The sequence below is a fragment of the Chenopodium quinoa genome, unplaced genomic scaffold (genome assembly GCF_001683475.1).
Source record: "Chenopodium quinoa cultivar QQ74 unplaced genomic scaffold, ASM168347v1, whole genome shotgun sequence".
Taxonomy (NCBI): domain Eukaryota; kingdom Viridiplantae; phylum Streptophyta; class Magnoliopsida; order Caryophyllales; family Amaranthaceae; genus Chenopodium; species Chenopodium quinoa.
Window position 1 is genome coordinate 617,638 of NW_018744066.1, and position 72,089 is coordinate 689,726.

A 72,089-nucleotide genomic window follows, 5' to 3' on the forward strand; every position below is an offset into this window, starting at 1 on the left:
TCCTTTTTTTTGCTGGCCTGGACCGACTTGGTCTCCCTAGACAAAAATCTTTGATCAACAATAATAAGGTGGTCTAAATTGCTTTTACGGTGATTTGAAATCGGGTCAGGAACAATTTGGGTTGAATTTAGGTCGGGTCAATAACAAGTCGTGTTAATTTCGAGTCGAGTTAATAACAGATCGGGTTGAATTTTTGGGTTGGGTAAGTAATATGTATGGTAAAATTCAGGTCGGGTCAATAACAAGTCGGGTTGAATTTGGGTCAGGTCAATAACAAGTCGGGTTGATTTCGGGTCGCTTTTGTAACAACTTGGGTTAAATTTGGGTCGGGTTAGAAACTGGTCGGGTTGAATTCAGGTCAGGTTAGTAACAAGTCGAGTTAAATTTGGGTTTATACGGTTTAAAACGGGTTTGGGTTAATTTCGGTTCAAGTCGGGTTCAGTGCAAATTAATTAAATTGGCCGTTGTAAACTGATAAATCGGTGCAGGTTATAAATCGGTAAATTGGCCGTTTAAAAACAAATTGAATGGTTCCACACACCCAATTGGACTCCCAAAGGGTATTAGGGATCATGGTAAACATTTCGACAATTTTTAAGTTCGGGCGAAAAAAGGTCAAAAAATTCTAAAATTGAAGGCTAATATCCACGCTTTTTGAGAAATTTGGGAGGTTTCGGGGCCCGGTGTCGAAAAGTCTTGAAATTATATGGGATACATCTCGGGGTTATATGATGCCATTTGGAACCATATATGATCATTATTTGTTGTCATAAATGTTCGTGGTAGGCTTGAATTAATGAAAACGGTGCAAGTTGTAAACTGGTAAATTGGTCATTTAAAGACAAATTGGATGGTACCACCCACCCAATTGGACTTCCGGAGGGTATTAGGGACCATGGTAAACATTTCGGCAATATTTATTTCAGGGCGAAAAAAATGAAAAAAATTCAAAATTGAAGGCTAATATCCACGCTTTTTGAGAAATTTTTTAGGTTTCGGGGCCTGGTGTAGAAAAGTATTTATCTTTTAGGGGATACATCTTGGGGGCATATAATGCCATTTGGAACCATATATGATCATTATATGTTGTCTTAAATGTTCGTAGTAGGCTTGAGTTAATGAAATCCGTGCAAGTAGACCGGTAATTAAATTGGTCGTTTAAAAGCAAATTGGATGGTTCCACGGTTCCACCAACCCAATTGGACTCCCATAAGGTATTACGAACCATGGTAAAATTTTTGGCAGTTTTTAATTCCGGGCGAAAAGAAGTAAAAAAATTCTAAAATTGAAGACTAATATCATCCACGCTTTTTGAGAAATTTTGGAGGTTTCGAGGCTCGGTCTCGAAAATTCTTGAAATTTTAGGAGATACATCTCGGGGTCATATAATTCCGTTTGGAACCATGTATGATTATTATTTGTTGCCATAAATGTTTGTGGTAGGCTTGAGTTAATGAAATCGGTGCAAGTTATAAACCGGTAAATTGGTCGTTTAAAGGCAAATTGGATACTTAGTTCCACCCACCTAATTGGACGCGTGGAGGGTATTAAGGACCATGGTAACCATTTCTGAAATTTTTTATTTTCGGGCGAAAATAAGTCAAAAAATTCCAAAATTGAAGGCTAATATCCACGTTTTTGAGTAATTTTGGAGACTTCGGGGCCGGTGTCGAAAAGTCTTAAGAATTAGGAGATACATCTTGGGGGTCATATAATGCCGTTTGGAACCGTATATGATCATTATATGTTGTCATAAATATTCATGGTAGGCTTGAGTTAATGAAATCGGTGCAAGTTGTAAACCAGTAAATTGGTCATTTAAAGGCAAATTGGATGGTTCCACCCATCCAATTGGCCTCCCAAAGGATATTAGGGACCATGGTAAACATTTCGATAATTTTTATTTCCGGGCAAAAAAAAAAAGTCAAAAATTCCAAAATTAAAGTCTAAGATCCATGCTTGTAGAGAAATTTTGGAGATTTAGAGGTCCGATGTCGAAAAGCCTTGATATTTTTGGATTACTTCTCGGGGCTATATAATGTCGTTTGGAACCATATATATATGATCATAATATGTTGTCATAAATGTTTGAGATAAGCTTGAGTTAATGAAATCGGTTCAAGTTGTAAACAGGTAAATAAACCGTTTAAATGAAAAATTGGATGGTTCCACCCACATAGTTGGATTCCTTGAGGGTATTAGGGACGACCAGTGTAAACATTTCGACAATTTTTATTTTCGTGCGAAAAAATTCAAAAACGGAATGCTAATATCCATGCTTTTAAAAAAATTTCGAAGGTTTCGGGGCCTGGTGTCGAAAAGAAATGAGATTTTAGGGGATACATCTCGGGGTCATATAATGTCGTTTGGAACCATAAATGATCAATATATGTTGTCATAAATGTTCGTGGTAGGCTTGAGTTAATGAAATCATTATAAGTTGTAAACCAGTAAATTGGCCGTTTAAAGGAAAATTGGTTGGTTCCACCCAGCCAACTGGACTCCCTGAGGGTATTAGGGACCATGGTTAACATTTTGGCATTTTTATTTTCGGAGGAAAAAAAAGTTCAAAAAATTCCAAAATTGAAGGCTAATATCAACGCGTTTTGAGAAATTTTTTAGGTTTCGGGGCCCGGTGTCGAAAAAGTTTGAGATTTTAGGGGATACTTCTTGGGGTCATATAATACTGTTTTAAACCATAAATGATCATTATATGTTATCATAAATGTTTGTGGTAGGCTTGAGTGAATGAAATCGGTAAAAGTTGTAAACCAATAAATTTACAATTTAAAGGCAAATTGGATGGTTTTACCCAGCTAATTGGACTTTCGGAGGGTATTAGGGACCATGGTAATCATTTCGGAAATTTTTATTTCCGAGCGAAAATAAGTAAAAAAATTCCAAAATTAAAGGCTAATATCCACGCTTGTTAGAAATTTTGGACGTTTCGAGGCTTGGTGTCGAAAAGGCTTGAGATTTTAGGAGATACATCTCGGAATCATATAATGCCGTTTGAAACCATATATGATCTTCATATGTTGTCATAAATGCTCGTGGTAGGCTTGAATTAATGAAATCAGTGCAAGTTGTACATCGGTAAATCGGCCGTTTAAAGGAAAATTGGATGGTTCCACCTAACCAATTGGACTCTCAAAGGGTATTAGGGACCATGGTTAACATTTCGATAATTTTTATTTTCGGGCAAAAAAAATCAAAAAATTCCAAAATTGAAGGCTAATATCCTTATTTTTTGAGAAATTTTGGAGGTTTCGGGGCCCGGTGTCGAAAAGTCTTGAAATTCTAGGGGATATATCTCGGTGTCATATAATGTCGTTTGGAACCATATATATTTTAATTATTTGTTGTTATTAATGCTTGTGGTAGGGTTGTGTTATTGAAATCCGTGCAAGTTGTAAACCGGTAAATTAGTCGTTTAAAGGCTAATTGGATGGTTCCACCCATCCAATTGGATTCCCGTAGGATATTAGAGACCATGGTAAACATTTCGACAATTTTTATTTCCGGGCAAAAAAAAGTTAAAAAATTCAAAAATTGATGGCTATGTCCACGCTTTTTGAGAATTTTTGGAGTTTTCGGGGCCCGAAATCGAAAATTCTTGAAATTCTAGGGAATACATTTTGGGTTCATATAATGTCGTTTGGAACCATATATGATCATTATTTGTTGTCATAAATGTTTGTCGTAGGCTTGAATTAATGAAATCGATGTAAGTTGTAAACCGGTAAATTGGTCATTTAAAGGCAAATTGGATGGTTCCACCCACCCAATTGGACTCCTAGAGGATATTTGAGACCATGGTAAACATTTCAACAATTTTTATTTCCGGGCGAAAAAAGTAAAAAAATTCCAAAATTGAAGGCTAATATCTACGCTTTTTGAGAAATTTTGAATGTTTCAGGGCTGGTGTCGAAAAGCATTGAGATTTTAGAGGATACATCTCGGGATCATATAATGTCGTTTGGATTCATATATGATCATTATATTTTTTCATAAATGTTCGTGGTAAGCTTGAGTTAATGAAATCGGTGCAATCAAGTTGTAAACCGGTAAATTGGTCGTTTTAAGGCAAATTGGATGGTTCCACCCAGCCAATATAATTGGACTCCCTGAGGGTATTAAGGTCCATGGTAATCATTTCGGCAATTTTATTTTCGAGTGAAAAAAAGTCAAAAAAATCCAAAATTGAAGGCTAATATCCACGCTTTTTGTGGGTTGGGTTTTGGATTCACCTCTCCTTCTTTCTTGCAAACTTCAAGTTCAATTAGAATATTTATCAAGAGCAGAAATTCCTTAATCAAATAAAAACCAATAAAACTATATCAATCATTCATATTTAATTTTTTCAAACATGGACTGCTTAAGATCTTCTTGGAGAGATTGATTACCAAACTTGTACAAGACACACTCGATCTCCTCTAGCTAGAGATAATCTTTTAAATGTTTTCTTCGTTCTGGCTCTAAGGGCCTGTTCCGATTTATTGAACTGAATTGGAGTGAGTTGAGCTGAAATGAATTGTTTATGAGAGAAGGAAATTAGGAACTGAATCGAACTGATTGGAGCTGAACTGAAAATTTAGCTAAACAGAACTGACCCTTAATTGTAGCTTAGATATTTTAGACTACTAACTCGAATTAATTAATTAAGGGGGTGTTTGGTTCAAGCATATTAGGTATAAGGTATGGGTTTGGAATGACCAAAACCCATACCTTGTGTTTGTTTCTTGAAATTTCATTTTTCAAACTCATACCTCAAACCCCCAAGGTATGGGTTTTTGAAACCCAAGGGGGGAGGTGGGTATGGCTCATACCCATACCTTTAGGTTTAAAATTAAAAGGAAAACTATCATTCCTAGATAAAAACCAAACACATGAAATCAAGTATCAAGTTCCAACCCCATAGCACCCAGGTTTCATTCCTCATTCCAAACCCATACCATTGTTTGAACCAAACGCCCCCTAAGAAAGTACAATCCAATAATACTAATAATATTAACATAAGTTCTTTTCAATAAAAATGAGCGGACAAATGTTTCCATGTAACTCTTGTCCTTTAAAATAAATCTCTACGACTTAACGAGTATATATATTACAAAGTACAATGTTTACATGTAGTAAGTATTCTTTATACGTATATATATCGTACAAAGTAACTTATTTGTTTGTTATTCATATGTAATTTGTCCAATACTTAAAGAAAATTGAACAAAAATAATCATTTATAGATTTAAGTAGTCAGTCATCTTGATATCAATCAATTTTGGAATGAAATCTCTTATGTTAGGTTGCTCATTTCAATTATTCTAAAATTTATATCAATAACACATGTATATATGAAATTCTAAGACCAAATGGCATATACGTTAGTTTTTTGTTTTTCTTTTTGATTTTATTCAGGTTAGATGGATTTATTTGACACAAAAGAAAGATCTATCTATATCACAAGAATTTCTAATGGCAAAAACAGTCAAAATGCGAATGCATTTGTAGAGTTTGGACAAAAAATTCAGATCGAGCGGCGTAACATGTATAAGTCAAAGGTTCCCGAGGTGTCAATTTGGTGCCATTTGTGCCTATTCCTTCTTTCCTTATTTGACGAGTATTTCGTATATCAATCGATAAGGTTAGAGTATGGGGAATTACCTAACTTTAAGGGGAATGAGCCCCCTTAAAAGTTGATCCATAGACTACAAAGGTATGGTGTGTGGAGCGATGTTACTACTCTTTATTAATGATAATATTACGGAATACGGGCCTGTTCTTTTCAGATTATTTTCAGTTCAATTAAGTTACAATAAGTTCAGTGTAGTTCTTAATTTCCTTCTCTCATAAAATATTTAATTCAATTCAGTTCAACTCCAATAAGTTTAGTTCAGTTAATCAGAACAGACCCTACATACATCTCTAAATTTGCAACAGTACACCAATAATTAACATACTTGTAAGTTGTAACATTGTATATAAGAGGAAAGTAAGAAGAGTACATTGAGTATTTTTTAATTTAAAGGAGATACTTGTTTGCATAAATAGATATTTGTATATTGCAATACTTAGCTTGTTAAACTTTTTATTAATAAGGTAAATGTTACGATAATAAATAAACAAATAAAGTATAATGGTATTATGAAGTATTTCTCAATCAAACACCCTTTATTACTAAGGTTAGTACAACATGAAGGAACAAATTAATGGAGAATTGTACTAGTATCTTTATAAGGAACAAATTAATGGAGAATGTACTAGTTTCTTTAAAAGGAGTGAAGATGACAACTTAAATGAGATAGAAGAATTGTTTGATTAAGAAAGTGGAGATGAATAAATCTCTTAATTAGCTAACAACAAAATCTAAAATAAATGATGTAAAAATGGAATCAAAATCACTACCAAACTATAAGGTGCAAGTACACAATGTAAGCACCACTCAGTTGATTTCTTAGCTGGACTCCATTTTCTTCCTCCTATAATCCTTAATTTTATTTTCTCGGATTAATTCGGGTTAAAAAATACTCATAATACGAGTAACAAAACTAACAATTACAATACTTGTATAATACTAACAATAATATAAATACTATCTTCGTTTTAGAATTATTGACACGTTTTAAATATCGATCTTGCTAACGAGCGCCCCGGGGCGTTAGATAAGGATAAATTATATTGGTTGAAATGATATTAAGTTAGGAATTCATGACAAAATCACGCGTCGTTCGGTGTAATTAATGTTAATTTTACTCTAATATTTGTACTTTAATTCTTTTATCTAACGGCCCGAGGGCGCTCATTAGCTTTTACCTTTAAATATAGACCCTAATAATAGATTTTTGATAATATATTAAAAACAAATTAAATTTTATCATGAAATATGGTGTTAGAGTAGATAAAATATGGAGTATAAAATTCCATGAATTAATTATATATTTAAGGTCAAACTGGTATATCGATATGCGTGCATAGTGTAACTACTCCAAATACTCCTAAGGTCAGGTTTTATATAATGCATGGACATGCAGTTGAAGAAGTTTATCGGATCCCCTTGATTAATGAATGATATGATAACTTCACCCGGCCTAAAAGAGATGTTCGTGTTTAATTTGCAAGTTTCGGTAAAGCAGTCCAAACTTTGATCATGCTTGTTTCATTGTTTGCTCATTGATACATAAGAATTAAGAAGTAATACTCCGTATAATCTTTAATATGGAGTAAAACGTAATTAAATCTTTTGATGATAAAATAATTAACGCATTTTTTGTATGGCTGACCACGCGTATGGTCAGTTGACACACACCAAAACACTAACCGAGTAGTCTCAGATTGACCGAGTAATCCCTAACTAATTGAGTATCCCATAACCAATTAAATCATGACTGATCAAGTAACTTCTGACCAAGTAATCTCGGACATACGGTGTGACCAGCCTCAAATAAAACTTTGTGTATAATAATTGCATTAAAAACACTATTTAAGTAAAGATAGCATTTATTGATTAGTAAGTAATTGGAGAAGATATCATACAATTAAGGAAATAATCCCTTTGTCCCCCAATAAACTTTTTACTTGTCACAAATTCACAATATGCATGTTTCTTCATTATACTTCATACTCTTGTTTTGGATTGGGTCCACATGATATATCATTGTTCTAGATGCTCTAACCTCCTCATATCTTTATCAATCAGAAAAATTTATACAAATTTCACATCCTATCAACATAAATCGAAATAATCTAAATCACATCGAGTACCAAAAAAAAAAGGAAAAAAAAAAAGGAAAGTATAAAGCAACTAGAATAAAATTATAAACTATAATATAAAGCAACTTTAATTTAAGGCCTATTTATATTTACTGAAATGAGTTGAGTTGAACTGAGCTGAACTAATTGGAATTGAACTGAACAGAACGAAACTAAGTTGAAATGAATATTTTATGAAAGAGGGAAATTAAGAGCTGAACTTATCTGAACTGATTGGAGTTGAATTGAATTAAAATTAAGTAAATGTGAACGGACCCTTAGCACTTGTATTAGTTGTATATAACTGTTTTTTCAATGTGTATGAAATGAAGTTATATTGTTGGAGAATAGTCCTCCCAGATATCACCAAATGTAAGTGTTCCATATTAATTGAACAGAGAGAGTTAAAAGTTGTATTATGAGAAAGGTTACTTCTCTAATTGTCATATAATTTTGAAATAAAACCTCATTTAATCTTATAAAGTGGATTCACTTTTTCAGTTTGTGGGTGCGACTAAGACCCGGATTTAACATATATTTTGGTAGTACACTTATAGTAGTAACCGCTAATGTGGAGGGATCCAATTGTTGTTTAAATGACGCATAGCTTTTGCAAAATGTTTCTTCCTTCGCCATCTCACATTTTCTTATGCCCTTTTATAAACGTCCCCTGCTTTCCTCTGTTTTTTCCATCTTCTTCTCTCCTCATTAATTCACACCTCTTTATAAATACATTCATATTATATGATTCTCATCCTTCTTAATCAAGGTTGGTCCAAATTTCACCTTATTTTAATTCATAGGAGTTATTCCTAGTTTGGTTAGTTTTTCTTCTTCTCTTTGTTCTTTATTGCTTTGATCTCCTTCCCTTACTTCTTGTTAGGTTTTTCCTTTTCACATAGGGTTTTGAAACTCAAATGCCACTTCTCTTCCCGAGATTTGATCTCGGGTTTTGGTATAACCCTTCAGCACCTTAACCAACTAAGCTAGCTGACATTCATTGAGCACATAATTCCTTAGAGATATCTTTTAAAGTGTATTCCCAAAAAAAAAAAAAAAAAAAAAAATTTCCATGTGATTTCTTACCCCCCCCCCCAAAAAAAAAAAAGAAAAGAAAAAAAAGAAGAAAATTCTATGAATTTATGTGGTTAACATGTCATTTTTATTGGTGTGCAGGCTTAAAAAAAATACAAAATAAACTTGTTGTAGCAGCAAAGAATGGATAAATCTTCAAAAGGAGGAGAAAAAAGTGATGTAAAGAAAGAAAAAAAAGGAAGTAATATAGAAAAAAGCTATTTTGATGTGTTGGGATTATGCTGTTCATCAGAAGTTCCATTAATAGAGAAAATACTGAAACCACTTGAAGGAGTAGTTGAAGTTTCAGTGATTGTTCCTTCTAGAACTGTCATTGTTGTGCATGATACCCTCCTTATCTCTCAACATCAAATTGGTATGTTCGCTCTCTATCTCTCTCTCTTCTTTTCGTAAACATCGAATTGTTAAATTAGGGATGTAAATGAACCGAGCCGAGTAGAATTCTCGAGTTTTGGGGTAGATGGGGTAGATGGAAATATTCATAATTGAGAAATGAGAAAATGGACACTTGTTACGTAACAAGAAAGAGTAGTAATGTAATTTGATGATCTTTTTAGTAGCTGTTCTCATTAATTTGTTTTGGCATTTTTCCTCTTTACAAATTCTTACCATAATGTGTAAGAAACTAAGAATATGTATGATACAGTCTCGCAATAATAATTATTTCAGCTGTTTTAAAAAGTTATAAAGGCTATTTTTTGAATTAATTTTTCTAGAAAATTGTTACAAAGTTAAGGGCTTGTTTGACATTATTTTTGGTTTTCAGTGTCTATTTTTTTTTTGAAAACTAAAAACCAAAAACAGGAAAATAAGAAAAAAAAAATTTCCACTTTTTTGTTGTCAGTTTTCAAAATTATCATGATTTTAATAAGTCTAAATAATTTTTGATTATGTAACATATATAATATATTTTTAAAAAACAATTAACCAACCCTTTATACGCTTCAATATATTCCAAAGGAGATTTGATTGCTGAATCGAACAAGTTTATGCATGCTAATGTTTATCTTGTATATAAATCGTAAAATACGATCAACTTTATGGTAACGTGTTAAGCAATGTCCGCCACTAGCCACGTAAATTCGTAACAAGACGGTGTCACACAAGACGCTACGTCTTAGATAGCTGTAAAAAATAACAAAATTTAGTTTCAATGTCATTGTAGTTCATTCGCAAAAAAAAAAAAAAAAAAAAAAAAAACTCAATAATTTTTTGAGAATCAAACTGAAAAGGAAATAAAATCAATGTTAACTTATGGCAAAAAACAGGCAACAATAATGTATTAATGTGTCAATTTTGTGCACCGCTTTTTTCATTGGGAAAAAAGAGAAAATTGTTTGACCACCCTTCCTTATCTTTCTAGTCTTTTCCTTTTGAAAAGCAGCAAAAATGGGTTAGGCCAAAAAAGAAAAAGAAACCCATTTTTATTTTATAATTTGGACATGTTAAAAACAAACTTGATGTGATGCAGAGATTTTTCAGGTTTAAATGCTCTATTTGTGATCATTTTGTAGTCATTATCGATTCATTTGCCGTGCTGAATTACTCTCTTTGTCACTAAATGACACGGCGTTTGCCATCTTAAATTAGGTCACTTTACAAAGTTTTGTATTTTCGTAACACCGATCTTGTGACTTTTTTTTTCATGAATTTCTCATTGGCAAATCTTTAATTTCGTAGTGTTTTTTTTATAAAAATTTTGCCTTGTTAAATTTAATATGAAATTAAAAATAAAACACATGGAAATCGTACTCTTTGTCCAAAACGAAATAAAATCAAGCATGATATTAATGGCTTTGAGCACGTGAAATAATCATTTTGGTTTTTTTTTTTTTTTTTTTTTTTTTTTGGAGGGGTTATATTTAATTTGTTGTTACGTTTTCCAGCCCATGCATGTATGACACGAAAAATGCAACCTATTCTCTTGCACTACGTGAAGCAAAATAACATGAATACATGTGATATTTTAATACCCACAAAAATCTTCATAAATGGTTGATGGAGACAAGTAAAATGAAGAAAGTATATAAAGTTCCAAAATCTACTTTGTAAGTTTGTATATGTAACCTCAAAGTCGTGAAATATGAGTACGGAGTACAATCTTTACTAATAGATCAAGTTTTAGTCAATAGTAATAGGTATACGTATGCTTTGCTATTGATATTCGATGAATAGTACAAGTGTAGTACTCCGTAGTGTACAACACCTCATTCACATTCATTTAATTAATAATATTGTTGGTAGTTGAGATTTAATACTAGAGGTTGCTTCTAGCTAACCTTTATTTTTAAAAAATTCAGGAGGTTTTACTTATTATAGTCTCATGATCTTGTTAATTAGTGGGTTAATGTTAAAATATTCGTTTATCATCATTCATGCATAAAATTGGGGATATAATTGTTGCTGAAAATTAGGCTAAAAATCTATACAAAATTGCCCTAAAAGAATTTTCATAATTCATTCAAAAACTTTTGTATACATCCGGTTTACACTAATATTAGTGTACATCGAGCAGTATAGGGTAACTTTAAGCCAATTTAGGGTAACTTTTTGCCTTTTTTTGTGTAACTTTGAACATAATATGATTTTTTTTTATAAATCGAACAAGAAAAGTTTTATAAGGGTGATAAAATTACTTTCAATCACTAATAATTGAATTTTAGTCATTTAAAATGTGATTCTTTACCAATAAAACGTAGATTATTTTTATTTGTATTGGGTTAATTTATACATATTAGGATAACTTTTATTCATTTTATGGGTAACTTTTGATCACTTTAAGAGAGATTTAAAATGGATATATAATAATTATTGTACACCCGATTTTTTTAAAAGTTTGTGTAATTCATTTTGTATATTTTTCTACATATTCATTATAAGGACTAAGGAGTAACAAATTAACTTGTGAACAGTGTAAAAGTCCAAAGGTATCGAATATTCTATAGAATTTAATGGAAGTATGATATAAGCACTATACATATTTAATGCTAATAATCGTATTTCAGTTCAATTAATTAAGAACTTAAGATTCAGAGTGTCAATTTGGTTTGATAAAATAAAACCCTTTTGATTCTTAATGGTGTAACATTTATTTGGACCACCATATAAGAAATTAATAATATCAATAATGATAACAATAATAAAAATAAATAAATAAATAAAAGAACAATTATGAAATTAATACAGTAATAACCAATAATAATTATAGATAAAGTAGCTATAATACACCGTTAATCCATTACTAGTGTTAACTACTTTTTCACAACTTAGAAAAGTTAGTGTGGAAGATGCGTGACAGACTCCATTAAGCTAAAAAGGAGGGCATTAATTTGTCATGTTTGCGAATGACTGCCTGACTAGTTTCGCACTACCTAGTTCAATAGGACAAATTAATGTGTTAAGTCTCACGTTTTCATGTAGAACTAGTTTGTGGCTCGAGCGATATTCGGGTTTTGTTTATATACAAAATTATGAAAAAATTATCTAAACTTTAAATAATATTTTGAAAATATTATCTTAAGTTAAAAATAAAATAGAAAAAAATACAAGGGAATGGAAAAAGAGAAGTGTAGTATACTTGTAAATATTACTTTGTATAATTGCTTGCTTAATTGGTATTAGCATATATCAAAGGAATTAACAATCATTAGTATGTGATTAATTTCTTACAAATTAAATGTGTGCAATTACTTAAAAGTTATATTATAGGGGAAAATTAAATACGAAAGTTGCACATATGAAGCATTTAAAAGTGATGACACGTAAGGGTGATGCATAGCAATGATGTGACACATGACAGTAGCATGTTGTCCCTTTGCGTTTTAATAATATTATAGATGGATAATATTGATATAATTGCATGGTCCCGAACTATTATTACCACCTCTGTTTCATTTACTCCGTAGTTGGTTAAAATTTCGGGCCCTTGGGAGATGGTACGTGGATCGAATCTTGTTTATTGTACGTCATTTAGCCATTGTGACTCCTTAAGCATCAAACATTATACACGAGTACCGGCCAAGGTGTTTAGAGTAGTAGTTAAAGAACAAGTTGTCATACATGCAAGAAATTAAAACATGTAAAGAATATTTTTAGTTGTACCTTTTTAATTTTTACACTAATCATTTGTGTAATAGAGTACTTTATTTGCTACTCCTGTTATTTATAGTACGGAAAAACATTTTTTTAAATTTTTTTATGTGGGGATCTTGTTAAATTCGTCTCAACATATGCTGTCAAGATAACAATTCTTTAGTTTGCTTTCCAAGTACAACGCTATCTCTTACAACATTCTCGTTTATTAGAAAGTAGTTTTTAAGTACCTGGTGGTTCTCTAACATAATACTTGTGTACATTTCTTACGACAGTGAAGGCTTTGAATCAAGCTCGGCTAGAAGCAAACGTGAGAGTAATCGGGAAAGCGAGCTACAGGGGGAAATGGCCTAGCCCTTATGTTATTGCTTCAGGACTGTTGCTCTCACTGTCGTTTTTGAAGTACGTATACCACCCTTTTCAATGGCTAGCAGTTGCAGCGGTTGCTGTTGGAGTTTGGCCTATTCTCATGAGGGGTGTAATTGCAATAAAAAATTTTACCCTCGATGTCAACATTCTTATGCTCATAGCAGGTACTGTCTAATGTCGAGATATTCTATTTTCATTATCTGTTACACTGTTACCTGATATCGCTAGTTGTTACTGCTTGTGGATCACTGGTGTAATGCATGGTTAATTACTTGATCTGTCAAGCTTGTGAAATTTGAGTAACCATGCATGTTCCTCCTCGATTGTATAGTGATATTCGATACTAGTTAATACGAGCAACTAAGTAGTCGCTTGGTTGACGTAGAAAGTCATGTTGTACTGCACAACTTGTATGAGCTGATCACTTGTTGACAGTAGGAATATAGGATGGTTAAATCGCGCTGTAGTAGCAGACTAACAGTACCGCATTCAGTTCACTATCATTCTAGTAAGGGCCTGTTCCGATTTACTGAAAACAACTGAACTAAACAGAACTGGACTGAATTGTTTATGAGAGAAGAAAATTAGGAACTGAACTGAACTGAAATTAAGCTGAACAGAACTGGCCCTACTTCGTCTTAGTTCCCAGAGCACTTTAAATTGCGGATTGGTTTGCTTTTGTTTTATTCTGTTATTGTCCTAATAAGTTATGATCACTTTTCAAATTAAATTGAGATTTGAGAATGCTGGTGATCAGTGAATGCAGACTTATTCAACTGGCTGAGAAGTAATATTGTGCATTTTTTTTTAATTTGGTGTTAGTAATTAACTGGTATTTTCTCTTAACTTTAACATAATGTTGAACATGACTTTTGGCAGTGGTAGGCACACTTGTGATGAGAGATTATACAGAAGCTGGTACTATAGTTTTTCTTTTCACCATCGCGGAATGGCTCGAATCAAGGGCTAGTCAAAAGGTTTCTAGTTTCTACTCTACTCTTTATCATTTCCTGCTCAGTAATCGTTTCTGTTGTGTACTTGTGTTTTCATTTTGCATATTCCCTGTGTTTTATAGGTCATGTATGTCGTCGTTTTCAATTTTAGCCAAATTAGTTATGTAAGAGGGATAAAAAGGTTTAAATAAGCATCAACAATAATAGTTTATGAGCTAAATTTTCTACACAAAAGCGCCTTTTTATAGGGAAAATCCCCGTTTTTCATGGTGAGAAACGAAATTTGTTTCTCATGGGGGCACTTTCGTGAATAAATCAACAACTTTTTCATTATTGTGGGCTCCACAATTGAATAAATTTGTTGATTTATTTACGAAAATGTCATTCACCATGAGAAACTGGGGCACCCTCTTATATATATATTTTGTGAAAATATTATATATGCTTCTAATTGCTATGCTTTTTTGGCTGCAAATTTCCTTGTAAAATATTGGTATGAACACGCTAAGTCAACCTCATGCACTTATGATCTGAGTTCAATATAAATGTGTTTTTTCCTCCCCTCCTTGCGTGTCTCAGGCAACCGCGGTTATGTCATCACTTTTGAGTATGACACCTCAACAAGCAACTATAGCAGAAACAGGAGAAGTTGTGAATGTGAAAGATGTTAAGCTGAATACTGTTCTGGCTGTTAAGTCGGGCGAGCTTATACCAATTGATGGAGTGGTTGTGGAAGGAACTTGTGAAGTTGATGAGAAGACTTTAACCGGGGAATCATATCCTGTTCCCAAACAAAAGGATTCTACAGTTTGGGCAGGAACTGTTAATGTAAATGGTAAGTTCGTTCCCTAGTCTTATATTCTAGGATCTCTTCACTTTATTAATAACATTTATGAGTACATGTTTTTTCAGTTGATAACATTTCAAATTAAAATAACAGGTTATGTCAGCGTAAAAACAACTGCCTTAGCCGAGGATTGTGCAGTTGCAAAAATGGCAAAGCTAGTAGAAGAAGCGCAAAACAATAAATCTAGTGTTCAGAGGCTAATTGATAGATGTGCTAAGTATTATACACCAGGTTTGTTAATCCTGCTTTTCTGATGTTATATGCTGATTTTTACGGAACTGAACATATGTTTGCTCAGTAAAACTGATTTTTTATAAACCAAAAACTATTGATACTGCATAAACTGTTTTTTTTTTTTTTGGCTAATGAATCAGCTTGTTTGTCACATGTGTTTACTAATTTACGTGATAAAAATTGAATTTAGCTGAAAAAAAAAATTCCATAAGTTGAAGAGCACATAACCCTACTGTAAACATCAGAATGACGAGTGAAATTGCTGTCAGGTTCTTTTATTTTGGACCAATATATTTTTAGATGAGCATGATTTCAGTGTTTTATTTGGCTATGCATTGCAGCTGTTGTTTTAATATCAGCTGGTATAGCGGTAGTTCCTGTTGCAATGAAACTTCATGATAAGAAGCATTGGTTTTACTTATCACTGGTAGTTTTAGTGAGTGCATGTCCTTGCGGACTTATCCTTTCGACACCAGTTGCAACTTTTTGTGCACTTTCAAGAGCAGCTACTTCAGGGCTTCTGATAAAAGGGGGCGATTACCTTGAAATTCTTGCCAAAATTAAACACATCGCCTTCGATAAGACTGGAACTATAACAAGGGGTGAATTCACCTTGACAGACTTTCGTTCACTTGCTGATGGTGTTACTCTGACAACGCTAGTATACTGGTAGGTGTTTTATAGCTTTTTCCGATCTTTGACATGGATTTATCACCCCCCGTCTTCCTATGGTTTGTTAGTTTTTGCATGAAAGAATATAGTTAGATCACAATATAATTTGATGAATTATTAAATGTTGAAGGGTGTCAAGTATCGAAAGCAAGTCCAGCCATCCTATAGCAGCTGTACTTGCTGATTATGGGCGACCTCAAGGCATTGAACCGAAGCCTGAAAATGTGGAAGACTTTCAGAATTTTCCAGGAGAAGGGGTTTTCGGTAAGATTGATGGAAGGGAAATCTACATTGGAAACCAGAAGCTAGGCCGAAGGGCCAACTGTACAGTAGGTAAGCAGCTGCTACTATACACAAAGTAGCATTGTTTCTAATCACATAATTTTGTAAATTTTTGTATGAACTGCCTGACTTAAATCTGTTTTGTATAACCAAATGTTAGCTTCAAATATTGTTCATGGTGATGATAGTATAAAGGAAGCGCGAACTTGTGGTTATGTTTACTCTGGAGGAGTTCTTATTGGGACTTTCAGTCTCTCAGATGATTGTCGATCAGGGGCTGCTGAAGCAATTAGAGAGTTGAAATCAATGGGCATAAAGACTGCTTTGCTCACTGGAGATACCCAGTCTACAGCGATGCGTGCACAAGAACAGGTTTATTTCTGGACCTAACTTTCGTAGTGATTGATTTAAACCCTTTATAGATACTTTTGCCAAGGTTAGCCTTTTCTAGCCTATTTACTCTAGTGATTTGAAAGGGACTGTAAGAGTATTTCTTTTGTAGCGTGAAGATATGAATAGAATTTTCTGACTAGAGGTTTCTATGATTATTGCAGCTTGGAAAAACTTTAGATGCAGTTCATGCAGACCTTCTGCCTGAGGACAAGGCAAGAATTATAAAGGACTACAAAAAAGACGGACCTACAGCCATGGTAGGCGATGGTGTTAATGATGCTCCTGCATTAGCTACTGCAGATGTGGGTATCTCGATGGGAGTTTCAGGCTCAGCGCTGGCAACAGAGACAGGGCATGTGATTCTCATGTCAAATGACATTAGGAAAATACCGAAAGCTATTAAGCTTGCAAGAAAAACCCGCAGAAAAGTAATTGAAAACATATTTATTTCTATCATTACCAAGGCTGGAGTCATTGCTTTTGCCATTGCAGGCCATCCACTTGTCTGGCTGGCAGTTCTAGCTGATGTCGCGACATGCTTGGTTGTGATCTTTAACAGCATGCTTCTCCTACGGGGATCAGGCCATGCACATGGCAGTAGCCGGTGCTTTGGAATGTTCTCATTGTGTCATTCTCATAAGACAGAACACCATCATTCTAAGACAAGTCAGCAATGTTGCTCCAAAACTGCAGTGCCTCATTGCTCGGCTACTCCTTGTCACACGGCTAAACCTAAGTCATGTGGGTCTTCAAAATGTTCTTCTCAGAGTCACTCGGCTACTCCTTGTCTGACGACTAATACCAAGTCATGTGGTCCTGCAAAATGTTCTTCTCAGAATCACTCGGCTATTCCTTGTCAGACAGCTAATACTAAGTCATGTGGTCCTGCAAGATGTTCTTCTCAGAGTCACTCGGCTACTCCTTGTCAAGCGACTGAAACCAAGTCTTGTGGGCCTGCAAAATGCTCTTCTCAGAGTCACTTAGCTAATCCTTGCCAGACGACTAATCCTGAGTCCTGTGAATCTGCTAAATGTTCTTCAGAGAATTGCGTGACTGCATGTCAGACTACCGGCAGTAAATCCCATTCCAGTGTTAGTTATGTGAATCCAATTGTCGGAGCACATGTATCTGAATGCTGTCAACCAACTGATCAACCGCATTATCATGCAGATGCTCATGACACACATGATGAACACTGTCATTCAACTGATCAACCGCATTGTCATGCAGATGCTCATGACAAACATGATACACACTGTCATTCTGCAGATGCTCATGACACACATGAGAAACACTGTCATTCCCCTGAATGCGCATCAGAGTGTGAGTCCAACGATCCCCATAGCTCAAGTATTTGTGAAGGGAATGTATGTTCTGATGACGATCATTGCCTTGACTTGCTTGAAAGTCAGGCTGGTTCATGTATCAAACATGATCACTTGGATTCTGAGAAGCATCACCATTCGGGGGTAAATGAACATCATCATTTTGAACAGAAGAGTTCGTGTTGTGAAGTCAATGATGGGGCGAACAAACTGAAATCCCTAGACACAAATGAGATAAGTCCTGTACAGTGCAGTTCTGTTATTGATGTACTGCACAGCAAGCATATGGACTCGAAACACGAACATTGCTCAAAATCCCATGATGTTCATGTAGCACATCATCATCACCACCACCACCGTGTTTTGTCACATGGATCATGCCATGCTAATGCAGTTGCCAAGCACGCGTGTAGCAGTTTGAGAAAGAGGGAGGTTGGGGCATGTTGCAAGAGCTTCAGGAAGGAGTGTTGCAGTGGTCCACAGAGTCATATTGGACCTGCTTTTGGAGGGCTTACAGAAATTGTAACTGAATAGTACAAAGCGTGTTATGAGTAGAGTAAAATTAAAATGGGGTTATTTTCGGTTTTTTTTTTTTTTTTTTTTTTGATGGGTGTGGGAGCTATGACATTCAACCTTAATTTTCTATAAAAAGTTGAAAATTTGGTTGTCTTTTGTAGGTAGCCCCTTTTTTTGGCCAAGTTAGCCAGGGGAACAATTCTAACATGTAAATTTGAAGGAGCAAGTTCAGATTGATGCTGCTACATTCAGCCTTGATTTCTCATATTGTCATTAATTGTTGATTTTAGTAAAGAGTAGATGGGCTAAGAAATTTTTTTTTTAAGAAACTCGCCTCATCCTTGAATACATTTGTTCCATGTATCCAACCATTAGTTCATCTCAAACTGTCATTGAAAGTATGAACTTGACTCGTTACATATAAATACTTAATAAAATAATTATAAAGTATACATATATAAATTTGTGGAAAATATAACATGTTAACTCTACAAGGTTACAAGTCACACTTGTCATACATTCACCTCACAACCAGTTGTATGCACAATGATAGAGTATTATAACATACAACTAACACATGTATACACGCATTGACGCATATACAATCCACATGTAGCGCGCACCATCACATGAACTTGACTTGTTACATGTAAATACTTAATAAAATAATTATAAAGTATAGAAACTTATGGGAAAATAAAACATGTTTACTCTACGAGTCGCACGTATCACACATTCACTTCACAACCAGTTGTATGCACAGTGATAGAGTATTAAAACATACGATTGACACATGTATACGCGCATAAAAGTACAGTCCACATATAGCGTGTGCGATCACACTTTAAAGTGTAATAAATGTATAAAAGATAATGTGCCATGAAATAGGCTAATGCTAGTCCTTTCCAAACCATTAGAGTCAATCCATATAGATTAGGCTCAATCCACATCTAACTTTTTACCTTATCATTTTGATGCTTTTAAGATGAGTAATAAACAAAATGCTCTGGTCCAAGGATAATGACATATGCTAAGCATCATTTTCAAATATGATTGCATTGCATTTCTACCTCTTATTCTATTTATTCCATGATTCTTGTGTTGCCATAAGAGCCTTCCAATGCCAGCCGTCTAATAATACCTGGCCATACATATTTCTTAATCTAGCATTAAAAGTCATTTGCTAAAGTTTAGTTTTGATTGAATTTCAACCAATTTTATGTTGAAATAGACAAATTAATAATGCAAGGATGAATTTCAACCAATTGTTAAACATAACATGCATTGCCTTTTTATGGATCTTTCGATTGACACCTATGTGTTCATGTTGGGTGTATGAGTGTAACACATTTGTGTGAAGAATAATTGCCCACATAGGAGGAGTGGTAGAAATGTGATTAGTTAATAAATTGCGTGGTTTACTAATCATATTGTCATATGGTCTGAGAATGGAACTTATGCACCTTCATGTATTATATTTTGTTGGTTAGTGGTTACTTAGTTCTTCAATAAGTTGAGAATATTTTTCTAATTTGACTTTTGCATATTAGAATATCTTTTTACATTAGAACCCTTAAAAAGGCATTGAATAATTACTTTTATTATTGTTTTTTTTTTCCTTCTATATATTTTTCCGTAATATAATTGTCATCTACAACTGTCTTGGTCAGTCGGTGTTTTAGACATATTTTATCGGTATGGTCTGAGTTCGCATTATTGGTCTAGTATGCAATTATGGATTTTTTTTTTTTTTGCCCATTTTCTGAGTTTGAATTGGCCAGCTTATACTTGCATATTGTATGTGGGAGAAACACTATTATATATTCATATATCCTGATGACTACTGAAACAATACTCCCTCTATTTAATTTACCTATTTTGCAATATTCACATTAATCACAAAAAGTCCTATAAAAAAACGTGATTTACACCTTATCAGTTTCAGCTAACACGCTCCTTTTAAATATCGTTACCAAACATAGAGTCATGCATTTTATACTATCAATAATTTAATTTATAATACAATTGTAACAAATTATGCACAATTATAGGGTTGTGATGAAAGTGCATGGGATATAAATGACAAAATACATTAGATTTGATATCTTACTTTTGCATGTGGGCAATGGCATGTGTTATTCCCTTATTTTGTCCATCATTTCCGTTTACTTTGCAACCACAACGAACTTGTCACATGTACAAAATTTGTTATTTCGGGAATATGCCACTTTTAGCAAATCTTAGTGGTCATAAATTCGATAAGATAAGAATATGTATGTAATATTATTAATATAGTCTATAATATTAGCCATGTACTAACCTTTGCTCTACTATAAATAGGCATACATTGCTCAATTCATAGCATCACACAAAAACATATAATATGGTTAATATAGGAGTATAATTATTATACTATGGCATGAAGAAGTATAGAGAGTGAAATGCAGCCAAGGATGACTTGCCGGAAGTTTTATTAGTAATGTTAATTGCAACTTTATTAGTTAAGTGATTATATTTAATTACTTCCCGGCAGGTTGTCCTTGGCTACATTTGGTTCTCTTCTTCTCATGCCAACCTTTATAGACATTTTCAAGAGGCTTATGTATTGGATGGTGTTTGGAACTCGTCTATATCCATGTGTCGTCATTTGTATATCTTTTCTATATTGTGGCGCTAATAATGAAAGGAAACTAAAAATACAGGTAAACTTATTTTTTAATTTACTTTCACTTTTAGTCTTTTAGGGGTTTGGAGTGAGGATAGTTAAGTAATCTAACTATTTATGATTATTTTTCATGTTTACGAAAAATGCATAAAATCATGTGCCCAAACACAAATGTAAAATAGTGTTGGGTTTATTGGGCCAAAATGGGCTTCTTGATCAAGTTTTTTTCAGGCCAAACTCGAATTTTAAACTTAAAATGCAGTTTTAGCTTTGCCTCAACCTGCACTTTTTTCAAACTGGACTGAATGGATCGGGCTAGCGCTTCACACCATTATTAATCACCTCTAAGTATAAATCACAAAATAAGGTCAAAACTGAGTGTATAAATAGTGCAAAAGTCAAACTAGATCAAGTAAAAAAGAATAGAAAAAGCAATTCATTAACATGTTTTTGTAGAATCCTTTATTTTTTCAATTGTCATCACCTTTATTTATTCATAAATAAAACTAGTAATGTAACAGTTAAATAGGAAAGATGATCGGAGCCGGTGGAACTATCTTTTCCTTAGGGGAGCAATCCCAACCAGAATTTGGGGTGTAAGACAAATCAAAATGCTTAGGAATCCAATCTTCTCCCCTTGATTTCCTTTGTTTCAGGAGTTCTCTTTCCTTTTCTTCCACTGCTCTCTTTGCCTCTCTTGCTTTGTCCCAGTCTTTGCTTAGAATAGCTTTGCTCACTTCTGCCCACACTGCTGCTGATTCACTTTGCCACACTCCCTTAAAATGATGTATACATGGATAATCATTTGAATAAGTACATCAGGTCATTACAACTGAGCTAGTTTAGTTGTTAAAATATTTTAAAACTGTTATCACAATATCAAAAGTTTAACAGGTTCACCTATGTAATTGCGTGATTTATTTACCTGATTTTTATTTATATAAACTCATCTTATTTTATACTTCGTATATTTGAATGAACTTACATGAATTTATTAGGTCTTGTTAAAACCTATTTTTAGTTGTAGTTTGAACTTGGGTACCCTTTAAATTATCATAACTTATTTTCCCTAAACTTTTCTTATTTTAACTAAGTTGGCTTTATCTGAACTTATTAAACCTAAAATAACTGAAAATAAAGTATATAGAATATATAGGCCCTAAGTTTCTCTGGAATATTTATCCCCCTTAAAAATGTCTTTTTTCATGATTAATTAGGATTATGTATCGATTGTTACAAAGCATTACATACATATATTTAGAGCCTTTCTTTGAACATACATGACCAGCATCTATCAAGGTCTTGTTCTCTATAACTTATAGTCTTTTACTAATAAGCAAAAGCGAAAATACATGGCTTGAAAAGAATCAACTACTTCCTCCATTTTTTTTTAGTTGCATCACTTTCTTAAAAAGGAAGTTTTAAATTATTTACGTCACTTTCCTTGTAACTAATAAATTCTCTTTATCTCTCTCCAACCACATGGCATCCATTTATTTTTTCTTTCTACCACTCTCTACTTCAAAAATTACCTAGAATTTCGTAAAAATAAAAGTAATGTAACTAAAAAAACAGAAAAAGTATTATGGGGGAGTGGGGGTGGGGGTGGGGGAGGGGAAGGCATGACCCCATATGAATTTGTCCCCCTCCCAACAAAAATAGGAGGTAAACTTTACAACTATGTACCTCATTATGGTCCCTTAGAATTTGGGTAGGAAGTGCAGAAATGACCTATTTTGGATTGTATAGGACTTTGGTTTTCCCATCCGTAGTATCTTTTATATAAACACACCTGAAGCAAAAAAAAGAAAAAAAAAATGATGTTTATATTACTATAAGCCAGGCAGAATATATATCGTGATTTCTAATTCATATTGACTTTTGAAAAGTTATTTTTTACTATAAAAAAAAACTTAAAATTTTCAACCTTGTTCGAATTTAATTGTCACATATTCATTTTGATAGAGTAATAATATATGTGATAACTAATGTATAGAGTTTTAATAACGTAAATTGAACAAATAGGTTACGGGTCGTACCTGTCCCAATGGCCATAGATTTCAAATAACTTCTTGGAGGAATCAAAGATCTTGCCTTTGATAGCCCCATTGCTTCCTCCAAAGCCTAAAAAAGAACCACTTTTAAAGTGTAGCTCAGCTTCAAGTCCTGTTTCTTGGCACTTAATCTTGACATTTCCTACCCAAGAAGCACCTGGTTTTGGTAATAACCTATATTGTAGTATTGGAGAGTTCATCACATAACTTTCTCCCTTTTCTAGTAGATTTAGCCTCCTCTTTCCATGGATTACTGCATCTATGACAGTTCCTATATTAAAGAAAAAGAAAAATGATTAAAACCAAATATATTTAATTAGAGAACAAAATCATGTACTACCTCCGTTACAGGTTATGTGCAACGATTAGACATTTTTCCTCTCTGCTTTATGTCAAATCGTTGCACATAACCTTTAACGGAGGTAGAATAATGATTAAATTTATGGATATTGAAGAAAATTGTGTATTGCAAATTCGTATTAACAATCTTGATACGTAATAACTAAGCTACTTTATAATGGCTATAGAAATCTTTTTTTTTTTTAAAAAGGTAAGTTTCGTAACTATTATACTATTAGTAGTAGAGCTGTCAATTCAGGTAAACGGGTCGGGTTTGGGTCGGGTAAGAGTGGGTCGGGTCAACTCGGGTCGATTCACTTCAGGTTAATTCCATAACCTATACGGGTCGGGTTTGGGTTGGGTCATGCTTGAGCCGAGTCACGTCAGGTCAAACTTCTTATCGAGTTTAGGTCGGGTTAATAAATGGTCGGTTTACATTTGGGTCGAGTGAACAATAGGTCGGGTTTAATACGGGTTTTCACGGGTTAATATGGGTTAGGGCGATTCTCTGGTTCAGTTCAAGTCAATAATTTGCAGGTAAGAATCAGGTTGGGTCATTCTCGGGTTTGAGTCGGGTTCGGTTCAAGTCAATAATTTGTGGATTATAATCAGGTCGGGTCATTTTCAAGTCGGATCGGGTCATTCTCGGGTTCGGTTCAAGTCAATAATTTGCGAGTTATAATCAGGTTGGGTCATTTCCAAGTCGGGTCATTCTCGGATTCAAGTCGGGTTATGTTCAAGTCAATAATTTGTAGGTTACAATCAGGTCGGGTCATTTCCAAGTCAGGTCATATTTGGGTTCAACTAATTATAAATAGATAATTATTATTTTTATCAAGCTAATTATTTCCTTTGACTATAATATATATGGAAATATACTAAGGAACTATAGTTTATGATTTAAGAAGATAATTGTCTCCTTTGACCATACAAAAAATATATACTCCCTCCATTTTTAAATACTTGCTCCACTTTCCTTTTCCGACCGTTTTTAAAACTTGCTCTATTTCCTTATATTGAAAACTTTTACAATATTTAATTCATTTCTCACACTTAGTGGACCCAACATAATACTCTCTCTCCTCTTATTCTTCCACTACTTTTTCTTTTTATAATTTTTTATTTTCTCAACTACCCCACTACCTCCATATTTTATTACTTTCTCTAATTTCTCCTAAAACTCCGCGCATGGAGAAATGGAGCAATTATTTAAAAACAGAGGGAGTACTATATTTAACTCTTAAATTTTAGGATGATGCTCTTTTCTTTTGCTGGCCTGGACCGACTTGGTCTCCCTAGACAAAATGCTTTGATCAACAATAATAAGGTGGTATAAATTTCATTTAAGTTGAATTTAGGTCGGGTAAATAACAAGTCGTGTTGATTTCGAGTCGGGTTAGTAACAGATCGGGTTGAATTTTTGGGTTTCGTAAGTAATAGGTATGGTAAAATTCGGGTCGGGTCAATAACAAGTCGGGTTGAATTTGGTCAGGTCAATAACAAGTCGGGTTGATTTCGGGTCGGTTTTGTAACAGCTTGGGTTAAATTCGGGTCGGGTTAGGAACGGGTTGGTTTGAATTATGGTCAGGTTAGTAACAAGTCGGGTTAAATTCGGGTTTTGACGGATTAAAACGGGTTTGGATCAATTTCGGTTCAAGTCGGGTTCGGTCAAGTTAATTAAATTGGCCGTTGTAAACCGGTAAATTGTCGTTTAAAAGAAAATTGAATGGTTCCACACACCAAATTGGACTCCTAGAGGGTATTAGGGACCATGGTAAACATTTCGGCAATTTTTAATTCCGAGCGAAAAAAGTCAAAAATTTCCAAAATTAAAGGCTAATATCCACGCTTTTGAGAAATTTTGGAGGTTTCGGGGCCTGGTGTAGAAAAGTTATAATATTTTAGGGAATACATCTTGGGGTCATATAATGCCGTTTGGAACAATATATGATCATTGTATGTTATCATAAATGTTCGTAGTAGGCTCGAGTTAATTTAATCGGTGCAAGTTGTAAACTGGTAAATTGGTCGTTTAAAGGCAAATAGGATGGTTCCACCCACCCAATTGGTCTCCCGGAGGGTATTAGGGATTGTGGTAAACATTTCGGCAATTTTTATTTCTAGGCGAAGAAAAGCCAAAAAATTCCAAAATTGAAGGCTAATATCCACGCTTTTTGAGAACTTTTGGAGGTTTCGGGGCCTGGTGTCGTAAAGCCTTTAGATTTTAGGAGATACATTTTGGGGTCATATAATGCCGTTTGGAACCATATATGATCATTATATGTGGTCATAGATGTTTGTGGTAGGCTTGAGTTAATAAAATCGGCACAAGTTATAAACCGGTAAATTGGCCGTTCAAAGGCAAATTGGATGGTTCCACCCACTCAATTGGACTCCTGGAGGGTATTAGAGACCATGGTAAACATTTCGGAAATTTTTATTTTTGGGAGAAAAAGTCAAAAAATTCAAAAATTGAAGGCTAATATCTACGCTTTTTGAGAAAAAATTTCGAAGTCTTGAAGGCCTGGTGTCGAAAAGTATTGAAATTTTAGGGAATACATCTCGGGGTCATATAATGTCGTTTGAAACCATATATGTGAAGGAATTGTGTCTTCGATAAATGCAATTACTAGATATATCAAGGATCACTATTATGGAGATAATAAGTTCGTTCTTTTGGGTCGTCATTATCTGTTGCTAGACTATGATCAATGATCTTTGGGCTAGTCAAATAGTCCAAAGCCTACTAGAATGGATCCTATGAGGTCAAACAACAAGGGTATTGGGTTAAGCAAGTAAGAGGCCCATTAATGGGCCTCATGAGCAACTAACTAATCATGAAATGGATTGGGCTAGCATAGTTAGATGAGAATTAGGTTTTGGGCTTTTGACATGGGCTCTTATTTAGAGATGATATCTATAAATAAGATCCATGCCTAGGGTTTCTTGAAAGCAGTCATAATTCACACACAGTGTATTTTGACATCAAGGCAACCAATCCCAAAGACCCTAATTCCTCTCTCTAACTCACGACTTTCTCTCTCCTCCCCTCGTCCGTACGGCCGGCCACCTTGGTGGCGCGTGTGGTGGTTCATGGTGGTTCGTTGCTCGCACTTCTCCATAGAAGGTCAATTGAAGGGTTCAATTGCAACTAACTAGCATTAGTGGAGGTCTTAATCTGTGCCCGTGGACCAAGTAGAGGAATCACGCTTGAGGTTCTTTATCTCCCAATGTTCTTGTTCGATCGCACGTGGAATCACGCTTCAAAGGTACGATATATGTTCTTTATGTGTTATGCATTAGATCTTGGGATTAGGTATTGTATGAATATGATTCATGTTTATTTCCGCCGCGTAGTACCTATAATTCCCTACAGTGGTATTAGTTAGCCTGTTGCATTTACGCATATTGACTATAATTCTTTGATAGTCCACAATTTTAATTCAATTAGGAGGGAGAATAATTAATTATGGTTCAATCTTTATATTAAATGAGATTTAATTTTTGGAATTGTTTAAATATGATTTAAATTGCTCAATTATTCTAGTAAAATCTGACTTAAGCCCTAGAATTTTCGAATTTTTTTAATTGAAATAAAGCCCTAAATTTTGATTTTTGTGCTTAATTTTGATGATTTTTCGAATAATTTATGCTTCATAATTTTAATTAGATTGATTTGATACATAAAATATGATTTTTGTATAATCAATATTTTAATTTAAGAGTTAGATTAAAATTGAATTAATTTTGTGAAGAACCCTAGATTTGAAATTTAATTGTGAATTTGATTTCAAAATTGAATTAGGCATAAATTTTATGTTTTAATTCAATAGACCTAATTTAATTTAATTTTGCAAAAGTTGTTTAATTAAATTAAACTCTCAAAAACTAAAAAAAAAAAAAGGGAAAAGTTTTGTTGTTGGGAGGGGGCAGCCGTGGCTGGGTGGTCGAACCACCATCAGGTGCCCACGGCAGCTGCCCAGGTGGTCGAAGAGAAGGGAAGGAGGGCGCAGGGTGGAGGACATGTGGCGGCGACGAGTCACAGCTACGAGCGGCAGCAGGAAGTGCAACAGTTGCACTGCCGCTAGCTGCTGCCGACGACTTGCTGCAGCCAACAGGCGCAGGTGGCTGGGCTCCGGCCTAGCTGCGGCGACGCGCGACAGTCCTCAGACAGCAGCACCAGCTTTCGACTAGAACAATTCCAGCTAGAGTGATGGTGACGCCATGGCTGGGCTTTACCCCTGGCTATGGTCGTGCGTTAGTTGGGGATTTCCTTGACTGACGCACGTTGTTGTTGCGTTGGCTGGGTTCTTCCTAGCTGACGTGGCAGCAGATTTTTTAAAATAAAATAAAAAAAATTATTTTAAAATATTTTCAAAATGATTTTATTTTGAGGATAATATCAAATTTCAAAAGTTGATTTATGATAATTATCCTTAATTAAAGTTGTTAATTTTGGATAAAGTTTGTTAAGATAATTTCAAATCTTAAAATTTGTTTTAATCTTTGAAAATTTTAAGGATTGTTAAGCAAGATTCCAAAAAGATAAAGATTGATTTAAATAATATGATTATCCCATAATTATTTTGGATAATAATTGAATTAAAATTATGTGATTGGCTAGCAATTAAGATAGAATCTCCTAAATTAGTTAGGATAACCATGGAAGATAAATATGATTTATCTTCCATAACTAAAATATGATTTGATTCTATCTCTTACCTTAAATAAAATATATGATATTTTATGATTGGTTAGAAATAATATATGATATTATCTAATTGCAATAATAAATTAAAAAATATGAGATATTTTGTGCCATGTTTCCTCAACTATGATCATTCGATGTCATAGTTTAGGAAAGCATGATGAGTGATTTATTATGTGGCACTTTATAATATATGATATTATTTATTGTTATATATAAAGACTAGTATGACCCATAGATTCTAAATACGATCTACGCATCGTTTCATATTTTTGTAATCTATATACGGTCTGCGTACCGTTAAGTATTTTTGTAATTTATTTTATTTATTTAAGTAGTAAATAGAATAGAATAGTATTACAGGTTGCAGTTAATCCAAGAAATCCATGGAGTGAAGGCCCAAAGGAGCAAGATGGATAAGATCCATGAAGGTTCAAGTGGGAGCTTTTTGCTTTATTAGTTTTTCTTAGGATTAAGGGGCCATACTATGTCATGTTTTATTTATGCATTAGTAGATTATGCATGTTAGATTTTATTTATGTTGATTGATGATGCGTTAGAGTTCACTAAATAATCACAACATAATAAATCTAGGTCCCGGTAATATTGAGGTAGCTTTTCCAATCAAAAACCCGATGAAACCTTCGATATTTATGATGGGTCATGCTAAAGCTGGGTGTCATATTATATCTTAGGGGAGTGGGGGTAAAAAATTTTTTACACTTTTGATTGGTTATACTCAACAAGGTTACCTAAAGAGTTTAGAACCTTGAAGCTAAGGGTAATAATTAAACATGTGATGGTTAATTATTCAACCAAGAATTACAAAGAGTTGTAATCAGTAAAGAGTTTACTCACCTTGAAAATGTAATAGTTGATGGTAGGGCCAAAGTCCGGTCAATTATTGCACAAATAAAGGATCTTGGAATCATTCTATTCAATAGGGATCAATTAAATTGAATGAATGTTTTAAAGTTACCAGTTTTATAATCGCTTATGGTACTTTAAATTTTATTAAACATAATTGAATTTTGCGTTTACTTATAAGTAACATGTCGTTCTAATTTTATTATTAAATATAATCTCCTCAATTGGAAATAAAGTTGAGAAACGTTCTCAAAAAGTTAAAAGATAATCCATAAATCTATATTCCAATGTTGCTAAGATGGCTCTAAAAGGCAAGTTTTAGAAACCTATGTCATATGTCCAAGGTTAGTTTTATTCAAAATGTTTGAGTAAAATGCCAACACATCTTCATTTTGAAAAGTGTTTCAAGGGATATAATGAGATGGGAGGTACAAACCCTCTAAAAGACAAGTATAGAAGTCCAATAAAATCTCTTATCTTCAATATGATTGAATTTAAGAAAGTGATTGGAAATCTCTATGATCAAAAGTTGATCAAATGACGCTATTCTTCATCCACTTTATATAAGATTTAAATAGTTGATTAAACTCTAATATGAATGATGATTGAATAGACTTAGCAAAATCATGAAATGTGTTTAAAGTAGTTAAGCAAATTATCATTTTGAACCTAAGAGAAGTGTTCTACGTGGCTCAAATGGGAAAGGTTTAGGAATATATGAGGATTGCATAAGAAGTTATAGGCCAAGAAATGCAAACAAGTTGCTACTTCTCAAACCTAGAACTGCTTACATGCTAAAAGTTGTTATGAACAACAAATGTTTCAAATTAAATGGACCAATTCCAATTGATTAGAAACTACCTCATATAATTGGAAAGTAAAAGAATGGGAATGTTCCAATTTAAGAAGTATATTATAGAAATTGATTTAGCACATTACTACTTCTTGGACATATGATGTCTTGTTTAGTTCTCTCTTATTGAGAATGAGGTTGAACTAAATGAAGTAGTATGGCTAAAGGAGAAATAAATCTACAAGTTTAAAAGCAAATGTTGCTACTTCACAAGTAGAATCTACGAGTTTAGAATCAAAAGTTGCAACTTTACAAGTAAAAGCTATATTTCACCTTACCTTGTAATTGGCTAGAATTAAATAAATGTTATTCAATTTTGCCATTATCAAAACACCATTCAATGTTAGTAATGACTAAGCATCGAAGATTCAAAAAACGTGGAATAAATGTTATTCTATGCTTCATTGAGTCCTAATGTGTTTTGAGATTGCTAAATAGATTCAAAGTTCTATATGATAGAAATTATTAAACCATTTCTATATATATAAATTGTCTTTAAAATGTCAATTAAATCAAATGAAAAATGAACATTGCATGCGAAAGATCCAAAGGGATGGACTTTCAATATCATTGGATTATGAATCCATTGATATACATAAATATCATTCTAATTTGAAAGTATTGACAAAGTCACCATTTAGAGAAATGATGATGAGAGCCCAAGGTCGAATACGTATCGATGTAAGAAAACCAAAGGTTCAAAGGCTAGAGACGAACAATGAAACTTCATTTGTGATATGATCACATGTGCTTAGTTGAAGCATACGAGTGAAAATTTTGAAAAGTTCAAAATGTTCAGTATGAAGTTCAGTATCAACTTGACAAGATAATGATTACATTACAATATGATTGTAATTGTGAAAATTTAAGTCAAGACATATACTTGGCAACACATTCAAAGTATTGCGATATGATCGTAATAATGAGAATTTAAGCCAAGACCTTGATGAACATCCAAGAGTTGTGAAATCGTTTTACGACAAACTCCGAAAGAAAACCTTGTGAAGTGTTTATGAAAGGAGCTATCAATCTATATAAGATATATTTTGATAATGGATGAAAATTACCTATCTTTCAACCATTTTACAAGGGATATACTTTCAAGATAAGCTACAATAGGTCAAATCAAAATGTAGCAAAGGTTTCATATGTGATATAGATAAGAAGAGTTCTTATAAAGTCTTTCTACAAAGTAAGGAATAAAATTTGTATTAAATCGTTTAATGCACGATCAATTCCTATACGGAGCACAGGGTACTACTACACAAATCATACTTAGCACAAAATGTTTGTTGCTCAAGTAGGTGCCCTTATGGAAATTGTTCCAAAAGGTCAAGTGGGAGTAGTATAAATCTCGAAAGAGTTCGAGAAAAAGCAACAAAAAAACATGGCTTAAACCATGGTTGGTTCACCCTATGCTAAATGTGCCTCCTCAAAAAGGCAAGTGGGAGTGTAAGAATCTCGAAAAGTTCGAGAGCCTTGAAAGAGTTCAAGAAAAGTGATTTCAAAAATCTTGAAGAAATTTGAGAAGTAATCGAATCAAAGCAACAATATGAGCATGATTCACCTCATGTTACAAGTGACAACGCATGGTCTCATTAAGTGTAATGGGAATAATAACCATGTGTCGAAGGTAGTACATTCCAAGTGCACATCCTCAATTGTCGTTTCTCATTGAAAGCTAAACAAAGTTGTTGTATGAGTTTCAATTGTTGCATAAAAACCCACAATGATGACTAGCATATGTAAAACTTAGCCAAAGAAATATGATTCCATATTGACTGAGAGTTCTAAAATATTCATTTTGGAACATGATGATTATGCAAGTAACAAAGATGATTTGACAAGTTATGACTCCAAGTGGTTTAAAAACCAGAAAATCTGAAATAGATTCTAAGTCTGTAAGCAAGTGTATGAAAATTGAATGATTTGCATAATTGAGTAAGACTCATTGTAAGCAAAGCAGACAAGAAAGAAAAATGTTTTCTAGCTAAGCAAAGACTTGTTAATGGATTCAACAAATTCATAGTATGACTATGATTACGATGAAACCTTTACATTAGTCATCTTGCAAAGATCTATTAAAGATATTTTAGTGATTTCTACCTTATAATATTTGGTAGATGGATTTCAAAACACTTTCTTGAAATTGTTCATGAAAGAAGATCTGTATACGATACAATCAGAATGGCTTTGAAAACCAATAATCATAGGCATGCATAAAATATCATTAATGGATTGAAGTTAGCATCTGGGAGTTAATGTTCTTAATTTTGTGAGTTAATCAAATCGTTTGATGTTCTCGTAAAATGAAGAAAAGTTCTTGTGTGTACAAGATGTTTAGTGGGAGCTATGAAGTCTTCTTGGTCTAGTATAAAGAGAAAATTATTCATTTCTTGAATAGTCAAGTGGTGGGTAGCGCATTTTGTATGAAAAACCTTGAAGAGAATGATGAGTACATTTGGGATTCAAAATCTATAGAGATAGGTTTTGATTGATGTTTGAGTTTGGTTAAGAAGCTTATATTGATAAGATTCTTATAAGGTTTAACATTATATTGAAAGGAGTTTCAATCCCATGTAACATGGCACATTACTTAATGATTCAATAATTTGAGAAAGGTTGATGAAATTAAGGTTTTGAGTGATGATCCTTATGCAATATGCAAAGGATGCATCATGCATGTCATGGACTATACTCGTCTATTTGATTCACGTGTTTTTTAGAACAAGTGATGATAGATTTCAATCAAAATCCAATATAACGTTGGAATACAAATTATAAATTCCAAAGTTCCTTGCAAAAGGGCGAAGGAAAATTCTTAATGTATGGAGATGAATATGATTATAAAATTTAGAAATTACAAAATTCATGTTTATGAGAATGTCTCATGAACTCTACTTACTAAACCCCTTCCATTTCCAAAGCATGAGAAACATGCTAATGAAACTGGATTGAGGCAAATGATGTAATTAGAAGTTGTATTTGTTTTTGGAGAAAAACAAGTTACATGTGTAATACATTCATTTGCAGAATTATGTTTATCAATTGAAACAAAGTTTCAATCTTATTTAATCGTGGTTTCAAGATTAAATAAAATGTCCAAAATAGTTATGGATTGATGGGCTCATCAGGTTAATTTATTTAAATAACCCGGTGAATGAAACCCCACAGGTGAACTAAATTCATACATTATTTAAGTTCCTAGTTCGGAATCATTAAAGTGGACATAAATGATTTCATAAATTGGACTAGCATGTAAGATTGATTGGATAGCGCAGTTTCATGGGCTATAGGAGCATAGTGAAGCTCGGTCAATCACATGGGTATGCATGAATGATGCATGATCGAAATATAGACCTACTTTGAAGTTCAAGTATAGAACTTCCGGATATATTAGTGGATTCCTTTGACATGAGTAGAACATTGATTTCATTCAATGATTGATGTAACTGTGTACATCCAAACGTCTTCTCGTAACTGGAGATTATAAAGGGTGTTTCCTGGTTACCTCATGATTTGAGTGGGACCCTTGGTTGCCACAAGATTGGATTGAGTCTACCTATTTAATTAGGAATGTGTCTTGGCCCCTTGAAGAGGGAGAATTCAGAAAATGTATGGTCGTGCTCAAATGGATTACATAGTAACCATTTGTTTTGTAATTCTCACTCAGTTTTCAAGAAAAGATTTGTAGACTAATATGATCACGACATGAGATGCAATCATATTATCAAATCGACACACAATGACTTAAGGAATTTGAATATTGCGCACTTGTCTCAGACAAGTGGGAGATTGAAGGAATTGTGTCTTCGATAAATGCAATTACTAGATATATCAAGGATCACTATTATGGAGATAATAAGTTCGTTCTTTTGGGTCGTCATTATCTGTTGCTAGACTATGATCAATGATCTTTGGGCTAGTCAAATAGTCCAAAGCCTACTAGAATGGATCCTATGAGGTCACACAACAACGGTATTGGGTTAAGCAAGTAAGAGGCCCATTAATGGGCCTCATGAGCAACTAACTAATCATGAAATGGATTGGGCTAGCATAGTTAGATGAGAATTAGGTTTTGGGCTTTTGACATGGGCTCTTATTTAGAGATGATATCTATAAATAAGATCCATGTCTAGGGTTGCTTGAAAGCAGTCATAATTCACACACAATGTATTTTGACATCAAGGCAACCAATCCCAAAGACCCTAATTCCTCTCTCTAACTCACGACTTTCTCTCTCCTCCCCTCGTCCGTACGGCCGGCCACCTTGGTGGCGCGTGTGGTGGTTCATGGTGGTTCGTTGCTCGCACTTCTCCATAGAAGGTCAATTGAAGGGTTCAATTGCAACTAACTAGCATTAGTGGAGGTCTTAATCTGTGCCCGTGGACCAAGTAGAGGAATCACGCTTGAGGTTCTTTATCTCCCAATGTTCTTGCTCGATCGCACGTGGAATCACGCTTCAAAGGTACGATTATATGTTCTTTATGTGTTATGCATTAGATCTTGGGATTAGTTACTATATGAATATGATTCATGTTTATTTCCGCCGCGTAATACCTATAATTCCCTACAATATGATCATTATTTGTTGTCATAAATGTTCGTGGTAGGCTTGAATTAAATAAATCAGTGTAAGTTGTAAACCGGTAAATTGGTCGTTTAAAGGTAAATTGGATGGTTCTACCCACCCAATTGGTCTCCCGGAGGATATTTGGGACCATGTTAAACATTTCGGCAAATATACGGACGAAAAATAAGTCAAAAGATTCCAAAATTGAAGGTTAATATCCATGCTTTTTGAGAAATTTTGAATGTTTCGGGGACCGGTGTCGAAAAACATTGAGATGTTAGGGGATACATCTCGGGGTCATATAATGCTGTTTGGATCCATATATGATCATTATATGTTTTCACAAATGTTCGTGGTAAGCTTGAGTTCATGAAATCAGTGCAAGTTTTAAACGGGTAAATTGGTCGTTTAAAGGCAAATTGGATGGTTCTACCCAGCCAATTGGACTCCCGGAGGTTATTAGTGACCATGGTAAAATTTTCGGTAATTTTTATTTTTAGGTGAAAATAGTCAAAAAAATTCCAAAATTGAAGGCTAATATCCACTCTTTTTGAGAAATTTTGGGTCGGGTTTGAGTTGGTAAGAGTAGGTCGGGTCAACTCGGGTCGGGTCAAATCAGATTAATTCTATAACCTATGCGGGTCGGGTTTGGGTTGGGTCATGCTTGAGTCGGGTCACGTCGGGTTATACTTCTTATCGGGTTTGGGTCATGTTAATAACAAGTTGGCTTACGTTCGGGTCGGGTGAACTATAGGTCGGGTTTAATTTGGGTTTTCACTGGTTAAAATGGGTTAGGGTAATTCTCGGGTTCGAGTCGGGTTCGGTTCAAGTGAATAATTTGCGGGTTAGATCAGGTCGGTTCATTTTCGTGTTTGAGTCGGGTTCGGTTCAAGTCAATAATTTGTGGGTTATAATCAGGTCAGGTCATTTTCAAGTCAGGTCATTCTCGGGTTCAAGTCGGGTTTGGTTCAAGTCAATAATTTGCGGGTTATAATCAGGTTGGGTCATTCTCGGATTCAAGCCGGGTTATGTTCAAGTCAAAAATTTGCAAGTTACAATCAGGTCGAGTCATTTCCAAGTCAGGTCATTTTTGGGTTCAACTATGTATTAATAAATAATTATCATTTTATCAAGCAAATTATTTCCTTTGACAATAATATATATGGCAATATACTAGGGAACTATAGTTTATAATTTAGGAAGATAATTATCTCCTTTGACCATACAACAAATATATACTATATTTAACTCTTAAATTTGAGGATGATGCTCCTTTCTTTTGCTGGCCTGGACCGATTTGGTCTCCCTAGACAAAATGCTTTGATCAACAATAATAAGGTGGTCTAAATTGCATTTAAGGTGATTTGAAATCGGGTCATATATGAATAGTTTGGGTTGAATTTAGGTCGGGTAAATAACAAGTCGTGTTGATTTCGAGTCGGGTTAGTAACAGGTCGGGTTGAATTTTTAGGTCGGGTTTTTAATTGGTCTGGTAAAATTCGGGTCAGGTCAATAACAAGTTAGGTTGAATTTGGGTCAGGTCAATAACAAGTCGGGTTGATTTCGGGTCGAGTTTGTAACAGGTTGGGTTAAATTCGGGTCGAGTTAGGAACGGGTCGAGTTGAATTTAGGTCAGGTTAGTAACAAGTCGGGTTAAATTCCGGTTTAGATGGGTTAAAACGGGTTTAGGTCAATTTCGGTTCAAGTCGGGTTCGGTTCAAGTCAATATATACGGGTTACATTTGGGTCGGGTCATCTCTTTGGCAGTTCATGTTCGGGTTTGGGTCTCACATACTCGAGTGAACTGGGGTCTAGGGTTGGTTTCAGGTCGAGTTTGGGTCACCATTTTTTCGGGTACAGATGGATTGGTTTACAATCGGGTTTGAGTTGGTAGTTCAGGTCGAGTCAACTTTTGTCAGCTCTAATTATTAGTACACTCCTAAAAGTTTAACTAATTAAGCTAATTAGCATTCACACATCTGTGTGTGAAAACCACTTTTACTACGACAATAATTTTTAGTTTTGCGCAATTAATTTATAGAAATCTAACGTCCAAAATGTAAATTAAAATTATCAAACTAAAAACTAGAAATTGAATAAGAAATTATATCAACTAATCAGTAGAAAGTAGTAAGTACTACGTATATAAATCTCTTAGGTTAGTTGAGTGATTCTTAGGAATTTAAAATGCACCCTAGCAAATTGAAGGAATAATTAGAATACCAAAGAATTTAGGAACTGCATGTTGGCACCAAATGAGCTCAATATTGTTAGCCTCGTCAGTTCCATGCATCGCCGCTACTGGCGGGTGATGAGAAACCTACAAACAACGAGCCAGAAAATTAAATATGGTACTCCGAATTAAAGGAGTATAATTGATGTTTAAAATAACACGAATTAAAGTATAATATTGGAAAAATACACTTTAATAATCCCAACTATTGACAATTTAGTCTAATAATTCCAACAAAGATTTATAATCTAATAATCCCAACTATGTGTTTATTTTGCCTCCAATATTCCCAATGACTGGTAATCTGCTAGGAGGGTAAAAAATAAATTTGTTTTTTAAAAGTCGTGTGTCAGCACCTGATTGGTGTAGTATTAAAAAAAACAAACAAAAAAAAATCCTGATTGGTGGCAATTGGTGGTGGCCGGAATTATTGACTGCAATTTTAGTGTGTTTTTGGTGTGGCTGTGACGGTGGAGTTGATTTGGTGGCCAGAATTTGTGCGGCATTGAGAAAATGTAGGGCTCTTGTTATTATATATTGTGCAGGTGAAGGAGGAGCAGGGTGGTGATTGGTGAGCAGCATCGGTCGTTAGGTGGTTGGGCGTGAGGTGAACTGCTGCTAGGCGATAATTGTGGTGGTTTCGGTGTTGGAGATGCAGAGTGGCTCAAAGGTGGAGGTGTGCATTGATTGGAGGAGATATGAGTTGGTGTTGTTGTGGCTATATATGCGATGGTTGATTGGGGAAGGTGGTTCAGGGGAAGGGATGGTGGCCTGGTGGGGCTCTAGTTTAGGAGGGTACCATCGGTATTGGGTAGGTGCTCTGGCCTCTGACGGGGGTACCCTCTGGTGGTGGGGGGGGTTGCTGCTGGCAAGGGGGGAGGGGTTTTCTCTCACTCTCTCTTTTTCTTTTTCTTTTTTTAATTTTAATTTTTTAAAATTTTGAACCAATCACGTGTTGACACATGTGATGATAACCTGTTATAACAAATCGTTAACTTGGTGTTGACTGGTTGGGACTATTGGAGGCAAACACATAGCATAGTTAGGATTATTAGGGTATGTTCTCATTGACTGAACTGAACTGAACTGAATTATATTGAACTGAACTGAATTGAGCTGAACTGAACTGAATTGAGCTGAACTGAACGGAACTGAAATGAAATGAATATTTTATAAGAGAAGGAAATTAGGAGCTGAACTGAACTGAACTGAACTGAATTTCAACGTAAGAGAACAAGCTCTTAGTTTATAAACCTTAGTTGCGATTATTGAAAGTAAATTTCCCATAGTTGAGATTATTAAAGCGTATTTTTTCTTATTTTTATATGTAACTACAAAAGACTGAAATAAATTACTCGTACGTTACGAACATAAGTACGTACTTCTTCAGCTAGGATGTTGAGGGTGCCTCTAGACGCATGATGAGTTTCGCCAAGAATGGGGTTGAATGGGGCAACTCCAAACACCCACATACGAACGGTCGAGAGATTCCAAGCAACAACGGAGATCATCCGATCAACAGCATTCTCTCCGGTCGTGCATTTTCTAAGCATGTCCATGTTTACACAATAGACTAATTCTCCATAGCATTGTAGTTGTGGTTTTGGAAGATTAAAGAAGGGAGGTAGCTGAAAATTTACAAAGTAAAATTTCCTAATTTATTAATGAATTAGAGTAAAAACATAATTTTATATGACCAATTTTTAAGTGGCGTTTTATTTATTAATGTAGTAGGCAAGTAAAAAAAAAAAAACCTTACATTGAAACGAGTAAGATCAGTTCAAGGTCTTATGTTCTTGAATAGACTGAAAAGTAATTGAAGAATATTGGGAGCCTTGTAATCGGTATCCGATGTCCCTTCTAGAGAGAGTGGAGATGTTAAAATGATATCCTTCTTGTTCTCAATCTTCAATTCGTGAACCTAAACATCCATCACCAAACAATTATAAGTTAAGCCCTATATAAGGCCTCTCTGTAATTTTATGTTACAAATTTTTTTAAGGCTATACAAGTACATAGACGCCCCATTATTCGGTAAGATTATCAATGTTCATTCTCATGATTACTCAAAATGACTCCAAATTTATTACTACATATGTTTCTTATTAATTAGTTACAACAAAGTAGTATTTTATTTCTTATAAATAATAACTTTTTTGTTCCAAATAATAATAAGAAACAGATGTAATATTTATTTTCTAAAATTATCTCCATACTAGTTATCACTTTTCCCGTGGCAATGGAAAAATATGATAAACACACGTGTTTTGAAAAGGAGATTGGGTTCTCGTGGAGATTTAAGGTTGCTTTTACACTAACTTACAATTAAAATTCAAGCCGGTTATCTGATCAGTGCTTCCCAGGGCCTCATAGTTATGCACAAGGAAATATATAACAATGATATGATAATTTTGTAAATAATGACATTTTGAGAGTAATACTGAGAGGTAATATAGTACTCCCTCCGTCCCTTAATACAATACCTCTTTTGAGCATTTATTCCTCACATAATAAAGAGAAAGAGGCATAAGGGACGGAGGTAGTATTATTGAACATTCTCAATAGCACTTTATGTAATCACAGTAGTATAAAAGACACTCTTAGTATTACTCCATCCGTCCCTAAATTAAAAGCTTTTTTTTCTCTTTATTATGTGAGTAATAATTTAATAAATGCTAGAAAGAGGTTTTGTATTAAGGAACGGATGAAGTACTTAATAAAACATCTCAGTATTTGTTATATTATGTAAATAATCGTATATAATTAGTTTGTAATTTACTAATGTAGCCTTAGCCCTAACCTAGCATACGCTTGTATTATATATTGACTTTTGATCAATGAGAAAGGCACAACAAATATTCTCTCATGGCATCACGAGTTTAGGTTTTTCAAACCCTAATTCTCTTCCGCTCATCTTCTCTGATCTTCTTCTTCTACCTCTTTTCTTCTTCAATTTCGGTTCTCACCAATGGCCGAACAAAAGATTCACCCTGCTACACTTGTTACTAACATCAAAACTTCATCCCTATTGTTCTTGATTACAGTGGTACTCAATACAATACTTGGTCCACACTATTCCAACTCCATTGCCGTACAAATTTAGTGATCGACCATATTATCCCTCCGATTGTTGTTGACAAGGCGAAAGCTCCTGAATCTTCTTCTTCTGACCCTGCACTATGGCAAAGACTTGATAACATCGTTCGACAATGGATATATAATACCATCTCGACCGATCTCCTCGATTCGATTATAGATCCCGATGACAAGGCTATCGATGCTTGGAAAAGGTTGCAGAATTTCTTTCTCAACAACAAGTCAGCCCGTGCTCTTCATCTTGATGCGCAATTCACAAACACCAGGCTCGATCAATTCGAGGGTGTTAAGCCGTATTGCACTCGATTGAAGTCTCTTGCGGATAGTCTCCGGAATGTTGGTGATGCAGTTTCTGATAATCGTATGGCATTACAATTATTGAAGGGGCTCTCGGAAGATTACAAGGACTTCCGTACCTCTGTTCGTCACCTCAATCCTCTTCCCAATTTTGACGCCTTGCGCTCTATGCTTGAATTGGAGGAGCAGGGTAATGCAACCGATGTTCTACATTCCAGTGAGGAGGCTCACCTCTCACAATCATCATCAGCTGCATTTAATTCGCAGCAGGGCAAGGCGATTTATGAATCTCCTCGCAACTCACAGCCTGCTCGCGGTGGTCGGAAACCCAAGGGAAAGGGAGGCAAAAAGAGCGGTGCTGGGTCCGGTGGTCGGAGCAACCAGCCGCCGCAACACACACCGAAGCAGTCACAGTCGGCACCACATCACTCCTCGAGTCAGCAGAGGTGGCAATATCCACATCCTTGGGCATATTGGCCTGCACCTCCCTGCCCATATCCATCGCAAGCACTTGGCCCAATGCAGTGGGCTGCTCGGCCCAGTCAGTCAAGTCAGCCACAGCCTGGTCTTCTCGGGTCCAGACCACAGCAGCAGGCGTACTACATGTCCGACCCACCTTCCCATTCTTCAGGGTATGTGCCAACCAACATCGAGCAAGCTATGCATACAATGTCCCTTGCCGATCCAAATTATTATATGGATATCGAGCTACATCTCATATGACGAACTCTCAAGGTAACTTGTCGTCATATTTTCATTTGAGAAAAAATAATAATAATACTATTATTGTTGGTGATGGTAGCAAAGTTACAATACATGGTTATGGTCACAAGTCCCTAAACCGAAACACACTTCACCTCAAAAATGTCCTCCACGTGCCTAAACTTGTCAAAAATCTAATTTCTGTTAGAAAATTCACTATTGATAATCATGTGTCAATTGAATTTGATCCTTTTGGGTTTTCTGTGAAAAACTTGCAGACGGGGAGCAAAATAGTGAGATTTAATAGCAGTGGCGATCTATATCCCTTCTTCACAGATCGTCAAGTCATTTCCAATTCCATTCCGTCAGCCTTTGCGGTTATTTCTCCTAGTGTATGGCATTCCCATTTAGGTCATCCGGGAAATGCAATTCTTAGTTCTTTACGTAGTAGTAATCTCATTAATTGTAATAAGGCTTCTAAGCACATTTGTCATTCTTGTCCTTTGGGAAAATTAATGAAATTGCCTTTTTATGATTCAATGTCTCATACTACTATGCCTTTTGATATTGTTCACAGTGATTTATGGACCTCTCCCATTGTTAGCTCACTTGGTCACAAATATTATGTTCTCTTTCTTGATAATTACACGAATTTTCTATGGACTTTTTCTATCTCTTCCAAGTCTCAGGTCTGTGACCTATTCATTCGTGTTCGAACATATATTAAGACTCAATTTGAGAGGGAGATTAAGGCTTTCCAATGTGATAATGGAACGAAATTTACCAAAGCTCCTTTTAAAAATTTTTGTGAACAAAATGGCATGACTTTTCGTTTTTCTTGTCCTCATACTTCTCCTCAAAATGGCAAGGCCGAAAGAAAAATTAAAACGATCAATAACATTGTTCGAACTCTTCTTTGTCATGCTTCAATGCCCCCTACTTTTTGGCATCATGCTCTTGAAATGGCTACCTATCTTCATAATATCCTACCGACAAAAATTCTAGACTATAATTCTTCCACTCAAGTTCTATATCAAAAGATTCCCGACTACTCTCATCTTAGGGTATTTGGTTGTCTATGTTATCCCCTCTTTCCATCCTCTAAAATTCACAAACTTCAAGCTCGTAGTAGTCCTTGTGTTTTTCTAGGATATCCATCTAATCATCGAGGGTATAAGTGTTTTGATATGTCAACCCGGAAAATTATTATAGCTAGACATGTTTGGTTTGATGAGTCGGTTTTCCCCTTTTAAAAAATTCATACTCCCGAGCCTCATTCTTATGATTTTTTGGGTAGTGAATTGAACATGCTTGACAACCTCTCTTTCCATCACACTCTCACTCAAACCGAGCTCTAACCACAACCTGTCCACGTTGCTGCCACACAACAGGCTTCGCGGGCAGGCTGCGGTGAGGGAGCACAGGCCGCGACCCCCCCGCGCAGTCCCCTGCTCTCTCCCTCTCGTCTTCATCCTCTGCTGCCCGGCTTTCCCACGCCCAGGAAGCTTTATCTCCTCAAAGACAGCAACCCACGCCCTCTCGCTCTCCTTCCCCAATGCGACCACCTTCCCCCACAACCCTTGGTGAGGCCGAGCATTCTCCATCTTCTACTCTCACTCACTATTCTCCTCCCTCTTTCATTCCCGCACCATCCCCAATGCCTACTCATTCCATGGCTACTCGTAGCAAGCATGGCATTATCAAACCAAATCCCAAATACCAAGATCAAACACATCATACTACTACCTCCATATCACCCATTCCAAAGAACCCGGTTACCGCCCTTCGTGACCATAATTGGAAAATTGCTATGCAGGAAGAATATGATGCTCTTATTGAAAATGGTACTTGGAATGGTTCCGCGGCCACCGAATGTGAATATAATTCGGTCATTGTGGATTTTCCGACATAAGACTAAGTCTGATGGGTCTTTTGAAATACATAAGGCTCGTCTCATTGGTGATGGTAAAAATTAAAGGGAAGGAATTGATTGTGATGAGACCTTTAGCCCGGTTGTTAAACCGGTTACTATTCGGGTGGTTCTTAGCATTGCTTTGGCTAAGTCTTGGCAAATTCATCAATTAGACGTGAAAAATGCTTTCTTACATGGTCATTTGAATGAAACGGTCTAAATGTATCAACCTATGGGATTTAAAGATCTTAATAAACCTGATCATGTCTGTTTATTAGAGAAGTCACTATATGGTCTGAAACAGGCACCTCGTGCGTGGTACAAACGTTTTGCAGATTTTGTGGCTACTATTGGTTTTTCTAATAGCAAATTTGATACCTCTTTGTTCATCTATCGCCATGGTAATGATACTGCTTATCTTCTTCTATATGTTGATGATATTGTTCTTACTGCTTCATCGGAAACTCTCCGACGACATATTATTTCTCGGCTAAGCTCTGAATTTGCTATGAAGGATTTGGGTCCTATGAGTTATTTTTTGGGTATTGCTGTTACTAGAGGTAAAAATGGTTTATTTTTATCTCAAAGGAAGTATGCGCAGGAAATTTTGGAAAAGGCAGGAATGGCAAATTGCAAGCCTTCGCCTACTCCTGTTGACACCAAAGGCAAATTGAGCACTCATGAGGGTGCTTTGTATGACGATCCTACTTCTTATCGGCGCCTCTGTGGTGCTTTGCAGTACTTGACATTCACCCGACCAGATATCTCTTATGCAGTTCAGCAGGTTTGCTTGTTTATGTATTCACCCCGTGTTGAGCACATGCATGCGTTGAAACGCATTCTACGATACATTAGAGGTACGACAGGTTTTGGTTTGCAGTTGCATAAATCTCCTATTTCTTCTCTTGTGTCATACACGGATGCAGATTGGGGCGGGATCCGGATACTCGTCGTTCTACATCAGGGTATTGTGTGTACCTTGGTGATAATTTGATTTCTTGGTCTTCGAAACGCCAACCCACTTTGTCTAAGTCTAGTTGCGAAGAAGAGTACAGAGGGGTTGCCAATGTGGTTTCCGAATCCTGCTGGATTCGCAATTTGTTGCTCGAGCTATTTCTTCCTATTTCGAAAGCAACATTGGTTTATTGTGACAATGTTAGTGTGATTTATCTTTCTAGTAATCCGGTTCAGCATCAACGCACTTAGCACATTGAGATGGACATACACTTCGTTCGTGAGAAAGTTCAAAGGGGTGAAGTTCGTGTCCTACATGTGCCTTCCCGATACCATATTGCAGACATCTTCACCAAAGGTCTGCCTAAGGTTTTATTTGATGATTTTCGGGGCAGTCTAAGCGTTCATGGTCCTGCCGCTTTGACTGCGGGGGAGTGTTAGATTATGTAAATAATCGTATGTAATTAGTTTGTAATTTACTAATGTAGTCTTAGCCCTAACCTAGCATACGCTTGTATTATATATTGACTTTTGATCAATGAGAAAGGCACGACAAATATTCTCTCAGTATTAGTGTATTACTATTAAGAATTTCGGTACGGAGTAATATAAAAGGTTGTTATACAATTTTACTTGTGTCTAATGGTAATGAATTATGACTTCCTTGCTACCCAACAATCACTAATGCATTGAATAGTAAAATTTGTTTGATTTTAGATGGTACGAGTAATGTACTAATGTTAAATGCGCAAAGGCTAAGCTACCTAGTACGGATTGAAAACAGATACTCGTAACATTATTGAGTGCTGTTAATTACTCCGATATGCATGGTCAGCCAAATGGCTGCCATGTGCAACGTGGTTTTTATAAGTGTACCTGATGGCCGACATGGCAACATTAACTTATTAAGTACTACCTCCGCCCCTAAATTATATTCCTGTTTCTAGCATTTATTTTTCACATAATAGAGGAAAATAGGAATGTAATTTAGGGACGGAGGGAGTAATATAGATGCATTCTGCTCAACCGATTTTAGTTACGTAAATTTTACCTACGTTTAATTGTTCCAAATTTAAACTTTTTTTTTTAAAAGTTATCTTATCTAAAATAACTAATTCTAATCTAAACCTTTTCCTTAAAAAAAGTTTGGAATATTTTATTTTAGAGGGTGAAAAATTATTAGTTTTGAAGTGTTGAGTGAGGAGACAAATAAATAAATAAGTAAAAGGTTTTAAATGTTTATGCTGCCTTTATGGTTTTGAGAATGCGAGGTAGTTAATGTATGCAATGGTTGTACTTCAACTACGTAGAATTCATATTAATTGGTTGTTAGATATTTTATGAACTTGCTATTTAGTCCATCTGTGTTAATAATATGTGAAAGGGAGTGTTGAACACGTAAGCAAGCTCGTTCTTAATATTTTGGTGGCCTATGAACAAAATAACAAATTGGGGCCCATATATATATATATATATATATATATATATATATATATATATATAATGACATTTTGCATAAAAAAGTAATCCACCATAATATGAAACTTTTTTAAAAAAAATTATAGACATAAATATTAAGGAATTTAATTAATGAAGGATGTTATACGGAATCACGGAGAGCATTCATATTCATTTACCACCTAATTACTAATTTCCATTAAGCACATTTTTTTTGAAAGACATTAAGCACTTTTTTTAATACTCCGTAAAACTTATATTTAACAAAAAAATAAAAATAAAGTATCTCTAGGGCCAAGGCAGTGTTCCAGGGACGGGCCCGCATTTAAGTGTCCCATACTCCCATATTGAGAAAAGAATAGAGAGTAACACATGCTATTATACTAAGGGTCTACTCCTTTCATTGTCATATGGTTTATAGATGGAACTTCATCTGATCTTGTGAAGTAAACTCTTTTGTTAATCCGTGTGTGAGTAAGTATAGACCACTACCAGGTATGGATAGTTGGAGTCCATACCACAATAAAAAAAATACGTAAAAAAAATTGTAAAATTTAAAAAGCTAAAACAAAGTGGAAAAGGAAGAAGGATTAGAGGGTGAAAAAAACAGGAACTCAAAAAACTACCACTCACGAGAAAAAGCTCCGGTGGTCGGAAAATCAGTCCCACAAAAACCCCATCAAAGTTGCAATAATCTTCCCTTCAAGGAGCGGTGCTCGATGTACTGAAGGTGAGAATTTTGTGGTTGATTCAAATTAAAGGAGTTATTCGAAGTTTGGTTGATGAAAGATGATAGTTGAAGGTTGACGAAGAATGTTCAAGGTCTATACTTACAATTGCAGCCATGAAAAATGGTGGGTTTCTATTCCCAGAGATCGAAAGATTTTGGATATGAGGGGGTAGAGGTTGGTTGTCGGTGCTCCGTTATTATTGACTTGTATACTGTTATTATTGAATTGTATAATGTTATGGTTAATTTTAATACAGTTATCATAGAGTTGAATACTGTTATTGTAGAATTGTAAGAGGAGAGAGAATATTTTTTTACACCATAGTACAATCTGATGACTTACCATGGAAATATTGTTAAAATTACATATTTGTCCCTGGTATGGACCCAATGAGTCCATACCTGGTAGTGGTCTATCACTACCCATCCGTGTGTAGCAATTCAATTGGTCAAATGTGTTCTCTTCAATTAAAGCAAAGTGTTTTGTGTACGTCCATCTCAATATGAAGTTATGAACCATAAACAATAAAATACTCGTATTAATTAAGTATACGTATGTAATATTAAGTGGGTACTCACTCACCAAAGAAATTGTATTTTTGTTACATTTCTATTTTTAGCTAAAATGTTGTAGTCCACACAAGAATTCGATTTTTTTTAATGTGTCACATCTGGATAAATAATGACTGTTTTGGCCCTTTTGGGACTGTCATAGATGTTTCCATTAAGAAAAGAACAATGAGGACGTACAATTGACAAGTAACTACTACTAGTAACAGGATTGCTAAGTAGTAAAGAGGTGGTACAAAATTGTATACAAACTCAGTTACAACACAATGTCTTATATGTGGCCAGCCACTATAAGCCCAATTCTCGCGGCCCAGTTTGCTATTATAACGGAGCCCGTTATTTTCATCCCGTTTTCTTAGAATTCCGTTATTTTTTTAAAAAAAAATTAAATACAAAAACACAAATTGGAAACCGCCTGAACTTCCCTCCTTCTCTATTAACTTCTTTTTTTTTCTTCTTCTTTCGTTACTCTCTTTCTTTCTCATCAAATTTCATTTGCAATTCAAATTTTCTCTGCATTTTATTAGTCTCTTTCTCTCTCTTTAAATTTGCTCTGCAATTTCTCTGTCCTCCATTGTTGCATTATGGTGAAGATTAAGGTTGTTCATCGTGGTGGCAAAAAAGGAACAACAACTTGCGAAGGTCTTGATCGTTCGTTAATTTTTTTTAGTTTCTTTTTTGTTGTTAATATTTTCTTGTTTTCCCGACGTTTTTGTTATATTTGTTTCAAATTTGTTGTGATTTTTTTTGTTTCAGTAGTTTTATACTTCAGTTTGATTATTAACCCTAATTTTTACTTTTCGTTGAGTAATTTTATTGTTCAATTTCATGATCTAACCCTAACTTTTATTTTTCCTCTTTTACTTGTTTAATTATGTGTTTGATAATGTTCATTGCTGTTTATTGTCATTTTTGCTGTAATTTGTACTATAATTGTGAACTTTGAACATTGCATGTGTTATTATTGTTTAATTTCATCTTCTATTTGAATTTTTAGACCCTGATTTTTACTTTTTTCCTTTTTCTTGCTGAATTAAGTTCTTGATGATGATTTTTTTTATTTTTTTCATTGCATTTGTTATTCTGGTTTTTTCTTATGAATATTTACCTTTTTTTTGTTCTACTTGTCTTATATATGAAATTTAAAGAGATTATTTATTCAGCGCCTGTTCTGTTATTTATTAGTTGTCTAGGTGTTACTTTTGTGTTACATATTGGTTACCTTTTAAGTTATTGAGAAATTTTCTGTTTAAAAGTCTAATTCATGTGTTTTATAGTTTACTGTTTTGTGGTTACTTATAAATTATATAATAGTTACTTATAATTTACATAAAATTTACTTTGTGAGTTACTTATATGTTTCATATGAATTACTTATAAGTTTTATAGGGATTACTTATAATTTTCATAGTGTTTACTTATTTGTTACATAGGATTTACTTATATATTTAAACTTTTTTTAATTTTAAGTGGTTATTGCTTGATAAGGTTTATGTTTCTTGTGTAATAGAATTACTTATTGCATTGTAGGTGTTACTTATTTAATAATAGAGTTACTTATTGCATTATAGGTGTTACTGTTGTGTTATATATTTGTTATCTTTTAAGTTGTTGACAAATTTTCAATGTATCAGTATTTTTCATGTGTTTTATATAGTTTATTATTTTGTGGTTACTTAATCACATAATAGTTACTTATAAATTTCATAGGTATTACTTTTTGAGTTGCTGAGTATTACTGTGTTTTTTTTTTTTTGTTAATAGTTGAAAATTAAAAGGTTACTTATATGTTTTATAGGGATTACTTAAAAGTTTTATAGGGGTTACTTATATGTATCATAGGGGTTACTTATAAGTTACATAGGGGTTACTTATAAGTTTTATAGAGTATTTTGTGGTTACTTAATCACATAATAGTTACTTATAAATTTCATAGGTATTACTTTTTGAGTTGATGAGTATTACTGTGTTTTTTTTTGTTAATAGTTGAAAATTAAAAGGTTACTTATATGTTTTATAGGGATTACTTAAAAGTTTTATAGAGGTTACTTTTATGTATCATAGGGGTTACTTATAAGTTACATAGAGGTTACTTATAAGTTACATAGAGGTTACTTATATGTTTAATAGGATTTGTATAATTTTATATTAGTTTGTATTTATTAAATTTTTGTGTTTCATTTTTAATTTTAGTAAGTAATGTGTATATGTTAATAGATATTGGAAGTCAAGGAGTTGATCAATCTGAGGGAAGGATCCCTATGGATAGTTCTTCTGGTGTTTTAGAAGAAACAGGTGCTTCAAAGTTGTCATCTGCTCCTGCTGAAAAAGATTTTGTTCCTGTTACAGAAGATTCAGAAAAGGAAGCTTCAAATAAAGACATTCATTATGAAAATGATAAAAATAGTACTAATGGAGACCAAGGGCATATCAAAGATGTTTGGACAGACCCTATATCTTTTGTTTGTCCTGAAGCTTCTAAGATTAATCCCAGTAAAAATGAGTTAGTTCGATTGAATACTATTGGAGGAGGGCCTTCTGTAGTTCAATCTGACGAAGAAGAAGATGTGAAACCAAATAAAAGGAGAAGGAATATGATTATGGATGATGATGAAGAGGATGTCAAACCGGTTCCTTCAAGAAGGCCTGTAAGATCTTCAAAAGCTCGTTCGGAACTTGATGAAGTTGTGAATGTTGAAGATGATGGGTACTTGTTCTTATTTTCTTAACTGATATTTTTTATAATTTTAATACTCATTATATTAATAATAACTTTAAGTCATATTGTTAAAAATAATAGGATTTACTCATTAGCATTAGAATGATTACTTATTTGTATGGTAGTGGTTACTTATAAAGTTTAAAGGGGTTACCTATTACGTATTACTCTTAAGTGTTATACAGTTTACTTATTATTGTTATAGGTGTTACTTTTAATATAATTTGTATTACTTGTTTCTGTATCCTGTGTTTACTTGTTGTTATATATTGTGGTTACTTTATACTATAACCTGTGTTTACTTTTTATTTTATCTTGTCTGTTTACTTTATAAGTCATTTAAAGGTTACTTATATGTTACATATTGGTTACTTTTACAGTTGTTGATTAATATTTCTTGTTTTCTAAGATGATGTTGTTACTTTTCATGTTTAATTTCTGTATTTTTTTATTCTTTTATATGTTTTATTTCTGTTTCTTTATTATTATTCCCTTTTTACAGGAATTATTTATATTTTTTGTTGTGTTTTTGTAGGGATGAACTTGAAGTACATGTTAGGTGTTTACCTAAAGGTCTTGTTGATTTAATGGGTGAGTTGACAACTAAACAATTGCAAGCTATTGAGGATATTGGTTTTGGAAGTCTATCGCAGATTCGGATAAGTGAATTTCCCAAAGATATGATTAGATGGCTGTGTAGGTGTTTTGTTCCTAGCAGTCGTATGTTTGTTATGCCATCGGGTGAGATGTTTCAGCTAACTGCTTGTGATGTACATGATGTGTTTGAGATTCCAATTGGACCATTACGTGTTCCAGTTTCAAAGAAAAATTGTGATGATGAGTTGAAGAATTCTTGGAAGAATTTGTATGGAGGTAAAAGGCGTGAAGTTACTGTTCCTTTGTTACACGCTGTAATGAAAAATGATGAGGGTATGTTAGAGGGCAATGATGAATTCAAAAAATGTTTTGTCATGTGTAGATACGCGTTTCTTAACTCTTTTATCTGTTTAACTAACATTGTTTTGCAGGTATCGGCGTTACAAGATTGATTTAGGATCGCAGAACGTTCTGAATCATTCTCTGTCCCTATCAATACTTTGACTTTCGTTTTTCGAAACTTACGTTTCTTCAAACTCAGTCAAAGTGGGGCTTCTGTAGACACCCATTTGTTTCTCCCCAAAACCAAACCCAGTGATGAGTACCTTTCACGTCGAATCATAATCGAATGAAACGAAAGTGTGGAAAGGTCTGGTGTTGCGGAAAGTTTTATTTCTTTTCTTTTCTCTTCTCTCTGTTTTTGAAAACTTTATTTTAAGAAAACAGCCGATCCAGTTTGGTTGGTCCATGATATGGGTCCAATAGTGGTGTAGTTGGATGGGGCTTGCAAAGACCTTTCCAACGATATATTATAAGCTCAATTCCGATGAATATTGAGGAAGTTATGGCCAATTTACTAAACTGGGCCCGGTTTGAGTTTTAAATACGGCCCAATGATCTAGGGGAGGGTCTAATATGATTTATCATTCCTAATGTAATTAGGAAAGGTTTTGGTCTCCTAGAACATTCTAGAAGGTCTTATCATTCTTAATTCAATTAGGATTCTTTAGAGTTTTAATTAGATCAAATAGCATTTTCGACTGAAATTATATTATTTTATCTTCCAGTACGGGAATTTTATCAGAATTTCGAAAACGCGTTAAAAGACGGTTTGGCGTCCAACCCCAGGCCTTGGCGCCTGGAACCAGGATTGGCGCCAGACGCCAGCCATTGGCGCCTGGCGCTAGCCACTGGTCCTGGCGCCAATGAGCCAGGGCTGGCGCCAATTTGGTTCTGTGATCTTCAGGCTCTGTTTTGATAAATTATCTTTTTTGGCCGATTTTCTTTATAAATATCGTATCAGAAAACTCCGTTTTCATTCATCTACAATCTACAATCATTAATCTACAATCTACAATCATTAATCTACAATCTACAATCTACAATCAACTACAATCACCAACATTCATCCAATTCTCTTTATTCATCATCTTTCTTTCATCAATTCTCAATAACATTAATCTTTTAGCATTCTTTCTTTCTTGCTTTTTCATACAAAATTCCGCATTCACAAGATCTTGATACACCTAGCCATATTAGAAGTTGCCTTCGCCCTAGACGTGAAAGGTTTTAATTTCTGAGGGTTTGGTCCCAAATTTCTCTTTCAATTATTTAATTTAATTGTTTTGTTTATTATTTTCCTTGAAGTTACTAACGTGTGTATTTTGTAATTAGAAAGAGGTACGAGGCATCCAAGTAAGTACTTAATGGTTTTATTGATTTTATGATGTAGACATCATGTTTAGATTGTTATTTTTATTCCTAGTATCATGTCTAGGGTGTTTTTAATATCAAATATGATTAAAAGTATGATGCTTCCTATGTTCTTTCGAATATTTATGATTATGATTGATGATGATTATTTATTATGTTGCTTGATATGCATATTATTTTATATTGTTATTGCTTGATCACCTTTATTGCATGTTTAAAGGGAATTTGTATTTGCAATCACGCTTGATAAGATAATTAATAATCTTGTTAGGTTAATTGTGATTATAATTTCAAGTGATCGCCCATAATAGTTTATTTGTGCATTAAATTCAACCAACATAGATTAAACAGGTTTAGGGTTAATCCTATTGATTGCATGTTAGTCAGAAAGCGCACATGAATACGATCAGAATAAAGTAGAGGCCTATTATTAGCGCAGATTCAATCTCTTTTAGGTTGGATTTGTACCTTCATCCCCGAACCCTTATTTGGTTCATGACCTTATGGAGTTGACGATCTCTTGGATCGTTAAGGGGTGTAACCTTCACCTCGTGAACGGTTTACAAGTTCCTTAAAAACTTGTTGGCGACTCTTTTGCTCTATCTTCTTCCCTTTTGGACGCCACCGTACTTTAGTGTATGATCACAGTGGGGTTCAAGCTAGTGGGATTTTAAAGGCTTGAAACTATTCCCTACAGTTTTTGGCGACTCCACTGGGGAGGATTTCTATTTTAATTCCTGAATTTGTTTCGGCAATGATTTAGAATGAGTGGATGAGACTCGAAAAGTTCTAAGTATTTCATGTGCGTAATTTTGATTAACATTATTGTCATATGCATAAAAAGGTTCTCATTTGAAAGACCATCCGTAATGAGTCAAAAACATAGGATTTTACACATAGAAAATTTGAGAAACGTCTTTCACAACTAGGACTGAAATAACACCGCGCGAAACTGGATGATTTTATTGAGCACAGAAAGCTGCTGAGGCATGTGGGAAGTAGCGTCAGAGGCCAGAGCTTGGCGCCAAACTTTTAGCCGTAGCGCCAGACGCTACAGTTAAAAGTTGGCGCCAGTCTCTGTTTGCTGGCGCCAATTTCCCCCAATACCGAGCCAGAAATATGCGTTCTAATTTCGACCGATTTTTCGTATTGTTTGCTCGATCCTACTTCCTGATTGAATTTTTTCTCATTTTTCTGAAACCCATATGTGTTCTACATATGGACATAACCCTCTGGGAATTCATGCTCTATCTACCCGATTGAACCCTCCTGGCAACAAAGGGTACATCTGAGATGTTGAATTCACCAAACCATGGAAGTGAGTTTTTTTCTAAAAACTCGCGGTGTTCTATCCACACGCGTTAACCCTTCACGGTTAGGCTTCTACGCGGTGCATCTGAACAATTAACCATGGACCCTGTTTGACTAAACCATATCTCGAACTTTAGAGAACTAGCGCCATGGTTAGGTTGCGAACTCATTGCATCATATTGTGCCTACTTGACTAATTGTGCATTATTTGTTGTGCATATATTTTCTATGCTCCTCCTAACCGTTTGTTGATTTGTGTTGAGATTATAATTAATGACTTAAAGAACTTTTCCTAATTAATTAATTAATTCGAGTCAATAAATTTTTTTTTCTTCTTTTAATCGGAATCGACCTAGTACGACTTTAGGCATACCCAAGTTGACTAATAATATCGAAAACAGTCCCAGACTAAGGCTCCAATGTTGGTGCCAAAATTTGGGCTGTAGCGCAACTGTATGGTGTGTAGCGCCAGACATTTACTAAAAAGTCTGGCGCCAACCACCATATTGTGACGCAAGTCCTGTCGCTTGGCTGACAGTTCGGATTATTTGTCGAGTCATCACCTAATGTCTAATTATTCAGTTTCCTGTTTAATTCGGTTAATTCTGCTTAATTGAATCAATATTCGAGTTTAGGCACTAAGTCCCATGGTCTTACACAAGAGTCCAAACATGTCACTTACACTCAATACACACACTATTACACATATCTTGACCATGATTAAAGGAGTCTTGTGTGCGCGCGTTATTTTTCGTCATTTTTTTAGGGGGGTAAGTTGGATATTAATCCTCCAATAAATAATAGTACTTAAGTTCCCTAAACACATGTACATTATTCCTCCCTAAAAATATGCATACTTTTTTCTTTTATTTAAACAAAAGCCATAGAGTCAAACTGATTCGAGTCAAGTAATTAAAACGCAAACTGGCTTAATCTATAGCGCGTGGTCAAGAAAGGAAGGACGATTAATTAAAGATAACATCTTCGTACAAGTCCAACTTTTCGACAAACCTATAGCCCGCAAGAGGAAAGCAAGAGTTATAATGGCAACTCAGGAAGAAGTTAACGATCTCAAGAACCAATTGGCAACTGTAACTGAGACACTAAAGCTTCTCGCACTTAAGATCGAGGATCCCGCGAAGCAACAACAGATGGACCTCATGCAAGAAAGCCTAAGCAAGCTGTGCAGCGACTAAAAGTTTCAAGAACTCACATCCCAAGGGGTCTCGCTGGATAAGGATCTTCTTCCGCAGAAGTTCAGTGCCAACGACATCCCAAAGTTTAGGGCAATCGACAACCCCTACTTCCATCTAAGAGCATTTGAAACAATAATGAGTATCAAGGGTATCGATAAGAAAATTTTCCCTTCTCTGTTCTCGCTATCTCTCGAGACCGTTTGCCAACAATGGTTCTTTTCTCTTGAAAAAGAAAAGACCTTTACCTGGGAATCCGTAGCAAACGCTTTCGTTGATAGGTACAAGTGCAGCGTTCAAGTCGAAACTGACCATAGAGAACTTGAAATTCTCAAGCAGAAGGAGAATGAAGGCTTCACATCTTTCTTTAACAAATGGAAAGAAACCTCAGCTAAAATGATTGAGGTACCAAGTGAAAAAGAGTCCATGAGATTGTTCATTAAAAATCTCCAAGAAAAATATTCAAAACATCTTAAATATCAAAATAACCTTCATACCTTTAAGGTTGTTTATGATATTGGGATTAATATTGAAGATGACTTAGCTAAATCTAAAGCTGCCAACAATAACTCCAACAGTGGCTGGAAAGGAAAGAAGAACGACAATCCTTCTTCTTCCAAAACCGCCCACTCAAATAATGTTAGCACCTTTAATCTAGGAGAAGTCCTTGCCATGAACAACCAAGGACAAAAGAAACTGTTTAGGAGAAACTTCACTCCTATTGGCATGAGTTATGACACCGCGTTTGATCGGCTGAATGCAAAAGGTCTTATAACTCCCATTGGACCATTTGGAGATCCACCAGTCGAGAAAAGGTCGCCTAATTGGAACCCCAATGCACATTGCAAGTATCATCAAGGTAGGGGCCATTCTACTGAAAGCCGTTGGAAACTTAAGGAAGCTATCCAAGACCTGATTGACAGTAATAAGCTGTCGTTGCCTCCTGCCAGTAAGAAACCGAGTATTGATAATGCACCTCTAGCTCACACATTGGTTATCTCCGATGAAGAAAGCGAAGTCGACCCCTCATCTCTCATTAAACCTGTCAAAATGACCGAAGAAGAAGAAGAGATCTTTTTCGATGTCGAGGATAATCCTCCAGAACTAGCAAATGAGGTAGAGATACGAATACTCACACTATATCTGAGGGAGACATCACAACTGTTACATGAAACCCTCAAAATTCTGTATGAACTTCGCAAGAAATATGATCAAGAACCTAAGAGAGAATTCACACCAGTAAAAACGACTTATGAGGCAAAATACTTTCCCTTACAAGTCACCGTAAGACCTAAGAAGAGTAATAAAATTTATACTCCAATTGGAATCCCGTATGCATAAATGTTTAAAATGCTCTCCGAGAGGGGCAAGGTGAAACCTCTTGAACCGAGACCATTTGAATCATTAAAAAGGACAGATAGATATTACTGTCAATACCATCAATCAGGAGGACACACCATATAAAACTGCTTCAAATTCAAGGATTTGGTGCAGAAAATGATTGATAGAAAGGAATTAGTCCAAGTTTAACAAGAAGAGGATATAAATGTTAATGGAGTATGGGACAGTGATGAAGAAGACGTCTATCTAAAAGACATATTAGAACCTTCACCTTCCATATCATACACCAAAGACGATATTTGGGCTGAAGAACATACATCAATAGACGTCCTCACAAGATCCGGGAGAATACAACCTCCTGTTTCAACGCAACCCATGCCTACCGTACAACAAGTCCCCATACCTATCATCGAGGAAAATGACATTGTTAAACAATTCAAGAAGACAAAAGTTGAGATGAATGTATGGAAGCTTCTAGCAACATCTCGAGAACATAGGTTGGCTGTGATGAATGCCTTGGATAAAATTGGGATCGATTCTGACACCACTCCTGTGGGACTAGTTAACTTCCTCACGAGTGATCTCCCTAGTCCAATTAATCTAATCACCTTCTTTGACAAAGATTTACCCCCGGAAGGTAACAAGCACTACAAAGTGTTAAACCTCACAGTAATCTGCAAGAGAATGAATGTTCCCATGACACTTGTAGACAATGGATCGGCTATTAACGTCTGTCCACTTAGGACTGCGAGGATGCTCGGCATAAATAATGAGGATTTAACTCCGTCTACACAAGGAATAAGAGCTTACGATAATACTCGACGTCAAGCTCTTGGCAAAATAACCCTAAATGTGACGGCAGGAGCAATAGAACATGCTACTACTTTTCAAGTGGTAGACATCAAAGCCTCATTCAATCTGTTGTTAGGACGCCCTTGGCTCCATGATTTGAAGGCCGTCCCTTCATCTCTCCACCAACAAGTGAAAGCTATAGTTGGAGGAATCCCCATCACCATTGATGCTTCACCAATGAGGATCAAGTCAATAGAGAATCCAATCATCAACGTGGAGCACGACAAAGATGATGAAGACCTATGGGGCTTTAACGAAGAAGTCTCCTTAATCCAAGAGGATGAAAGGACATCTCTTTGCCACGACCCCCATTCCAACATGATTATCAACACTATGCTGAAAAAACAAGGACACTTCCCTGGGATGACCTTAGGAAAGAAGAAGGGGATAGAAAAATCGATAGAGTCACCTGGCCTCCCTAAACTAGATACTTTCGGACTTGGTTTCGAACCGACTCGGAAAGATCTCAAGCGAGCCCAGAACAAATTGAAAGCACGTAGGGACGCTCGCATTCAAAAGAAAGCAATTCCAATGGATCAGTACCCTCTTACGCTTAATGGTCAATTTATAAAATAAGGAGAGGACTATCCATGCTATGAATTTCCTGAACCATTTGTTGTAAATGGCATACGACAACCAGGATTCGAGATTTTCTTGGATTGCTATTTCACTGATGAAATCCCAATTCCCGTCCATAAGGAGAAAGCACCTCCATGCTTTGACTTTAACGTCATGGGATTACTGTTTGGGCGAGAAAAGAATGAGTCAGTTTATGAGGAAGACAACTCCTCACTCATTCAAACGGTCCTACAAAGCGAAAACTTCGATCCCTCGAAGCTAATTACTCTAGCTGAAGGATTACTGCAAGGGTGGCGCAAGACTATCAAGGTGATTACTCCAAGAGGAAGGAAGATATCAATCACAACAGGACAAGGTCCAATGTTTGAAGAATCGTCAGGGTCATAGTCAGAGTCCGAGTCAGAGTCTTTCCCTTTAGAATCTTCTAAGTCTTTAGTTATAACGCCTTCTCTTCCTGTTTCTTCTCCCAGGATAATTAGTGATCCAGTCCCTGAGGACATATCACTCTTTGATGTAATGATCTCAGAGTATAATAATATCGCTCATTCTCCTTACTTCTCGTGTTCTTCCCTAACTCGAGATGACGAATATTGCTTAGTTAACGATGAAAAAGATAAAGAATTTATTAAAGCAATGGAAACACTTGAAAAGAAAACACCAGTAATTGAAGAGACTGAAACAGTTGACATCTCAAATGATTCAACTCATAAAAGAGAAGTTAAAATCGGACTAACATTGAATAAACAAGAAAGAACTGATTTAATTAACTTGCTTAAAGAATTTATCGATGTATTTGCTTGGTCATATGAAGATATGCCAGGCATTAACAGAGAAATAGCTCAACACACTATACCATTAATGCCAGGAATGAAACCTGTAAAGCAAAAGCTACGTCGAATGAAACTCAACGTGGCACTTAAAATAAAAGAAAAAGTTCAAAAACAAATAACTGCAGGTTTCATCAAGGTATCCAAATACCCCGAATGGGTCGCTAACGTCGTCCCAGTACCAAAGAAAGATGGAAGAGTAAGGATGTGTGTCGACTATCGAGATCTAAATAAGGCAAGTCCAAAGGACGACTTCCCTTTGCCACACATCGATATTCTGGTAGACAACACAGCAAATCACGCGCTCCTCTCATTCATGGATGGATACGCAGGGTACAATCAGATTCTCATGGCGGAAGAAGACATGGAGAAAACAACTTTTATCACACCATGGGGCACTTACTGTTACACGGTAATGCCATTTGGGTTGAAAAACGCAGGTGCTACTTACCAACGTGCAGCAACTGCCTTGCTCCATGACATGATGCACAAAGAAGTCGAGGTATATGTAGACGACATGATTGTAAAATCAAAAGACCGTCCAGGCCATCAATTAGCCTTAAGGAAATTTTTCGAAAGGCTAAGAAAATATAATATGAGGTTAAATCCCTCAAAATGCGCTTTTGGAGTAACCTCGGGCAAGCTCCTGGGATACGTCATAAGCTCTAAAGGAATAGAGATAGATCCAACCAAGATTAAAGCAATCATGTCAATGCCACCGCCCAAGACCGAGAAACAGATTCGAGGATTCATTGGCCGGTTACAATACATAAGTAGGTTCATATCAAAATTAACAACGATATGTGAACCAATCTTCAAAAAGCTCAAGAAGAATATACCAGTAATATGGGATGACGAGTGTCAAAAAGACTTTGACCGGATCAAAGCCTATCTTGAAAATCCTCCCGTATTAGCGCCAGCACTTCCCGGAATACCTCTTAGGTTATATTTGACGGTTACCAAAGAGACAATGGGAGCCATGCTAGCACAAGAGGTAGGAAGCAAGGAGAACACAATCTATTACTTAAGTAAGAAGATGCTCGAATATGAAACACGCTATACACCACTCGAGAAATTGTGCCTCGCTTTGGTGTGGGCCACAACTAAGTTGAGACATTACATGTTGGTGCATACTGTTTTCGTGGTATCTCGATTGGATCCACTCAAATACTTGTTTGAGAAATCAACGCTCAATGGACGTATTTCAAGATGGATAGTCAACTTAGCCCAGTTCGATGTACGGTTTATGCCACAAAAGTTATTAAAGGATCCGTGGTGTCAGACTTTCTGGCAGACTTTCCAATAGAAGACTCGACACCAATACAGGACAGTGAATTTCCAGACGAAGATTTGATGGTCACCGAAGATGATACTTGGACCTTGTACTTTGACGGAGCCTCAAACCAAAAGGGATGTGGTGTCGGAGTGCTACTAGTATCACCTAAAGAAGAACACGTCCCAATCTCAATAAAGCTTGATTTCGACGTTACCAACAATGCTGCTGAATATGAAGCATGTGTGGTAGGCCTTGAAACAGCCCTGGCATTGGGAGTAAAGAAGTTAAGGATATTCGGAGATTCCTCTCTAATCATCAATCAAATATCTAAAAGGTGGAAAGTTAGGAGTGAAAGCCTAGCCCCTTACCAAACTTATCTGGAAACTCTTACCGATCAGTTAGAGAAGGTAGAATACACATATCTACCTAGAGAAGAAAATCAATTCGCTGATGCCTTGGCAAGACTAGCCTCAATGGTTAGGATTCCCACGGATATCGAACAAATGCCTCTAACTATTGAAAAAAGGCACAAACCAGCATATATAAAGGCTATAGAAGACAACAACCCAGTCCGAGACGAAGATGAAGAACGAGAAGAAGAACCATGGTACACAGACATTCTCAACTATGTCACCAATGGAGAATACCCTCCTCATGCTGACAAAAGAGCAAAACGAGCCTTGAGACTTTTGGCTTCTCAATATGTACTCATTGACAATGAGCTACATAAAAGGGTACCTAAAGGCCGAGCTCTTCTATGCATAGGGAAAGGTGGATGCACAAAGAATAATGAGAATGGTCCACGAAGGAATCTGTGGAACTCATATAAATGGCAAAATGTTAGTCCAGAAAATAATGCGAGAAGGGTATTATTGGACTACCATGAATAGGGATTGCCATCAATATGTAAAAAGATGCCCTAAGTGTCAAATTTATGCCAATTTACAACACGTTCCACCATCTTTGCTCTACACCTACACATCACCATGGCCATTCTCTACATGGGGAATTGACATAATTGGAAAGATCGCTCCTCCAGGGACAGGAGGTCATGAATTTATTCTAGTAGCGATTGATTACTTTACAAAGTGGGTTGAAGCACAATCATATGCTAAACTCACCGCAAAACATGTAGCACTTTTTATCGAGAGAAATATCATATGTCGATATGGAGTCCCACATGAAATGATAAGTGACAATGGAACTCACTTTCAAGCCGAATGTGAAGAATTGCTACATAAATATGGTGTCCAACATCATCATTCGTCCCCTTATAGACCTCAAGCAAACGGAGCAGTCGAGGCAGCAAATAAAAATTTAAAGACTATCATCGAGAAAATGACAGAAAATTACAAGGATTGGCCTGACAAGCTTCACTTTGCATTGTGGGGTTATCGCACGTCAATCCGTACGTCAACAGGAAATACACCATTTTCTTTGGTATATGGAATGGATGCCGTACAACCTGTCGAACTAGAAATACCATCTCTACGTATTGCGCTAGAAAGTAAACTCGATGAAGTCGAATGGACTAGGACACGATATGAAGAATTGATCCTACTCGACGAAAAACGACTAGAAGCTCTACATCACACTCAGTGTTATCAAAATTGTATGGCTAGACATTTTAATAAGAAGGTCAAGACAAGAAATATCAAAATAGGAGATTTGGTATTAAAGGCACTAAGGAAAAATGTTTTAGATCCAAGGGGAAAGTTTAGACCTAATTGGTCTGGCCCCTACATTGTCAAAACAATCCTGTCAGGTGGTGCAGCAAAATTAACTAACATGGATGGCAATGAATTCTCAAACATGACCAATCTTGACCAACTTAAAAAATACTACCCATAATTACTTGAGTAGGACACTCAAGAGAGCTACGTTCGGCCTGATTCCTTAGGAAACGATAAGTAGGAAACCCATTACGGGTGCGGCCACTTTATTTTTCGACATCTCCGCATTCCAGAATCAACAAAAAGTCAACAAAAGTCGGAAAAGCAACTGGCGTTGCAGAACAGAGCCTGGCGCCAGAAAAAGGCCATTAGCGCCAGACGACAGTATTAGCGTCTGGCGCCAGACCTTAATATCCGGCGCCAATTTGCAATTATTGACGCCAATTCAGTAGTAAAATCTGGGCGAATTTCGGTGTTTTTCGGAAAATTTTCGACTTCCGTACGCAAAGAATTTCTGGAAAATCAATTTCAGTTTTTCATTGCTTTAATAAAACAAATTTAAAGTAACAATTTAATTGAAAGCTGAAATTTCAATAATAAAATAAAATTGCATTGTTAATGGAATTTAAAAAAAGCTGAAATAAATTAACTTTAAATAAAAACTAAGAATTTGATAAATCGAAAGCTAAGCAATGTTCTAATCTTTCTTCTCCTTCTTTGCTCTTTTCCAATTCTTTTCTGCCTCCTCCTCTTCATCCATTACTTTGGCTAGTAGGAATCCTTTAGAGGACCTACATTCAATCTTAGAATGGATTGTTTCCCCTTCCGCTAGCACCCCATGCTTCTTTTCCACCCAAACCTTTTTGTCTGTAGTGGTAGCTTTCCTTTTCCCCTTGTCTTTAGTAGAATTCTTCTTCTTAGGAATTATAGGTGTCTTGAACTCAATTCTTGCACCTAAGCGTTCCTTGGCCGGTGTCACCCTGTCACCTAGACGATTCTTCACATCAGTCCTACCCTGATCAATTGAAGACTTCTTCAGCAACCACTTCTTTACATCATTAGGCAAAGAAGGGGGAACCTTTTGGGTAATCACTTCCCATAAAGGTCTAGCGCTCCAGTACGTGTCAAATTTATCTACTTCTTGAGATATGGGATACTCATAGGGAGGACGAAGATCCCCAGAAGGAATATTTTAAAGCAAGCCATATTGTCTCTTTACTCTGCAGGGATAATAATATGTCATGAGAGACAAGCTTGGAAGACGGCAAAAAGGTTGCTTGTTAACACCAACCATCCTTTTTATTTTCCACCACGGGATGACCCACTTGATAGCAAAGTCACGTGATTCAAAGACTTTCTTCCATCCATGGCGCCCAATTTTAGGGATGCGCTTCTTTCTTATTACAAAGCAAGTGGGCGTATAACTTTCAATGTCGTCCGGAGGGCTAATTAACCCTAGCCTTTCCATTAGCCACATCTAAAAAAAGAAAATTTAAATCAATACTATAATACAAAAATATTTTTTTTAATTTCTGTAATTAAAAATATTATTTTTCTACCTGTAATAAAATTGGAGAACCGCGAAGAGGTACTTTTGGGTCCCTTTTCAACTCATCTAGACCAATCATAGTCTCTCCAACTATTAAAGGCATCGGATTTCTCCCTGATTCAATTTGTTCTAGCACAGTGGTTATAATTGATCAACCCTCATTAATTTTACCACTACTAAGATAATATTGATTAAGCATGCAGAATAAGAACGCCCTTCTTCTATATATGTGAAGAGATTCAGAAAGCGGTTTATCAAAATAATAGCGTGCGAATTCCTTTAAGTTCACCACGTTGCCATTCACTATCTTTGATAAATCCCTCTCCTAATCAAAGAAGCGCTCAAAATCCTTATAGTAATATGCATCTACTCTAGGGATCACCACCAGGTTTATTGCAGGGAAGCCTAAAATAGCACCAAATTCCTCTGGCAAAGGGCTAATTTCATCATACCCTATTCTAAAACAATGTGTGTCAATGTTCCAATATTCTAAAGCGGTATGAATGAAGTCTATGTCTAGATCTACCCCTTTCATGCCATATATTCCCCCCAAGTGAAATAAATCCAATTCTTTTCTTTCTCTAGCATTGAGAGATCGACACCACTCATGAGAATATTGGGTGAAGGTTTTAGTGGCTAAAGACATGATTACTATTTTTTCTAAAGAGAAGAATAATTTTTTTTCGCTGGAATTATGTGAATAATCGACTGAGCAGGGGGCTATTTATGCACAAATTGCGAGGAATTTCAACCTGACTGGAATACGTAGTCAGCGTCAATTGGCGTCACACACCCGAAATTGGCGTCACCCATCTGCTCTTGGCGCCACACGCTAGAAATAGCGCCTGGCGCCACGCGCCACAGGCTGACGCCAGCTGGCGTCAAGTCAGCAGGACAGCCGCGCGTGCTCAGTTTGCGTTTTGATATTAAATTGGAGTCGGTTAATGACTTTATGGCCCCGTTTCAATTTCTTCTAAATATCTTTCTATCCTTTTCTTAATTAATTAAATATAGCAATTATGTTTAGTTAATTGTTTATTCTTTTTTTTGGATTTTTTTTATTCAAAAATCAGCCTTTCTCTCCGTTTTTTTTCCCTTTTTATTTTTTCCTTTTGGGGGAGAGAGTCGGATAATACCCTCCATCAATAATAAAAATGACATAATTACTTTTTATTTTCCCGTTTTATTTTCCCTTTTTATTTTTTCCTTCTGGAAAATTGTTATCACATTTGCACGCACTAACATACACTAACATAATAATAATACATAATAATAGATTTACAGAATCAAGTGTCTAAATAAAAAGTCAAAGGCAAAGTTCTATAAAAAGTCAAAATAAAATGCATATACAGAAATAAACTACGGCGCCGGAGGACGTAGGCCCATCATGCCATAAAACTGCGTCGTCCGAGGAGTCACCTCTCCACCAGCTCCAGCCTCAGCACCAGTTCCAGTCTCCGTAGGAGGAGGAAAACTCAAAACAGGACCGCTCCAGTCAAGGCCAACCTAAGGCTGAGACCGCGGAGGCTGCTGCGATGACGAGCCAACCTCGTACATCCCACCACCTCTGAAAGCCGAGGTAGCCTCTCCTAACGATGCAGCCGGAACCTCCTCAGAAGAAGACCCTGAGCCCTCAGCAACGTCGGCTCGAGCAGCCTCGGAACGGCCACCTCTACCTCCTGACAAAGTGCGACGACGTCTCGAGCTAGACCTTGCCGGCTCTCTTCGCCCCTCAGGCCTCGTACGGGTGTGAGAAGCAATCGGCTGACCCTGCAAAAAGAAATAAATTAGAAACAAGGTGAAAATTGAAGCATAGTGCAGAAACAATAAGTAAAGAAAAGTTACCTCTCGGACAACGTCGCCTCGACGACAGGTAGCTGCATTCCTCATCCGGACGAGTTGGCTCCGGAAGGCATCTATGCATCGTGCCCATAGCCAAAACCACCTCACGTGAAAACTGTCAAGGAAAGTTAAGTCAGTAAAAATGCATGATAACTAAATACAAGATTCTGGATTAGAGCTAGATTTACTCTGGTCTGATGACGAGGAATCGACCGCTCCACGAAGCGCTCACCCTCAGGAGCTGGAGAAATCATCTCCTCGATCGGCCCGTACATCCCCTGGTAGTAGATGGACATACGGGGTGGCACAAACTCAGTGGGACCATCCTGATAAAACAGAAAAAGAAATCAGTAAGGTATTATTTGGGGCTACTCAGTGCAAAACAAAAGCCAAGAATCTTACTCTCACATCCTCGGCCGGCACGGGGGCTGAAGCTAACAAAGGAACTAGCTCCTCAGCATAACTCCGCCCAAGGATCACATGGGACCGCCAAAGAGAACCAGGCTCCTCAGCCATGCTCGACAACTCTCTCTCGTCGAACATGTGGCGTGGTGGAGGAGCAGGAACGACAAAGATATCGGAAGAGTGTTGTCTAGCAACTCTTTCTCCTAAATACGCAACTGCTCCGTAAGTCCCCAGAAAGTAACGGCGCTCAGCAGAGTACTGTGCGGCTAATCCAGGGACTGTCCAACCACCCCATGGCCGGTATACTACCTCAGGTCCCTATAAAAATACTAATCGGGTAAGAACACGTATAAAACATCGCAGAAGAGCAAGATAAGCACCAAAAATCATACCGAGATGATCCGACTCCGGACACGTGCAGTAGACAGGTCCACATGGTGGCCGCCCCAAGAGGCGCTCACTGGATACCCCCTCGGCGATGGTCTCGCCGGCGCAATGGAAGGAAAGTATTCATAGAACCAGATCTACAAAAGGCTAAAGCATGAGTAAATGCTAATTAAACATATAGGGCTAAATTTTATAGGGAATAATGTTTACCTCTACAACTTTCCAGAAAGTGGACAAAGCGACATTTGTCCTAAGAGACCGGTGGCGACACGAGTCCCTCAGTGCGCGAACGAAGTTAGTATAGGCCAAGCTGGCCCAGTTATAAGTCCCGATCCGCCGGAGATCGCGAACAGCAGGAAGATAGTAAAGCAATGCCCTACTACCCCTATCAGGGGAGAATGTCCCTGACAATAACATCAGCACGAAGATGCGCACCCGTTGCTCTCGGGTGGTCGCATCGTCATCAAGAGCCGCTGTCAGCGTCGAGCGGCGAATCCCTCTAGCACTAAACTGAGTCGTCTCGACCTCAGCTCGGGCCCGAACAGCAATCGGCCCCAATAGTTCCTCGACCTCTGGAGAAAAGACGTCGATACTGCCGTCGAATGGCAGCGGCACAGAAGAGAACTCCAGTCCTGAGATGAGACTGAAGTCTGTAGGAGTGACCATCATATCACCCCATGGAAAATGAAATGTGTTGGTAATGTCCCAAAAGAACTCCACCAGAGCACGTACTACGTGATGACCCCCGCTGGAGGCGACCATAGCCTCGGAGGTCTCAAATAGGGCAACCAACCCCCAAGACTCCCATAGGAGTCTCGTCTCTCGATCTCTGGCGATATGCATCCTATACAAATCACCGAGACCATCGCAGCCAGAGTCGTGATGTCGTGTCCTTCCCGGCTCGGATCCCCGTCTCACCCTCTCAGAAATGTGGTGGACAGGGGCAAAGAACAAGGTCTGCTCATTCCACTCTGGGAACTGACCAAGCGAAGTAGAAGGTGTAGTGTCGTCCTCCACGGGCTCATGCTCCCGTCTAGTGTTTCAGGACCGTGAAACGGAGCCTCGTTGTCTAGCCATGCTACATTGTGCAGAATCATCATAAATCAAGTTTTTATAGTATCTAAAGGTTTGCCTGGCCGCATGATACTATGTTCGCAAAAAACAGATACGTAGTACTAAAACAGAGCGCAACTTTGAATTGAGCATGATAAGCATTTTTTCAAGCAATCAAACAATTTCTTGCAACCCTATAGTGATTATTGTGACAAATTGAACAAGAATTGCTAGCAAAAACATCAAGAACAAGCCACATTGTTTTTCACGACCTTAATAGGTCCAACAATGGCAGATTGCTCATTTCTTCACCAAATTGAGTCAAACAAGTCTTAAATTACTCCCAAGGCAATATACAAACATAAACAAGCAATTTCATGGCATAAAACTTGATAAATAGAGCAAATTAAGCATTATAAGTTTCAAATTTTCATGAAATTCGTGAATGAACATGCCAATAATTCATAAAAACCGGTGTGAGTTGGAAGGAAACTTACATAGATCGGGAATATGGATGAAAAGAGCTTTGATTTGCAACAAATTTGAGCGAATTCGGTTGAGAAACGAATGAGCAACGATCAATTGAAGTTTCAACTTCTTTCGAGCAGCGTTCGCAAACAAACCAGAGCACGAAATGAACTGAAACGGGAATTTAAAGTGATTCCCGTGCTGGCGCCAGTCCCTAGGCATTGGCGTCACATTATGTGCTTGGCGCCAGACGCCAATTTTAGCGCATGGCGCTAATTTAAAAAACTGGCGTTGATCGATTTTCAGCGACGCCAAAGCAGCCAGCCACCTTCTGGGGTTGTGCTAGCCTTCTGCAATATATTTCGGGTTCCTTGGTACGCCAGTTATCCCCTCTGAGCAATTTGACATGATTAGGTAATCGGCTTGATTACATGAAGTGATTGACCTGATGAAAAGATCGTCTCACTGAGCTTAAAGCGCCTAAGCATTGGCTCATTAGCAAAAGGCACCGACATATAGGTTCATTAGCAAAAGGCACCGACATACAGGTTCATTAGCAAAAGGCACCGACATACAGGTTCATTAGCAAAAGGGCACCGACATATAGGTTCAAGAGCAAAGAACGCCGACGTACAGGCATAGCAAAAAGCAAAGTTCAGGCGAACTTTTAAAGATCGACGGGCGTGGATCTTCGGTATTTTCCTTTGGGAGATTATCGCATCAAATGAGGATGACTTCAAGAGAAGATGTCTTCAGCATCATTCCCTAGCTTGCGGAAAGTTGTCACAAACAACTGAAGGTAATTTCGGGCGAAATTGTCTTCGATCATAGTTCCTAAGGCATGGAATGTGATCATAATAGAAATAATTTTCGATGATATTCCCTTGGACGTGGAATATTATCATAGCGGAGAGGATAGTTTCAGGCGAAGCAATCTTCTAATTTGGAAGCAGTTACAAGGCGTAGCGGTTTTCAAGCGGGATGACATTCTCTAGCTTGCAGGAGGTCATCAAAACAAATCGGTTACTTTTAGAGACGTGTGCTCGACGGTGCAAGATACGCGTTTCTTAACTCTTTTATCTGTTTAACTAACATTGTTTTGCAGGTATCGACGTTACAAGGTTGATTTAGGATCGCAGAACGTTCTGAATCATTCTCCGTCCCTATCGATACTTTGACTTTCGTTTTTCGAAACTTACGTTTCTTCAAACTCAGTCAAAGTGGGGGCTTCTGTAGACACCCATTTGTTTCTCCCTAAAACCAAACCCAGTGATGAGTACCTTTCACGTCGAATCATAATCGAATGAAACGAAAGTGTGGAAAGGTCTGGTGTTGCGGAAAGTTTTATTTCTTTTCTTTTCTCTTCTCTCTGTTTTTGAAAACTTTATTTTAAGAAAACAGCCGATCCAGTTTGGTTGGTCCATGATATGGGTCCAATAGTGGTGTAGTTGGATGGGGCTTGCAAAGACCTTTCCAACGATATATTATAAGCTCAATTCCGATGAATATTGAGGAAGTTATGGCCAATTTACTAAACTGGGCCCGGTTTGAGTTTTAAATACGGCCCAATGATCTAGGGGAGGGTCTAATATGATTTATCATTCCTAATGTAATTAGGAATGATTTTGGTCTCCTAGAACATTCTAGAAGGTCTTATCATTCTTAATTCAAATAGGATTCTTTAGAGTTTTAATTAGATCAAATAGCATTTTCGACTGAAATTATATTATTTTATCTTCCAGTACGGGAATTTTATCAGAATTTCGAAAACGCGTTAAAAGCCGGCTTGGCGTCCAACCCCAGACCTTGGCGCCTGGAACCAGGATTGGCGCCAGACGCCAGCCATTGGCGCCTGGCGCTAGCCACTGGTCCTGGCGCCAATGAGCCAGGGCTGGCGCCAATTTGGTTCTGTGATCTTCAGGCTCTGTTTTGATAAATTATCTTTTTTGGCCGATTTTCTTTATAAATATCGTATCAGAAAACTCCATTTTCATTCATCTACAATCTACAATCATTAATCTACAATCTACAATCTACAATCAACTACAATCACCAACATTCATCCAATTCTCTTTATTCATCATCTTTCTTTCATCAATTCTCAATAACATTAATCTTTTAGCATTCTTTCTTTCTTGCTTTTTCATACAAAATTCCACATTCACAAGATCTTGATACACCTAGCCATATTCGAAGTTGCCTTCGCCCTAGACGTGAAAGGTTTTAAATTCTGAGGGTTTGGTCCCAAATTTCTCTTTCAATTATTTAATTTAATTGTTTTGTTTATTATTTTCCTTGAAGTTACTAACGTGTGTATTTTGTAATTAGAAAGAGGTACGAGGCATCCAAGTAAGTACTTTAATGGTTTTATTGATTTTATGATGTAAACATCATGTTTAGATTGTTATTTTTATTCCTAGTATCATGTCTAGGGTGTTTTTAATATCAAATATGATTAAAAGTATGATGCTTCCTATGTTCTTTCTAATATTTATGATTATGATTGATGATGATTATTTATTATGTTGCTTGATATGCATATTATTTTATATTGTTATTGCTTGATCACCTTTATTGCATATTTAAAGGGAATTTGTATTTGCAATCACGCTTGATAAGATAATTAATAATCTTGTTAGGTTAATTGTGATTATAATTTCAAGTGATCGCCCATAATAGTTTATTTGTGCATTAAATTCAACCAACATAGATTAAACAGGTTTAGGGTTAATCCTATTGATTGCATGTTAGTCAGAAAGCGCACATGAATACGATCAGAATAAAGTAGAGGCCTATTATTAGGGCAGATTCAATCTCTTTTAAGTTGGATTTGTACCTTCATCCCCGAACCCTTATTTGGTTCATGACCTTATGGATTTGATGATCTCTTGGATCGTTAAGGGGTGTAACCTTCACCTCGTGAACGGTTTACAAGTTCCTTAAAAACTTGTTGGCGACTCTTTTGCTCTATCTTCTTCCCTTTTGGACGCCACGTACTTTAGTGTATGATCACAGTGGGGTTCAAGCTAGTGGGATTTTAAAGGCTTGAAACTATTCCCTACATCATGTATGCAATGGTAACTCTTTTTACGCCAACGACCAATAGGACTGCTGATTTAAAGTTGGTTTTGGCTTTGAATGATGTTATTAAGATTCGACAATATAATTGGTACCAATTTGTTTTGGATGATTTGGCTGATAAATTATCTGGTTATTCCTCAACACAGAAATATGTAGCTGGTTGTGTGTTGTTTCTACAACTATGTTACTTTCATAGGTTGCAATTTAGGGGAAACATTATGCCTTCTATTGTGCCTTTGATTAAACACTAGTCAGATGAAGATGTAAAGAATAGGTTGAGTCAGGAAGCTGGAGTGTATGGTAATGCACATGTTGACAAAGTAACATATCCTGTTACTAAGTTGTTGAACAAGGGTTCTAGTTCGGAAGAAAAAGAAAAGGATGTTTCTGAAAATTTAATTGCTTTTCATCCTCCTACTTCTGGTGTCCAGCCTTCTACTTCTGATGTGCATCCCTCTATTGTTCAAGCAACTTCCACTTCTGCTGCAGCTGCTAATATTTCTGTCACTGGTTTTCCTCGGGTTATGACTTTTGATCTTCCTGAAGGTCTTAAGTCAAATGAAGAAATTCATCATACATCTAAGAGTGTGAGTACAATTTTCTTAAAGTTCTATTTACTTTATAGCAATTACTTTATATTCTCATAGGGGTTATTTAGTAGAGGTTATAAGGGTTATTTCTTAAGTGTTATACAGATTACTTATAAGTGTTTGAAGTGTTACTTATTAAGTTTATATGTGTTACTTAATATTAAAATATCAATTACTTAATTGTGTGAGAGGGGTTACTTAATAGTATATTATCAATTACTTAATATTGTAAGAGGTGTTACTTAATAGTATTCAATAGATTAGTTAATGGTATATTACCAATTACTTCATAGTTTGAGAGGGGTTACTTATTAAAGTTTGTAGGTGTTACTTCTTTACTGTATAAGTGTTCCAGGTGTATTATGTAGGTATTACTTTATATTAAAAAGTTAAAATACTTATCAGTTTTTCCTATGTTTACTTGTTGTTATATATTGGTGTTATTTATTCTTTTATGTTGGTGTTACATATTTTATATAGGGATTACATAATATTAAAAAGTTGTGTTACTTGTTTGTTTTCCTGTGGTTACTTTTTTATTTATTTGAAGTTACTTGGTAGTTTATTTGTGGTTACTTCTTGTTATATGCTGGAGTTATATATTTTTTTCCTTAGTTTTTTCATTTTTTTTTTCCAGGATGTTGAGGAGAATTATCTATTGATGAATAGAGACATGAAACTTCTAACATATCAATTTGAGAAGTATGTGAATTTCATAAAGAATCAATCTAAAGTTGTGAAGTTGGATTCAAAACTTCCAGGAAAAGAACGGTCTCTTGTGTTGTCACAGTTGGATCCAATATTCAATGATTCAAAGTTTTGGAATCAAATTGATAGGATCACTGAACATGCACTTGCAATGAAGAAATTGCAAGAAGAAATGCCTTCATTTGAGATTTTTCCTTACACAAATCCTGATTTGGAAACACCTATATCACCATTGCGTGTTAGTAAGGAAATTGTCACTGAATTTGTTTCTCAAAAAGTACCTGATATAAGTGAAGGTTTGGGTGTTGTTGATCCTGATTTAGTTGTTCGGGAAGTGTTGAATTCAACTAATCAGCAAGAGAATGATGATAATGTTTATGAGGTTATTGAAATTGAAAATGAACATGACAATGTTGCTTGTGGTCTTACTGTTTCATTTACTGCTCCTGCATCTTCCTTGGCACAAGCTCCCGCTATTGGTAAGCCTTCTTTTGCATCTGGTGGTGATGTTCTTGAAATTGCACCCGGTGTTTCTCAGCCTTCCTTGGCACCTACTGTTTCTCAGCCTTCTTTGGCACCTACTGTTTCTTTTCCTTTCTCAGCACCTGTACCTTCTATTTCTGCTGGTGGTGTTCGTGAGGTTTCACGTACTGTTTTGTTGCCTTCCTCAGTACCTTTCTTCGCACTTGTAAGTTCGGTTTCTGCCGGTGGTGTTTGTGAGGTTGCACCTACTACTTCTGCGCCTGTAGGTGTTGTTTCAAAGGATAAACCTGAAAACCAAGAAGTAAGTTCTTTTGGTAAACCGAAGGGGAGGTTGAGGAAAGCTCCTACTCAGAAGGAACCTACAACCAAAACTCCTGAGGAAGGTGCTAGGAAGAAGGCAAGAAAACCAAGGAAGGAAGTGATTACTGCTAGTATTGCTGGTCACACACCAGAGGAATCATTAGAGATATTGAAACAGATTCATGCTGGTGATGATGGTGAGGAGTCTTCTGATAATAGTGGATCTTCTAGTAGTTCTGCAGAGCAATTAATTTGTAATATTTACTCTGGTACTGCTGGTGGTTATAAATTACAGTTATTATAAAGGTTTTTAAGGGTTAAGAACCCAAAAGTTAAGAAGATGAAGAGTATTAGACTTGCTGTTGCTGATTATTGTTTTGTTGAAAACTATGATGGTGTTGACAATATGTAAGTGCTTTATTGCTCTTTGATTTATTATTTATTATAAGTTACTAATAAGTGTTATATGTTTTACTTATTAAAGTTTATATGGTTTACTTATAATTATTTTTAGGATTACTTATACAGTTTATTTTTGTTATTCATTAAAGTTTAAGTTGTTACTTTATAAGGCTTATACAGATTACTTATAAGAATAATAAGGATT

At 35.9% G+C, this 72,089-nt stretch overlaps 3 protein-coding genes across 4 annotated transcripts; 2 read left to right on the top strand and 1 right to left on the bottom strand.

The window, feature by feature from the left end:
* The first annotated feature begins 8,324 nt into the window (after window positions 1-8,324).
* Window positions 8,325-18,789, top strand: LOC110690877 (cadmium/zinc-transporting ATPase HMA3-like). 2 transcript variants are annotated; one of them, XM_021867773.1, is made up of 10 exons: window positions 8,325-8,566; window positions 8,923-9,196; window positions 13,209-13,466; window positions 14,182-14,279; window positions 14,835-15,090; window positions 15,196-15,333; window positions 15,678-16,005; window positions 16,139-16,341; window positions 16,451-16,662; window positions 16,845-18,789. In XM_021867773.1, the coding sequence occupies exons 2-10, from the start codon at window positions 8,965-8,967 to the stop codon at window positions 18,540-18,542; spliced, it is 3,423 nt and encodes a 1,140-aa protein (XP_021723465.1). In that variant the 5' UTR covers window positions 8,325-8,566; window positions 8,923-8,964; the 3' UTR covers window positions 18,543-18,789. The 2 variants fall into 2 exon arrangements, with proteins under 2 accessions (XP_021723465.1, XP_021723466.1); XM_021867774.1 differs by having other exon boundaries at window positions 8,325-8,515.
* Window positions 18,790-23,215: 4,426 nt separating this feature from the next.
* On the bottom strand, window positions 23,216-38,375 carry LOC110691067 (oxysterol-binding protein-related protein 4B-like). The gene is made up of 3 exons (XM_021868003.1): window positions 38,199-38,375; window positions 36,807-36,903; window positions 23,216-23,514 (listed from the first exon to the last, which is right to left on the bottom strand). The coding sequence occupies exons 1-3, from the start codon at window positions 38,373-38,375 to the stop codon at window positions 23,216-23,218; spliced, it is 573 nt and encodes a 190-aa protein (XP_021723695.1).
* Window positions 38,376-39,784: 1,409 nt separating this feature from the next.
* Window positions 39,785-40,932, top strand: LOC110691068. Its single transcript, XM_021868004.1, has 2 exons — window positions 39,785-39,862; window positions 39,958-40,932. The coding sequence occupies exons 1-2, from the start codon at window positions 39,785-39,787 to the stop codon at window positions 40,930-40,932; spliced, it is 1,053 nt and encodes a 350-aa protein (XP_021723696.1).
* Window positions 40,933-72,089: the final 31,157 nt, after the last annotated feature.

Coding starts and splice junctions, on each gene's coding strand:
- LOC110690877 (XM_021867773.1), top strand. CDS start 8,965: ATGGATAAATCTTCAAAAGGAGGAGAAAAAAGTGATGTAAAGAAAGAA. Junction 15,091..15,195: donor AGGAACTGTTAATGTAAATG/GTAAGTTCGTTC, acceptor TTAAAATAACAG/GTTATGTCAGCGTAAAAACA. Junction 16,342..16,450: donor AAGGGCCAACTGTACAGTAG/GTAAGCAGCTGC, acceptor ACCAAATGTTAG/CTTCAAATATTGTTCATGGT.
- LOC110691068 (XM_021868004.1), top strand. CDS start 39,785: ATGGCCGAACAAAAGATTCACCCTGCTACACTTGTTACTAACATCAAA. Junction 39,863..39,957: donor TATTGTTCTTGATTACAGTG/GTACTCAATACA, acceptor GTTGTTGACAAG/GCGAAAGCTCCTGAATCTTC.
- LOC110691067 (XM_021868003.1), bottom strand. CDS start 38,375: ATGGACATGCTTAGAAAATGCACGACCGGAGAGAATGCTGTTGATCGG. Junction 36,904..38,198: donor TCAACATCCTAGCTGAAGAA/GTACGTACTTAT, acceptor CGTTGTTTGTAG/GTTTCTCATCACCCGCCAGT. Junction 23,515..36,806: donor TGCAGTTCCTAAATTCTTTG/GTATTCTAATTA, acceptor TCTTTAATATAG/GAACTGTCATAGATGCAGTA.